Here is a 72,089-nt window from a genome sequence, read left to right as displayed (position 1 = left end):
TGTCGTGCCGCGCTCAACCGCCTCACCATCGCCGTGCCGTCATTGCAATGCTTGATCGCTATCTCTCTCTCTCTCTCTCTCTCTCTCTCTCTCACGCATACACACACACACGCAAGGAGATGAAGAAGAAGAAGATGGAGATGGAGCAAGATCACTCTTCAATTGCACAAATGAGAGAATAAATGATTTTTATGTTTAGGTGACTTTTATATGAGCTCACCCCATTCACACTTGGCATCCATGCAAAGCCAATTAACCCTTGAATGTTCCAGTTAGAGTGCACCTCTCATCGGCGATCACTCTTACCCTTTTCCTATTGGACCGACAAGCCTGGCCCATGACTACTAAAAGTAGATGCCGATGGTTAACATGCCCCCCTTCCTGATGTAGATTCCGTCCTCGAAATATAACAGTGCAACATCGAGATCCACAATAGGCGTACCTATGTCAGAAGAAAAACAACATTGTGAAAGCTCAAAGGCAGCATGTGCAGGCGTGCAATAAGTGAGATGCATACATGATATTCTAGGAAATGCAAAAACAAATTCATGAATTGTAACATTGCCAACTAGAACAAGCGTAGTACCTGAATAAATGCAATTGAGTTAGGGTCTATTAGGTCGACTCTAAGAGAAGTACACAAGAGCTAGGGCTAAGATAAGTACTAGATTGACCAACATTAATTAAAAAATGTCGACTAAAGAGTAGTTAACCCTAGGAATGCTTGTCACGGTCTAAGGACTAGTAATCTTGTCACTTATACCACTTAAGTGTGATCAACATAAAATACAACGAAGTTTGTGCAATTTTCTTTCTCTTTTCTTTTTGTCTTTTTTTTCTTTGTTTTCTTTTTTGTTGTTGTCATAGTTGCTACAAGTAGCTGGGGGACTCGAGGTCTCAAATACCAGCAGCTGGGAGACTCAAAGTCTCAAATACGAGCTTGAGCATAAACTAGTTGGGAGACTCGAGGTTTCAAATACCAGCTTAACACATGGGCTTCCATAACACAAGTCACACTTAGGTGGAATAAACTAGAGAGAACTATATCCTCATAGCCTAAAACATTACTAAAGTTACTACAATTAATAGACTATTTAGGAATTAAAGTCAGCAATTAAGTGGCCTAATTTAACCTAAGGTCCTGATATCTACTTAAAGCCAACTAATAGACCAAACTCAAAGAGAAGAACAAGGTACTAGAAGTTTGAAAAAATTATAGCATCTAAATTGGCAATGTCACAACTTCATAAATTTTATGCATTGTTAGAATTCAAACGACAAGATGCAAACATGTAAATGTGGAGGTATAGATAAAAGGAAGTAGTACACCTGATATAATGGAGAACATTCGTTGTAACATATAAACATCCATTTTCATTGTCCTTCAAAGGAATCCTTATGTAGTCACAAACTGCACAATAGTCACCATCAAACATCCACCTTTTAGAGGCACATCAATGTGAAAATGTACCAACACTTATTGAACACAATTAAAAAAACATAAGGAACCCTAACCTAATTATTTGCACTCCCTCTAGAGAGTCAAGGGAATAGGATATTGTAGAGATTAGGAGGGAACCCTAAGGCTAAACCCCTATCCTTGTCGTCGAGAAAAACAAAGTCATCATCCGTGAGACCATATGTGCCATCCTTTGTAATCATGTAAATCTTGTTCATCATCAGAGGCACCAATGTTTACTAAGAAGGTCACTAGACGCCTATAGTCATCTTGGTCAAAAGGATAGGCTTGTGCAATGGGAGAGACACTCTCTACTAAGTATAGATTAGTCGCGGTCAAGAGACGTATCAGCCATTCTAACTCCTTGAAATTCCTCTCACATGCTAGTGTACCTACCAAATCCCATTCACAAGCAAGCACCGGAAAGACTATGTGAAACACTTGTGAAAAGTAACGAGGGTACCTCTCACCCAAGGCAGGAGTGGATGAATCTAGCGCGTACTAGCCATATCTGTGCACACAGATAGATGATGGTTAGAGTGCAAATATTACAAGGGTCGTGTTCTTGTGAATAATGTGTTTTTATGATTTTGTGTTATGTATAGAATTTGTAAGTTTCCACATTATTGTTTGGTGGCTCTTGCTCTTATACTTTTTTATCTTGTTTTTGTGAGTAATAAAGCTTTATATATACATTCCCTAGGATTGGAGATTGAGAGGTCAAGAAGGAAGGTTGAGAGGGAAGCAAGTGAATGATGGATGCCAGCAAACACTCCCCCCTTCCTTGGGTAGATCATACCTTTTGGAACGATGTCGTCACCTTTTGAAACCAATTGTTCCAAGTTGTTATAGGTGAAGGCTTTAACCAATAGTTTTCGACCGTCCTATGCGTTTCATCTAGTTGCAAGGGTGGTAAGGTACTCTCCCATGATTTTATTTGCAACTTTGTTGTAGGTGGTGAACTTACAATGGGAGGTGCAAACTCTTCCTTGTTTGTATGGATATGTACAATGGTAGGTGGAGGTTGTGTCAAAGCTTCTATTTCCGTATAGGAACTACATGAAGAGCAAGAAGCTTTATTTGACTTCCCTGTTCCTGAGCTAGGTGGAACAAATCATTCTTTCTTTGGTAACCAAACTAGCTCTGGAGCGGGTGTGTAGCATTCCGTGATTTTTTCCTTTCCGCGATCTTCAATTTGTTTTGGAGCCACAGAATTGGGCTCACATTGGTCAGGAGACAAGTAAGAGCACAATTTATGTTTTGGCACCTAGATTTGATCTTTTCCTTCATAGTAGCCTTGGGCTTCCAATAGTTTTTTAGGAATCCAAAGCAACGTTTCTTTACATTTCTTGGAGCGAGTGGGACGTCTCTTACCAGGCTCTTTTCTTTCTATGGTCGCTAAAGAAGCTTTAGGGACCCACTTGTATGTTTTCTTTGTTATATTGGGATGGGTCTTGTGTGTCTCCAGCTTTATTTCAACTACATCAGTTGAAGCTCTAGAGAGTTGGGCTATGGGGACATATGGTTCAACCTCTTGGACATGCAATGTTTTGGGTTTTATTTCCTTAAGAGGCAATATCTCAAGGACTATGGCTCGAGTGACAGGGCTAAGAGTTGATTTCTGCACTGTGACACTCCCAGTCTCCCAATCAATAGTGCATTTGGAAGCTATCATCCGCATGCGTCCTAGGTTTATATTTGCTACAGCTGGGAGCACGGAGAGCCCTGCAAAATACTTGAAATAGCACATAGAAAGCCATAAATTGACAAAACTGTATACCTAACAACCATCATTGCACATAGTCCGAGCCGTACGCAATACGAGAGAGACGGACAGCGGGAGAGGGCAAGAGAGCGCGTGCAGGTGCACCTCCTAGAGTGGAGTGGTACACCGACACGGCAAGAGAGAAGGGAGGAGAGGAGATAAGGATACACAGACACTGGGTGCAATCTCCCCCCGTGCAAGAGTGAGCATTTTCCTCTTGCACGTATTTATTTAAAGATTTCTTGAATGCCCAAAAATGAGTACAAATTGGTCGATCGGACTTAAATGGCCTTAGCTCATAAAAAGAATTTAATAATGAAATGTCTATAAAGATGATATCCTTTTGCATAATCCTTAGCCTTTTCCACCTATCACCTGCACTAGATAATAAAATATTAATTCCATTACATACCTCTCCATTGGAAAGCAACTGTCCTCAGTTGCAAAGATAATAAATTTGCAAACAATGATTAGAAATCTATATCGAAACTATCATATAGTAAAAGAAAAATCTATAAAATTAGACAACATTGCTTATGCCTATCGTCATCCACATACTGCCTATTGTAGTGTCCCATACCACTAGAATAAGGAGTATATGTCATACCCTGATGAATTAGGATATCATTGATCACACTCATCATTGAGTAATCCATTCCCATCATTCTCAAGTTCAATACTATCGCGATAGAAAATCAACATATATCCATTCCAAATCCAAATCCAAACATTTGTCAACATGTACCATTTTCAAATCCAAATTCAAATATCCTTCAATTCGTGTACCCGGGTAGCAAAATCATACCAGTTACAGTTGTGGCCAACCACTGCAGCATGATTTTGTGGTCATGTTGCCTAAACCGGCGAAACTACACCTGGTGTGCTGCCTAAATCGGCGAATTGACACTAATGCTGCCTAAATCGGCGAATTTGCATTTGATATTGTGTAAAAATCGTGAATCTGTAGTTTGTTATTGTGCTACCTAAATCGGCGAATCTGCACGATCAACTAGTGATGCCTACATCAACGAATCTACACCAGGATGAGCATTTACACACTACCTAAATTGGCAAATTTGTGTGCATGTGACCAATGGACTAGACACGGCATAAAAACATAAAAAATGTACTACTTGTTTCACACCACATTGGAGTAAGGTTGAGTAACAAAGTATTGACAAATTGGTATTTAATGGAAAGCACCTCGGCTCATGTGAGTAGCTACATATCTCAATGTGAAATGATCGCAATAGCAATTTCATTTAATACAAGTATTGGCACAATGTTAGAGAATGTAGGTAAATAAAAGAGCCATGTCTTCTTTCAAAAAATAAATGTTAATCAAGCTGATAAGTAAGCCAAATGTGTTGAATTTATGTGACATTGTTGTTCTCTGTGGAATGGTATTAGTAGATATGTGTAGGACTATGAGTATCATAGAATTTGAGAGATGCTCTCAGTTTATAATTACCTGTGTTTTTGAGAAAATTTTTCAAAACCCAAAATGAAACCGCGGAGAGAACTTACCTGTTTGCTCTCTATAAATCATTAGACTCTGGATGATGTACTGCATCTGAAATATGTGACAGTTTGTGCGTGGGAAGAGTGATACAAGTAGGAGACAACTGTAATTAGCAAAAGTCATTTACAATGAACCTTGGATCAATCGAAAAGTGAGATGGAATTAATATATTGTAGATTGTTTTTGTTTGAATAAATGGAATAGTCCTCTTGATATCGCAAAGTGTTGCCATTAAAGTGCTTAATATTGTAAAAATTATTATTTATAATTGTTTAAAGGGCATTGACTAGTGTTTAGTTATGATATCACGAGCATAATAGTGTCTAGTCATGATATCACGAGCTACATCATGTAAAGGCCATACTATAAACAGTAGATTGGTCCAACAAATAAATAAAACAATGCAAAATTGATTTGACCTTAGCTGCTCTTTCAGACATTGCTAGTTAGATGTCAAACTATGTAAAAGAATATGCATCAAGAAAATGCATGGCAAGACCAAAAACTTAAGCTTCTTTTTTTAAACTTGTACTAGGTATGTAGTATGAGAGTCTGCAGCTTATACCAATTACCTATAAGATCAAACTAATACAATCCTTATGGATCTAATCCAGTGCCTGGGTATTAAAATGAAGTATATTGAAAGATTGAAATCCTCAGTTTAAATACATCATGATCATCGTCAGTGCACATGGATGCCTCAAAGCAAGCATTGTTTGAGAAAGTATTGCATTGGTCGCCGAAGAACTTTTTCGATGTCCGATGCTTCCATGACATCGACCATCGACCAAAGGAAAGGGGGAGAGGGGGAGAAAGAGAGAGAGAGAGAGAGAGATGAAATGAAATGTTATAGTAATCGTCTTTAAAATGCACAAATTACCTACAAAAATAAAGTGAGACAATCCTTGTGGATCTAATACGATGTCTAGGTACGAAAATAGACTAAAATCATTGTCGTCGTCGTCGTCAAGTCCCGTGGATGCTCGACATTGGGCGTCGTCGCAACAAGTATTGTATTAGTCATGGAAGATTTTTGTGGATGTCCACTTTGGTAAGTAGTCTCGAGCGGGGGGGGGGGGCACTATTGTGGAGGTGTTAGATGCAGCAGAAAGACGTGAAATGAAATGAAATAAAATGTTACATTAAACGCCTTCGAAGGCCAAAATTACATTTTGAGTCCAAAACTGTTACAATCAGGGTGAATCTAATCCAATGTTTGGGTACTAAAATAAAATGAATTAAAGTAAAAGACTAAAATTAAAACCCTAAAAGCGTCAGACTAAAATGGTCATCATCGTCGTTCATTCTCGTGGATGTCGGCAAGGGGCATTTATCTGAGAAAGTATTGCAATGGTCATCGAGCAGCTTCTTCAATGTCTGTCATGGTAAGGAATCCCGGTGGGATGGGGAAGAGAGATAGAGAAATGAAATGAAATTTCATCGTACGCGTTGTCCAAATGAGTATGGGATCAAAAGCCGACCCTCTCCGCACAATCGCACTGCCTAACGCCTCAAACTAGCCCCTTCTTCAACTGCCACGCCCTTTGCGATATGGGTAAGAAATGAAATGAAGTGTGACATTAATCATGTCGAAAAGGTGAAAATTACATATGAGGCTGGATGTGATACAATGTCTTGGTACAAAATTAAATGAAGTACAGTATTTAAAGACTCAAAGAAACAAAAAGAAAATCGTCAGCAGCAACGTCGTCAATGTCCAAGGATGCTCTGCATCGAGCGTCACCTGAGAAGGTATTGCAACGGCTCTGCAGAGGGTCCTCAATGTCTACCTCTGTAGGTCAAGAGAGAAGAGAGGAGATGAGGTTGAAACTGGTGCAGGGTGAAAAAAAAGGGCTGTTGGACTCATTGATGCTACTGTTGTGTGCTAGGAGCGGGGTGACTGTATGCATGTGCAGGATGCTGACAGTTCAGAGTCGAGCTCTTATGGAGATGGGCAGTGAGAGTTCTATGGTGAGCGGCCTCCAATTGAAGAGAGAGAGAGAGAGAGAGAGAGAGAGAGAGAGAGAGAGAGAGAGGGAGGGAGAGCTTAGAGAGCGCGTGCAAGCGTACCTCCTAGAGTGGAGTGCTACGTCAGCACGGCAAGAGAGAAGGGAGGAGAGGAGAGAAGGATACACAGACACTGGGTGCAATCTCCCCCGTGCAAGAGTGAGCATTTTCCTCTTGCACATATTTATTTATAGATTTCTTGAATGCCCAAAAATGAGTACAAATTGGCCGATCGGACTTAAATGGCCTTAGCCCATAAAGAGCATTTAATAATGAAATGTCCATAAAGATGATATCCTTTTTCATAACCCTTAGCCTTTTCCATCTATCACTTGCACTAGATAATAAAATATTAATTCCATTACAATATTACTCTCCATAGTTCCAACAGGCATGACCAAAAAGTCTTGAGCTACAACCCCATTGTCATAACTGACAGAAGTGTGCCAGATTCTAAAAACCGTAGTTTTTTTCTTGTTGACACCCTTGACTTGGATAATACTCTCTGATAGAGATAGCTTCTCTAACTGACACCACACCCCATATGATAGTAGATTATACTTAGCACCCGTGTCCAATAAGGCATTATATAGCACTTTTCCATAGGTACTATTTAGCTCAATAGGGTATTGTAGAGGTGTGTCAGAGTCCAACCAATTCTCATTGGTTTCAACGTGGATTGCATGTGTAACTCCAAGGTTAGCCTCTCATTGGCGTCTTATGCATTGTTGATGCTCCTTAGCCTCAGCTTGAGCTTGTATCTTCTTCAATTCTGTTTATGCCTTGGCTGCCTTTTTTTAATGGATGGCACATAGCTCCTCTTGGCTTAAAGGATCATAGTATCTTTTAAATTTTCTCCCATTGAGGAATCCAATGGTTTCAACTCCATCAAGAGTCTCCACACGAATGGTTCCTTGTGGGTGATGTCCCATACTCTATATGGTCCTTTTCCTGCATATTTCAACTTTTTCTTTTCATTACACACTCCATACATAAGGACTTTATCACCAACATTGATATCTTTGTTCGTTAGATGACGGTCAAACCATTTGTTCCTCCTATCTTTCTCCATAAGTGCATTTTGCACAACTATTTGCCTCTCTTCATTTAGCCTTTCAAGGATATATAATCGCTCAACTAAGGGGTTACCATCCCAACCTTCTTGAGAAGCTACTCAAAGACTAGGAACGACAAACTCCCATGGCATAACCGCTTCTTGGCCATACACCATTTTAAACGGTGTGCAATTAATGGCAACTTTGTACGCAGTACGATAAGCCCATAGAGCTGATGTAAACTTTAAATCCCAATCTGTATGATGAGTCTCAAATGTCTTTGTCAAAATGGAAATGAGAGTTGTATTGGTACTCTCAGCTTGGCCATTTGCTTGTGGATAATAAGGTGTGGACTTATGGTGAGCTATCATGAAGTTGGTAGTGAGTTCTTTTATCACTCCATTTATAAAATGAGTACCGTTAACACTCACAATCTCAAAGGGACAACCAAATCTTGTAATAATGTTCTCAAAGAGAAACTTGGTAGTTGACCTTGCATCAGCCTTGCGTGTCGCCCTGGCTTCCGCCCACTTTGTTACATAGTCAGTGGCAACGATAATATATCAAGATTGAGTGCTACGAGCTGCCGGACTAATTGGGCCTACAGATTACAAACCCCATTTTTCAAATGGTTGAGTCACTGTAATAGGATGACAGGGCATCCTATCCTTTCGTTGCGTGATCTTGTAACGTTGGCATTCATCCCATCCTTTTGCAAAAAGTGATGCATCCTTGAGTAAGGTAGGCCACCAATAGCATGATTGCAACACCTTTCTAGCTATTAGTTTCCCTGAGAAATATCCTCTGGCTATACCCATGTGGGCTTCATGAAGTATGTATAAATACTCATCCTCACGGGCACAACGTCTAAGAATATCATCCTTCCTTAGCCTGTAGAGAGTTCCTGAAATGAGAGAGTAAGGTTCACATTCTTTTAACAGTTTTTGAGCTATGTCCTTACGAAGCTGTTTGGGTGGAAAACCATTAACTAGAAAGTTCACAATCTTCTCACTCCATTCAGGTATGGTTTCGACTAGGAATAGAGAAGTATCGGGCAACTCATCACCGAATCCAGTAGGGGCTTCACCATTGGGTATGCCAGACAAATGATCCGCCATGACATGTCTTTTACCAGGTCTCACCAGAACAGTAAAATCAAACTCAAGGAGAATAACAACCATCGTGTAATTCTTCCTGTGGAACAAGGTTTATTTACTAGATACAACAAGGTGATGATCAACATAGAAAAGAAACTTGTTGGCCACAAGGTAGTAGCGAAATTTCTTCACTGCATAAATCATACCTAAACCTTCTTGCTCTGGAGTGGTGTAGTTTCTCTCGGCATCATTCAATTGACAACTTGCAAAGCTAATGGGGTAGTCCAGTTTATGTTCTCTTGGTTGAGCTAGAACACACCCAATAGCAAAGTTCGATGCATCAATATGTACATGGAAAATTACATTCCAATTGGGCACTCGTAGAATAGGAGCTCTAGTCAAGGTCTTTTCCAATGACTCATAAGCATGGTCACACTCCGTGGTCCAGTGGAACTCAATAAGAAGCTTTTACAAAGGACGAGATATCTTGGCAAAGTTTAGAATAAACCCTCGATAATAACCAACATGGCCCATGAACCTTTGAACTCCTTTATAGTTTGTAGGTGGTGGCAATTCAGCAATGGCTTTAATTTTGCTCTCATACGTGGAAATCCCATTTTTGGACACAATATGCCCTAAAATGACCCCATGTTTAATCCAAAATTGGCATTTGAAAGGGTTTAAGGAGATGTGATACAATCTGCACTTCTGAAACACTTTTCGTAAGCATGATAAATGTTCTTTCCAAGAGGAATAAACACAAAGGTCATCTAAGAAAGCTTCGCAAAACTCCCTCAAATATTCTCTAAAAGCAGTGTTTATTAATCTTTGAAAGATAGCAGGGGAATTGGTTAAGCCAGAAGCCATAACACGAAATGCGAACACTCCAAATTTGGTTATAAAGGCTATTTTAGCTTTGTCAACCGGAGTACCCATCTAAAAATCTATAAGCTTCCTTACCTGCAATTATTTCAAGAACATGTTCTGAATATGACAAGGGGTAACGGTCCCTCCTAGTGGTGGCATTGACCTTCTTGAGATCCACGCACACTCTCAATTTCCCATTCTTTTTTGGCACAAACACTATTGGAGACACCCATTCTGAGTAATCAATAGGGTATATGAATCTGCATTTCACAAGCTTTTCAATCTCTTCTTGAACGATCTTTTCGTATTTAGGATTCATTGGGTAGGGTCGTTGTTGAACTGGTTTAGCCATGCTATTCATGGGGATTGTGTGCTGCACCACAGAAGGTGGAACACCTTTCATATCATAATATGTCCAAGCAAATATATCCCTGAATGCCTTGAGAAGTCCTCTAAGTACACACTCTTCAGTCTCTGTCAGATCTTGGGCAATGAAAATAGGTTTGGACTCTTCTCCTGGGTCTTCTAACTCTATTTCCTTAACTATTGTTGGACCATCATAGACTCCATTGCTTCCATCGATAGGTTTTCTTTGAGCCTTTGTATACACAACCTTACGTTCCTCTCTGGTGTAGGATTTGAAATGTTCAGGTGCAGGGTGTAAGTCTGTGGGGTCCTGTTGTTCTGTGGACTGTGATTTCACTTCCAATTCCTTTTGTTGTTGAGATAACTCTCGAGCTTGCCGTCTCCTTACAGTACGGATCAACTTTGGCTTCTCTATAGCCTCTAGTTGTGTGATGTCAATGGGTTGTGGACTACACCACATAACGCTTTGAAGGTATTCACCCCAGTTATCTACCAACTTCCGATGAGCATCACATGCCCCTAGTTGTGTGATGTCAATGGGTTGTGGACTACACCACATAAGCTTTGAAGGTATTCACCCCAATTATCTACCAACTTCCGATGAGCATCACATGCCCCTATATAATTAAGCAATTCTGCGGTAGATTTCTTTTCATTTATTATAGCATGCACATTTGCTTGATATCGTCGCCTCTTATATCTCTTACCCTTCTTGTCTAATTTTTTATTACGGCCATCTCTAGTGAAGAGTCACTAGATAAATCGCTAGTTGTGTCTTCTGCTCCCTTGGATAGATTGTCATCTAGGGTACCACTGGGCCCTGAATGGTTTGTCCCCACATTTGCACTAAGATTTAACTCATATTCTTTGTCCTCAGAGTCAATTTCAATTGATGATTCTGAACCCAAATCGTGTGGGCTATTGTCTAATGAGAGGCTACTGGTTCGACCTTCATCTTGTAGGTCATCAGAAGCTATATGCATTGCTTCCAGTATATTTAAGGGTACCAGTGGTGGCATTTCATCCCCCTCAGGTGTTACCCAAGTCGTCCTCCTATTTTCCCAAGTGTCTATGGTTGCTGCTAGGTGGACCCAATCCACATTGTCCGACTCAGTCATCCCAGGTAGTACATCCATATAAGGAGAATCTTCCCCAACATCAGTGTCCGCTTTACATGTGTAACAATACTGCAATCGGGCTGAGTGAACTGTGGTGTCAGATCTATGATCAATTATAAACCTGTTTCCTAGGGGATGTGCTCGACCAGTCTGTAATCTGAATCTGCCTAGGTACTGGTTCTAGATCCCTTTGGGTATCTTCTACCAAAATCCTTAATTGCTTGACTCGCTCGATATCCTCCATAGGGTTTGGATAAGTTCCTATCTTCTTCTTGGATCTTGGCCATTGTGGGTCATGAAGATCTTCCTTGTTGGTTTCTATCTTAGTGGTCATTTTGGTCTCCATGGTTTATCCCGAATCAGAATCCTGTGTCTCTTTCCTCAAGAATATAATTTTTTTTTTGGAGGATCAATCGTGAGTACGTTTACTGGTACCACATGTGTACTTTGTGTTGGCTCCTCGGTAACCTCAATCAAGTTTAATGGCGTGATCTTCGGTGCATTTGGATTACTTGGACATTGGGCAATCAAATGATCTATGCCACATCGATTACACATGAGTATCGGCATCGTAGACGTGCTCGCTTGATTGGTTTGCATTAGTGTGGCGCTCTTTTGTAGCCTAATAGGACACTTGGCCCCACGATGTGGACCTCCACACTCATAGCATTGAAGAGGGGGTCTCTCTTAGCAGTGTAATTGATATTTTAGCCTCTTGTAGCAAGAGAAGCTACTTGATAGACAGGTTTGACTTGTCCCCAATAGTGCTCCATGTAGTATTGTGGAATTTCTTCAAGCGCATCAATCCCATAGGCAATATTAGGGTCTATATCTTCCTCACAGCCTTCCAAACAAGCAATAGATGACTCACGACCCACTTGATTCACTGAAGTGATTCTCGGATGTGGTGGTTGCGGTCCTAGAACTGGAGGTGGTAAGGGTGTTGTTTGAACAACATTCGGGGCCCTAGGGACCATGTGTTGTGACGTTTGTTCAAGAGGTGGGGCCGGCATCAATGCAGGCACTCGAGGTGTGTCTGTCCATGCTAAGGTTGGTCTATTGGACATCGCGCGCTTCAATACTATGCAATCCTTAGCTTGATGAACATACCTCCCACATGCATTGCATTTCCATTGAATTTTACTCTAAAAGTAGCACATTCACTGGTACTGTGCGGTCCATAACATACTGAGCACCATTGTTGCTCCCTTCTTGGATACGTATGATTGTTTTGCAAAGCACGATTGCCTCTAAGAATCTCTTGAATGGCCTTGGTGAGATCTGCTAAATCTATCTCAGATATCTTTGGCTCCTTAGCAATAGGCTTTAGGGTCATTGGCTGATGCCACGATGCTTGCGAGCTAATAGATTTAGGCTCAACAGGCACTCTTTCTCCTTGAATCATTAAATTATCCTCCAATTGGATCGCATTGGTGGTGACTGCTTCCCAAGTGGTGATACCTCTAATGACTAGATCATTGTAGATATCCTCATGTCGTAATCCCCTAATGAATCTATCAAGCAATTGATTATTATTGAAGCGCTCATTTGGATTACAACGAGAATTCAAATGCTTCAAGTGACTAATAAAGTCTCTCACCGAATCTCCTTCCTCTCGTTGGGCTTTTTGGAGCTGAGAGGCTACCCCCCAAAGCACTCCCTATCATATGTATTCTTTTAGGAACAGTCCCCTAAGAGTAGGGTAAATCGTTTTTTCTTCCACCCTTAGGGTTTTATACCAATCCCCAACCTTCCCACTTAAGGTTAGGCTTAAAGAATTACTCTTATGCAAGTCATTGTGTTCTCCTAGAGAATTGCATATTTGTTCAAATACTTCGATATGCTTTCTCACATCCCCCTCTCCACTAAATTTATGTGTGAGCTTGGCTATTTGTACTGCCTTACTTCTAGGTTCTCTATCCGACGTGTTACGCATATTCTCATCAATATATCGATCGATAGCTTGAGCAAACGTTGCCAAGTTACCTAAGTAGCAGGAACCATGGGTGGAGGTGCTCCAGAGACTACATGTGGAGTAGATATTGGCATTGGGCTTGGCGCATAGGAAGCCCTTGGGTTCCACGTTCAATACGGTGTTGTGCCATGTGGTGGTCCAAAGTTCATATGTGTGGCCCTAGGCATAGCAGACGTCGAATGTGACATGGTAATGCTAGCCGGTATGGTCCCATGGAAATAAGAGCTTGGTTGTTGTGGTTGTGGAGCATAGGTTGTTGAAACAATGGGAGGGGCCCGAGAGGGGTAGGGGTTACATGAGTGCAATAACCCATAGGTGCATACGATTGGTACACACTTGTAGGGGCTGTTGTCGGCATTGAGCTACCATGTAGCGGTGCATTACTAACAAATGAGGTCCAGGGCGTGTTTCTTGGCATGGCCATCATTGGTGTAGGCATGGTAGCCGTGGTGTCATCAAGGGAAAGATGAGCTAGACTTGGAAAAGTAAAGCTATCACTTGTGGGCACAGATTGCACTGAGACCCCTAGTGAAACAACATTATGGAGGATCCATCAGACTTACTGAGGGAGTCTCCATTTGCGATAAGGTTGGTTGTTTAGCCTTCCCTGTATCCAAGAATCTCATGAGACCCGTTGAAGGCATGTGGATCCCCTTGTTCTGTCTCTCTAGCTCAATAACCCTATGGATGACCTCACAAACTCTTTGTTGTTGATCCTCCACACTAGTAGCACCCGTTGTGGATTGTAGGACATATAACCAACCCACGTGATAGGTGTGACTTGTGTATAGGTCGGTTAGAGTTTCCGTTTGTAGTTCGTACTCCCAATTCTCATTTAGGAACGCTCCATCTAGGCTTGAGGTGCTAGGGATGTCCTTTGAACTAGATGCAATGTGTCTCTCTATGTGGTCCTTAGTGGTCGCTAATTCAGGAGCATTCGATTGCTCTCCTAGCAAAGATATTGACATAGGGGATTTCACTTTTAACTCTCTTCATTGCTTGATGATATACCGCTCAACTTCTTGTACTTCGGCATGGCTTTTACCATCAGGTAATATAACTTCGAAGGGGAATAGCTCTGAAGAGTCAGGGGGTGCAATGAATGGAGTATTCACGTGCACATTCTCTAAGGGCATAGGGTCTACGTTGGTCATGAATGGAGAATTTACTCCCCCCCCCCCCCATTTACATCGTTAGCTCCATGTTCAGAGTGAGTGGCTCTACTAAAGGTTTCCTTCAAGCAGCTAAGCACGCTCGGTCCAGATCGTGGGCCCATGGCATGCATGTCTTGGCTTGAGCTATCAGGATTAGGCATTGGGTAACCCTCCATGACGTCGTAGTCAGAGGAAGAGTCACTAGACGCTATATGCGGGTCCTGGGTGGTACTACCTTGGGTTCCCGCTCAGGGCCTAGAGCCTAAGGTAGAGGAATAATGAGTGCCCGCGTAAACAGAGACACTCTCGATGTGCTCGTCCTCTAGCACATGACCAGAGCGTAGGTGCATGTGACCTCGATACTCTAGAGGTGTTGGTGAGTGCCCGTGGAGGTCGCTCACCTAGTTTTTTAGGTGTTTATACCCAAATTTTTTGTAGTTTTGGTCCCTTTTTTTAACAGAGCCAGAGAATATGGCGTGCGATAGCTCAAAATGAGTGTCTTGGCTAGAGGACGTGTCGTGCTTTATAGCCCCCGTTTCGGTTACGTATAGCCCTTGGAATCCTAAAACTAGTCTTTTCCTAGGTGGGGAGAGGGCTAGAATTAGTAAGTCCAAAGGGTGAGTATGAAGGCGATGGTGGAGGACTTGAGAAACTTGTCCCACATGCCCTCATTCCCTCTTGTGGGGGTAGCTGTATATATATAACAGTGAGTCTAGTATATATCATAAGACTGAGGACTGAGGCCTGGGCTTAGGCTTGGGCTTGGGCTTGGGAAATGATCCAGATCCAAAATTTTTGTAGAGCACGTTCACACCTCACGATTAAATATTTTTTAGATTTTTAGATTTTTTTAATATTTTAATATTTTTATTTTTTAAAATTTCTTTTTTTTTGGCCGATCGCCGCACGCGGTTTCGATGGCCTTTTTGGGCCACACACACACAAAATTTTTTGCCTACTCTCCTAACTAACCAACCTTATCTCTTCTGCAACTAACTACTTTGCTAACTAAGCTTATTACTCTGCTAACTACTAACTCACAGTACAACTTCCTACTTTGCTAACTGCTTACTCTTTCACTACCTAACACACTAACTACTAGCTGTGCAAATAAAAAACTGTGTAAAAGCAGACATTGACAAAAAACAAGCTATTCACTAACTATGTAAAGACTGTGTGCAAGAAGATATTGGTAGAAAACACTCATTCACTACTAACTACTAACTGTGCAAATTATAAAAAACTATGTAAAAGCAGACATTGGCAGAAAACAAAGATTATGCAGGAAATTAAAGCTTACAGAAAAGAACTTCTTCCTCCTCTTCCTTCCTAACACAAACACTAACGGGAGAAGCATCGAGTGCCTCTTGAGCTTAGTGTAGGGCGATTCCCCGATAACGGCGCCAAAAATGTGCACGCTTGTTGCACGTGTCAATGCAAGGGACTTGCAGATACACTTTGTGCGAGCCTAATCTAAACTAATCTAGCAAGCTCAAGAGAACAAGGGTGTGTCACTCACTGCCCTACGCTCGCCTTCGTGGAGGATTCCTCGCCGCGAAGAAGAAGGAGCTACCGCCGTGCCGTGCTCAACCGCCTCGCTGCCGCCGTGCCATTGTCGCAATGCTCGATCGCACGCGCACACATATACACACTCTCTCTCTCTCTCTCTCTCTCTCTCTCTCACGCATACACGCACATGCAAGGAGATGAAGAAGAACAAGATGGAGATGGAGCGAGAGCACTCTTCAATTGCACAAATGAGAGAATAAATGATTTTTAGGTTTAGGTGACTTTTATATGAGCTCGCCCCATTCACACTTGGGCGCCATGCAAAGCCAACTAACTCTTGAATGTTCTAGTTAGAGTGCGCCTCTCATCGGCAATCACTCTTACCCTTTTCCTATTGGACCGACAACCCCGGCCCATGACTACTAGAAGTGAATGCCGGTGGTTAACACATGGGGTTGTATGCTTGCATCATGTTCTTGCCCTCACAATACATGCAAACATTCAAAGAGGCATTCATGACCGGGTTTTTTTGAAATAGATTCTACCATTTTCAGCCCCATGAAAAATGACTTGCCTGCCCGTCACATCGCTTATTAAAGCGCCATAATGCACACCCTTTCAAGGAGTTGGCAACTCAGATAGAGATAGCGACGCAGACAGACAAGTTCAATCTACTCACAAAGACACTGGAACGATGAACCTTTGACTACTAAAGACTCCAACAAATTAGAGTGACAACCACCTGAAGGCTGATGTTGCCAAAGCCAAAAGCAAAAGACAAAGATGAAGACCAAGACTGAACTTGAACGAGGACGTGCAAAGACTAGGAAGGGGGGAATGTTGACAGCTGGACTAGATGGACGCCCTCCTAGTCTACCCCTTCTTCAAGAGCCCTAAAATTTTGATGTCCCTTATTATTTTTATGGAAAGCTTTGTAATTATTTGAGAGTCTCTGATTTTAATAAGATAATTTTATGCCAAATTTAAGTTGTAAAGTTCATAAATGAGTCTTAGCCTTGTGAAGCTAGCCATTGGCCAAAAAATCCCTAGGTACAAAGCTCATTTTTTGCAAATGGAAAAGGAAACTTATCATTATTAGAAGGTTTATGAATTTTAGAGCGTACGATTGAGAGCGGCTACTCTCACATGCATTGTGATCATTCTATCTTGAGCTTTGGTAGTCTGATTTTGATTCCAAAACTTGCATCGTGTTCCTTGTCTTCTGCTATTTCTTTTAAGTGTAATCATTGTCAATTTTGTTGTGGTTCATGACTATGTGTTAGCGAACTAAGCTGACTATTTTGAGTGCTTTAATGTTTGTTTTTTGACGTTCCGACCATAGAAGAGTGTTCCTAGACCCTAGGGCAATCTTTATGGTATATTTTGTTACAATTTTCACAACGTTGATCATGGTGGATCATGATTTTGATACCTCATTGGATTGCAACCAAGCTTGGTAGGATTGTGTCCCTAGGTGTCTTAGACCATCTCCTAAAGTTTCGTAGCATTTGGACTTCATTTGAGTGCCGAAATGGCGTGATGATGAGTGCGGCGACATAGGACATATGCAACTAACCAAGTTTGAGAGTGATAGATTTGCTAGTGAAAGAGATGGCTTTGTTCCATAGGTTCGCTTCGTGAGGTTGACACACTCAAAGAGTCTCCGTTCCCCATTCGAGTTGGTTCCCTGAATATTGACATTATGTTAGTGCCATATAGCTATGCTAAAGTTGTGTGTGTTGCGGTGACCCGCTAACAACTCCATTTATAACTCACTTGGGTATTTTAATTGAGTTATCGCAACTAGAAGGTGAATAAACGAATTTCCAATTTTTAGACTTTTTCAAGGTGTTGGAACATGTAAGAATACCTCTTCTCAACTTTCCATGAAGGTGACTTGCTGACAAATCTGATCATCATCGATAAAGTTCTTGAGTTGTTTTCATTCTTCATCAATATGCAACCTCACCATATAGCTGGTGGTCAAGGTTGAAACCCTGATATAAATCCAGTCACAACATGCTTTGCATCTTGATAATCAAGCTCCAAACTAGAGAGATAATCTTTCCAATTGGATTGATTCTCACTAACGTACATTCTTAGCATATCCTCTAGCACTAAATTAATATTTTCAAGCTAAATATCCATCTTTGGATGAGTGGAAGTACTGATATTGAGTTGTTTCTCCCTAACCATTTACAAACAGTCCTTCAAAAATGACAAGTAAATGTGGGTCAACGCAATTACTCCCAATATTGAGATGAATAATCTATATAACTGATATAGATTATGAACGACCAACTTCATTAACTTTAGAGATTGAATAGTGAACTTAACAAACTTTACAAATTTTAGTCAAATTATCTACAAGCACCCATACCAAGCCATCACCTTGTATTGTGGTTGGTAGACCCATAATAAATAACATAGAAATAATATTCATGTGGTGCAAAATGCTTCATAAGCTATCAATTTTATGAATTTTCATGCCGCTCCAAATGTGCCTTTGCTAAAGAGTAGGGCTCCTAACACCTACTATGCATGCATTTAATAAAACTGGTTTGAACCTGCATTTTCATGATTATAGTTGCCAATGCTAATGGTGAATGTTATGCTCATAGCACATATGGAAGAGAACGAAACAACCAACTTAATTAACTTTAGAGATTGAATAGTGAACTTAAAAAACTTTACAAAGTTTAGTCAAGTTATCTACAAGCACCCATACCAAGCCGTCACCTCGTATTGTGGTTGGTAGACCCATAATAAATAACATAAAAATACTATTCCTGTGGTGCAAAATGCTTCATAAGCTATCAATTTTATGGATTTTCATGCCTCTCCAAATGTGTCTTTGCTAAAGAGTAGGGCTTCTAACACCTACTATGCATGCATTTAATAAAACTGGTTCGAACCTGCATTTTCATGACTATAGTTGCCAATGCTAATGGCGAATGTTATGCTCATAGCACATATGGAAGAGGAGGAAATAATAGCTCTATGAAAGAAGCCAAAAACCACTGCAACTACTTGAAAGCCATGCTAACACATTTGGACCATAACAGAATGTGAGAATGAATCACATCTAGGTACAAACAATGAAACATTTTTATTAACAGAACGTAGTCTTGCTACATGCGTAAACAACTAGTCGTTAAAGTTGTTTAATAGTACTTATAATCTTAACAAATCTTACTTGGTATCAAAAAAAAATTGGCCACTAAAATTGTTCTTGATACTATGTGCTCATAATGGTCTAATAAACGGATTCCACCAACACTTAGGGACTCTATCATGACAGATAATTGAAGAAACATGCACGAGTATTAGTTCTAGAGACTCATACTCTCCTCATGTGGAATATGTCTCATATAGTGATGCTAGGAAAAATGACACCCATCAAGTACGAGAAGTACTTGTGTGTGGAGGTAATTGTAAAACACTTAACGACGTAAGTGAGAGTGACCCTCATAAACATTGCTCGACACTGGGTAAACCAAACTCCTTGATTTTGTAAACCATGTTGCACCTCTTGTAACTAACAACATGTACCAGGAAAAACCCTACCATGTAGGTTTATAACTATTTCACTAGAGAGTGAACCCTTGATTGTATCATAATGAACAATTAAAAGAGAAAGTAACACGTTGTAGAAATGGTACCTGATATGCTACTTTCCCAAATTCCTTTGCTCATATGATGACCTAGTTATTTGTCTAAAGTGTTAAGTGGATGAAAGCCTTCTAGCATAAGCATCCCACTTATACATATCTGAACCACAAAAGTTCTCTCTTATAGACACAATTAGTGCTATAGACTAAGCAACATATCCTCTTAAGTTGGAATCTTATTTATAACTAGATCTTAAAACAATCATATTTCCCCATTGAAAGAAGAGAAAGATTCCCAAAACAAAAATTAGGTAGCCATCTAGATATGATTTGGTTTAATTAAAAAGAGAGTACTAGCCTTGAGGCTCTCTTAGCAGATTCATCACAGATTCATGATATCCCATGAATGAGTTGCTTGCTAGCGAGGCCATGCTTGCATGCTACAAACAAAAATCATTATTTATAATGTATGCACCTTGTGCATATAACCAATGATGTAAAGTTCCACGGCTATAGTCATATGCAAAGAACATAAGGAAATATACCAGCCTCAATTGTTATCAAGTAGAATTTTACAGCTATGGGTAACTCCAACAACAACATCAATAAGAGAATCACCAATAAAAGTCATTGAACACAGACAAGATCTTACCTTGTCTTAAAGATTGTACGATTCCAATGCATGTGGAGACCACTTCAAGTTTACTCCACCATGATAAGTAGGCAGATAATGATGTCCGTGATAGAATAGCTAGTGTTATAGTGGAAGCGTAAACAATGATGGGGTGGAATTAATTCCACTTAATCAGTACGCCATGCATGAAAATGAAAAAAATAAATTAATAAGCCTTCGACAAATGACGGCCTCAAAAATTTGAGTCTATCCCATAAGTGCCTTGCACAATCTGTACTAACATGAATACATCACAATTTGATGTTTCCAAATGTGAAATGTGAGCTTATATCTGCATATTGCCAATGCCCCAAACCTATCTACCACTGCCCTTGATCCTAAGTCAATGAGCAGTATCTTGGCATGGGTTCCTTATGGCCCTCAAAGCCCTTTGCTTTGCAAAGTAGAAAATCTTTTCTAAACAAAAAGAACTTGAGATTGTCTAACCTTGTTGCCCCTCTGTGGCTAATGGCCTTGAAATTTAGAAGTAAAGTCTTGCTTGAGAGTGAATCTCAATCTAATTTTGTTGCTCTTGCTTTGATCTGGCTCATAGTCATGCGTTTCGTAATTTGAAAGCTGTTGTATGTACCATGTATGCCCTCTTGGCTTAGGTTGGGTTCACATTGATTGGTAAAAATCATGAGGAAAAGTTGCGATTTAATCAAAAGCTCTTTCTCTCTCCCTGTCCTCTTCACATAAGGCAGTGGAATGTCTGACTAATGTACATCCCAACCAAAATGAGCTACCAATGCACATAGAAAATGCACAATAGTCATACAACAAGTGGGAGCAAAAGTCTCTTCATAATCTACGCTTTTTTGCTGTGCATAACCCTTTGCAACAAGTCGAGCCTTATAGAGATCAATCTCACCATCCGGGTTGCATTTCAACTTGTAAACCCACTTTGTACCAATGGCCTTTTTGCCAGGAGGCAAATCACATAAAGTCCATGTGTCATTTTCTATAAGTGCATCATACTTAGATTGCATGGCAACCATCCAATTTCTTGAATTTTTTGCTTCATCAAATAACAGAGGTTCCTAAACATCACATAAGCTAGACACATCCAAAGCATAACAGTCTATTGCATAAGATGCATGGCGAGAACGTGAACGAGTACGATTAGATAAAGGTGCATCCAATTTACTATCACTCAAAGTATGCACTAGACATTTTGGCATACCTCTAGCCTACTCATTCTCTTCCCTTTCCTCATCAAGTACTGTAAAATGTGAGCTTTGTCCTAAGGTGTGAGTGAGTCAAGGAGAGGAGAGTGGATTTATCCTACATACTGTGGAGCAAGGCTGTAGAGCTACTTAAAGCTCATTTCTTGAATCAATAAACAACAACTCATTTTGCACTACATGCTTGTCTATGGTGAGCTTGTGCTAAGCTAAGTCAATACTCAAGATTGTGTTTATGAGTCCAAGCTAATCCTATCTTGGAACCTAATTCACTTGAGTGATAAGCTTGCTTACACACACTCACACACTTACACACTTGCACCATGTTTCTCTTTCATCCACCATAGCTAGCACGATCCAAATCCTAGCATTTGGTATCAGAGCTATGGTGTGCTAGCTAGGATTCTCATTATGCATTAGTGTGTGTGTATCATTAGCATATCTACTAGACCGATTAGCATTTCATTGTCACGGCCCATTAACATTTTTCATAACTAGTTGCATCTCACTAATTAGGCCCTAATCTAGTTATGTGTGGGCATGTCCTTGGCACACCCAAGAGGCCACTACCCTCCATGGCTAGATAGGCTTGATTAGGGAGAAGATTAGCATTCAATTTTTTGCATTTCTAAACCATTCTTGTGTCAATTTTCTAGTGATTTTCACCTCAAATTAATATCTCCACCTTTGCAATCGCCTAACAACATTGACCTCATCTCGAAGTGCTCGACGCAAGCTCGCCGTAGAGCCTTCAAGCCCTGCAATTCGAGCTCAAAAGCATCTCAAACTCCATCTTCAAGATTGCCTATATTTAGGTGTGTGTGTGTGTGTGTGTGTGTGAAAAGCCTGGTGAGCTTTGCTTAAGAATAAAATTTTTGGAGTCTATTCATAACCAAGCACTTTGGCTTGTTGGCTAGCCCAAAATAGCAAACCTATTCTTGGGTTGAGGTTTCGGGGTCAAAACCCTTCGCTAAATTGGGCAAGGCGGGCGGACTTGAAAAAGCGCATCAAAACCAATTTTTGAGCCTGGCGGGTCCACAAGGGGGATTTCCCACGTGCATGCGCCTTTTTTCTGCCTGCGCTTTTGCCTGCTGCCCAGCGTTCATGCCCGCCTGTCCCCGCCTTGCCAGGCTTACCCGCCCCTGTTGGGCCCCCCTTCCCACGGCGCTGCCATCAAGAGACTCAAAAGGCTTCAAATCTAAAGGCTTCAAATCATCAATTGTGCACAGTGTAAAGAGGCAGACATTGGCTAGGAGAGTCTCCTAAGATAAGACCCCTCTATTGGCACAAATGGGGGACAAGGGAATAGAGAAATTCAATGGGGAGGGATTTCACACTTGGCAAACGAAATTAAGAGGCTACCTTATGAAAAAATGTTTGTGGTCTGTCATTAGCACTGCCCTCGAGCAACAAGCCGAACCCTATGGAGTGCACACTAGGGCATCTACACTCATAGCAAGTGCACAAAATTTGGCCAAAGACGAACAAGCATTGGGAATTATCATCACTTCTTTGCATGATAACTATGTGCATTTTTATAGATGAATGTAAGCATGCACATGAAGCTTGGCATGTCCTAGAAAGTAATTTTGGAGCTAGAGCCAAAAGAAGCAAAGTTAGTCTTAAAAGACAACTTTACAAAGCTACTATGCTTCAAGGGGAGGACATTGCTACCCTAGTGAACATGCTTAAGAGAATTGTCACGCAGCTCACTTACATCCAAGTTGAAGTACGAGAAGATGACAAAGTGGCTATACTTTTAAGTGCACTTCCACCTTCTTACGACCACTTAGTCACAATACTTCAAGAAAAAGAACTAGCACCACCATTTCAAGATGTTATCAACTCAGTCCAAGCAGAAGAAAGAAAGCAAAGAGGTTCACTCACCCCATCAGGAGGAGTTTTCATCGCAACATCTTCAAGGGGAAGATATTCACCATAAACGTCAACAAAGGGAAGAAAGTGTTATGAATGTGGAAGAATGGGACACGTAGCGAAAGATTGCTACACAAACAAACCTTCCAATAAATGTGGTAGGAAAGGACACCCTCCTTCTCGGTGCTACTCAAGTGGAGGCAGTAGCAGTGGAGAAAGCAACAGCAGTAGAAGCAACAGCAAAAGCAATGAAGGCAAGAGACCTGACAGAGGATCAGCTCACATAGTAGAAGACAAAAAGGACGAAGACGAAGGTAGCATTTGGGAAGACCCATTTTGAAGATGTAGACTCTCTACTTGTAGGGGAGGACTTTTTCCTGTGTGGATACCAACTTATCATCCTGTGTGGACATCACCATCCTTTGTGGATATTTCTTGTGCGGATTTTTCCATCCTTTGTGGACTTTATTTTCCTGTGTGGATATCACCATCCTATGTGGATTCTGTTAGCCTGTGTGGATCATGCATTGTCTTAGTCCAAACCTCAAGGGGAGGATTGTAAAGTGTGAGCTTTGTCCTAAGGTGTGAGTCAAGGAGAGGAGAGTGGATTTATCCCACATACTGTGGAGCAAGGCTGTAGAGCTACTTAAAGCTCATTTCTTGAATCAATAAACAACAACTCATTTTGCACTACATGCTTGTCTATGGTGAGCTTGTGCTAAGCTAAGTCAATACTCAAGATTGTGTTTATGAGTCCAAGCTAATCCTATCTTGGAACCTAATTCACTTGAGTGATAAGCTTGCTTACACACACTCACACACTTGCACCATGTTTCTCTTTCATCCACCATAGCTAGCACGATCCAAATCCTAACAAGTACATCACGTAAATATGCATCAGTAATACGCTGATCTGTAACATTTTCAGAAACCCCCATACGCTATACATTTGCCTCATTGGAATTTACATTCAAACTTCTACCACTGAAAAGAGGTAACAAAGTGTCATAAATGTCCTATGAGCTTACATTATTGTCTCTGGTACACAACAACAACAACAAGGGCTGAACAGAATCTTCCACAAACACAACATCCCATGAGATCAAGATACGCTTTGTTTGCGTATGATACAACCTGTAATGTTTGCTTTCAGCACTATAATCAACAAAAATACATTTGACAGCCTTATCATCCAATTTTTTTGTCTCTGGTACACAACAACAAGGGCTGAACAGAATCTTCCACAAACACAACATCCCATGAGATCAAGATACGCTTTGTTTGCGTATGATACAACCTGTAATGTTTGCTTTCAGCACTATAATCAACAAAAATACATTTGACAGCCTTATCATCCAATTTTTTGCGCTGCGTTTGTGGCAGCAAAGCATATGCTAAACAACCAATAACACGCATGTGCTCAATAGAAGGCTTTCTATCATGCCATGCTTCATATGGAGATATAGACTGTAAAGCTTTCGTAGGACACCTGTTAAGTAAATAAGTGGCACACATGATGGCCTTAAGCTAAAATGAATGCGACAAAGCTTGACTTTTGACCATACATCGTGCCATTTTCGTAAGTGACGTGTTTTTCCTCTTAGCAACACCATTTTGATGAGGTGTATAAGGCACTCTACATTGGTGTTTTATCCCACGACTAGCCAGAAATGCATTAAAGTCATGAGACATATACTCCCCTCCTTGATCGAAACGGAGGGTGCCATAGTACACTTTGAGACATTTTCAGCCATAGCCAGAAATTGTTTGAAGCACATAAATACTTTGGACTTTGCTTTAAGCGGATGTACCAATGCATGCCTAGAGTAATTATCAATGAAAGTCACAAAGTAAAGGTAATTGCCCAGGGACGGAGTCTGCATGGGCCCACAAACATGACTGTGCACAAGTTGCAACCTGCATGTGGCCCTAACTGAACCATCCTTTGGAAACTTTGAATGTTGCATCTTACCCAAAATACAGCCTTCACAAACATGTTTGAAAGGTGTTTCAAGAGGTGGCAAAGAAGCAATCATATCAGATTTCTGCAAATGCAACAAACTGGAAAAATTTAGATGTCCAAAACATGCATGCTAAAGATTTTCATCTGAAATAGCCTTAGAATCCACAACTACATTTGCAAAATTTTGCCCATACTTGTCATACAAAGTGAGCTTATACAGCTCACAACATAAATGCGAGATGCAACTTTTTTCATCACCGAAACTGAGATCATGAACTGTACATCTGTCATCCACAAATTGGCATACAAGTCCAAGTCTAGCAAGTGAAGATACAAAAAAAAAGATTCTTCTTAATCCTAGGTACATACAATGCATCAACTAGTGTGAAAGAAATCCCACTTGGAGTAGTAATCACAATCTTTCCAACTCCCTTGACCGGATAAAAGGCATTGTTCGCACAAGTGACCGAATTCCCATGAGGGACATCCTCGAGAGAGGTAAACAAGTCATGACGAGAGGTAATGTGCTTTGTAGCACCATTGTCAAAGTGCCACACATGGCATTTGCAACAACTAACAAACATGTATCATGGACATAAGGATCATAAGTGCACTCTGCACTAAAAGCCCATTATGTATCAACATCAGCATCACAGTCTCCTTTCATAGAAGAATCAACAATATCTGCATTTGTAGTGGAACCAACATTAGTAGTGGAACTAGCCTCTTTCTTCTTTGCCTCTTTGATCTTCAACTTAGGACACTGCTTGATCAAGTGATCATTAGCTTTACAATAATGGTAACACCTCTTCTTTTTGCCCTTATCACCAGAATTCCTAGACAATTGTTGCCAGCTGAAGTATTAGGAACAAGTGATTTATCACCCGTTGAAGAACCATGAGAAGTGGCTACATTGCTGCTACCACCTTTTCTTTGAGTAGTAATAAAGGCCTGTTCGTTATCTGGCTCCATTTTTTTTTGGAAAGTGACTCTTGCAACAAGAAGTGCATAATGCATCAAACTTGATAACTTCTGGGTTTCCTTGGGTCATGAGTCTCCAAGTACTAGCAAAAGTCTCGTAAGAATCTGGCAAAGCATCAAGAACAGTCTGCACAAGGGAACTGTCAGAAATGACTTCGCCTGCAGAAATAAGTTGTTCATTGATATCCTTGATACCAGCAAGGAAAGTGTCCATGTCATCTTCCTCATGCATAATCTTCGACTCCAACTCTTTATGCAGCAATGCAATTTTAGCCTCATTGCAACTTGCATAAAGACCAGTCAGAATATCCCAAGTCTATTTTGTAGATTTTGACGAACGAATGTAGGGAGTAATAGTACGCTTCATAGACAACATAATCGATGCATGAGCGTGTGCATCTTTTACATCCCAACAACAAGCTTGCTCAGCCGTAGGCAAAACAGCTCTGGCAGTAGCAACCCTGCCACCAAAACCTGCAACATCCTCAACATCCTCAGAACCAAGATGTACATCAATGCCCGGTGCAATGTTCCAAACTCCCTTTGACATAAGGACATGCTGCATCATATAAGCCCACATAGGGTAATTTTCCCCATCCAATCTGTCCTCGGTAGCAAACATCTTGAACACATCTGTGTTGTTGTCGGCCATGGAAAATGCCTGCACCTAATGTGAAAACTGCCCGAAAAGAGGAGAAAAGAAGCAGGAAGAATACGTGCTATACAACACAAACTGTAGAAGACTGTAAGAGATTTGTTATGCAAAAAACGACAGTGACAAAAATTCTACACACAATGATGTATCCAAAGTATTTGTCGGCCTGCTGTTGCTCCCCAAAGCTCACAAAAATTGGAGAATGTGAGCAAGTATGCTAGAGCTGCTGGCGACTATGCCCGGGAAAATGTAACCTGCTCTGATACCAATTGTTGGCTGCAGGAAAACACACACAACTTGGAAAAGACAAAGGAGGCTCAAGACACATAACATAGAGTGTATTACTTATTGTGCAATGGAAATATAAGATAGCCCTAGAGTAATGGGCATATATACAACGCACGGGGAAGAAAACCTCCTAAGGAGGGAAAAAATTCCCGGGTGGTCTAATTGTGTTCACACACATACCACATGCATACGGTAACAAAACACATTGTTGTGGTGCATTGTGAAGGTGTGAGTTGGTAACGTGTGAGGTGGTGGTAAGAGAGTGAAACAAGGCGGGAGTTCAATTAAGGGTTGCCAATCCCTTTGTAACCTACTTCTAGATTGAAGTGCAAAGCCATTGAGTGGTTGCTTTCTCGTGGATGTAGCCCAACCACATATATTGTGTGCTCTCTCTTTCTCTCTCTCTCTCTATTATCTCCCTTGTGTGTGAAATTATCTCTCTCCATTATGTAAAACACTCTAATTTCTCTTTAGCTATGCCTTTATTCCTAACATGTCCTGGCCCTTGGCCCAAACTCTGATACCATTGTAAGAGATTGGGGCAGCCACATGCTCATAACCACCCAACTATATTATATATAGGCCCTTGGTCCTAGCTATATATGGACCCTTGTATTGCATGTGTGTATTGGCCATTGGTATGATAGATGTAGTCTCACAAATTGGGAGTGCGTGTGGACCAATGTTGGATCACTTAGGCCGTATTTGCTAAACAAGAGTTCAAATCACATTGTATGCAAGATTTTACTCTAAATCCTTTCGGATTGGGGATCAATTTCAATATATTGGACCCTCATAATCTGTATTAGCTAAACAAGAGCTCAAATCACCTTGTACGCAAGCAACCTCAATACATTGGACTCTCATAACGTCTCTTGTTTGGTCTTTTAAATCTCCTACCTAAAAGAAGTTTGTCTTGTGCATGTTACTTAGTCATTAATCCATCTTTATGTTGAATTACTTGTAACTAAAGGTGCTATTTTTTGTACATTTGTATCAGAGTATAATTAGGACTTTTTTGAAAAAATAAAATTTTTATAGCATAAGTCCATGCAGAACTTTGCCATGAGCATTAGAACGTTCACATACAAACACCATATCCAAAATAAAGCTCAAAAAGTTAGGCTTTTTATAGGGAAGCCTTAAACCCGAAACAAATTGCAAATACAACTGTCTCTCCCACACGAAAAAAATTGGGGGAAGGGTGGGAGGGCATGAGGAGGTCGAGGTAGAAACAACGAGGTGCCTACCTTTGGGGCATTCCCCTACCTCTTAGGACGAATTGTTGCCACAATTTGCCATCAACCACCACCGCCACGAATTGAAAGGCTTGCCTCCTATCGCATACAACTCCTTCAGCCTCCCTAACCTGATCCTCTTGCAGACTGGGCGAAATCCTAGCAAGGTCGTAGGTCCCCACAACGTTGCACCATGGGAATGTTCAGGTGAGAGCGGTCATAAGAAACTATGAAAGGTTAAGCCTAATGATTGAGGGACTTTAAGTATTGATAGTGAAACTCTTATTTCCATGAGATTTTCACTTTATTTTGCAACTATGAAAGCAATTTAGGCCTCAAGGGGTGCACTATTGAATACCCCTCTATACAAGGTGTGTCCCGAGGGTCATTAAAAAACCCCTTTTTAAACATGTGTGATGAATTTTGCAAGCACAATTACAAGCCACTATCTCCTCTCTTCAATTTGTGCACAAAGGAGTCTCAAAGCAATGAAAATAAAGGGCTAGCTCGCTAGAGTCTTTACATTCTTTCCAATCTGGCGAAAGAAATGGTTGTTGAGAAAATTGCGGCAAGCAATGGAAGAGGGGAAGGTCTTCTTTGACAAAGAAATCCACCAACGAGAGGCCAACCCATCCCTCTCGTCCTTGTGCTATCTTCTCGTGTCATAGTGCGATGCCCTTCCCTTCCTCCATCATGTGTAGCCTCTAAAACCCTCTTCATTCCCCTTCTTGCCATTGTAGACAACAGTCTACAACCATCTCATCCAAAGAGGGAGCTACTTTGAATATAATTCGCTAGAATCCTTACTTTGTTGAAAGGTGTGAGGATTGCTCAAGGTCACATGCAACACAAGGTCTCTATAAAAGTGAGTGTAACGATTCCTTTTATAAGGAGCGTTAGTGTGATGTTTATCTGCATGGGTTTGCTACCTAGACACGATCTACCTCTCTCTCTCTCTCTCTCTCTCTCCCCCCATATGCGCCAGCTTGTATATTACTACGTTCCAACTTCACAAGAACCGTTTCTTGGCGCTCGCTTGCAACAAGCTGTAGCAAGGTCTTTCTCTCTGGTCCAAAAGTAATTCCCTCATGCCTTTGCACTAATTCTTTTGACATGCCTTTTGCTCTTGTAACTTGCTGTTGTAATCCGTCAACATGCAGACCCGTAGACGCTTCAGCAAATTGACGCATTTGGGCAGCTAATTTTCTGTCAGAAAGGCAAATTTTGAGCTTGTTGTGACTGAGAAGCAACTTTTCAATGGCGGCCCCAACATGCAACGATGGAAAGCTTATATCTACAGAGATGCTGAAGCCAAAACTCCCCAACAAAGAATTAGGGGTGAGGGCCACGGAAGGGGGGATGGAGGAGGTGTGGGAGGGACCGCTGCTGCTAGAAGCTCGTGTCGGTGCCTCGAAGCTGACCCTCCATCCCTTCTCACTCTCTCTTCCTAAGTACTCAGACTCTGCCCTCGTCTGCTATGTTCTCCAAGGTACTTTGTTTTGAACGTACAGATTTCTTTTTTCCCTGCCTTGCATTCTCCATTCTGACATGGGGGGGCAAAGTTTCTGCATGCATCATTCTCACAGAAAATTGTTAATGAATTTAGAGATGCAAAATCGTTTCTGAAAATTCAGAGATGCATGCAATTCAAAAAAACACGTTGCTTGATGAAAATTTTCCTTGAGGAACAACAAAGTTGTTTTTCTTCCCATTCAAGTCTCCCATATGTTTCTTTGTAGTTCCAAATGAAGAGAATTGGTAGCTCTTCTCTCCAGCTTGGCCACGTGCTTGTTTGAACTCTGTAAGATTTGGATGCTTTTCATGAATGCACTTGAATGCCAATATATTAGGGCTATAGCCCTATGTTGCACCTGCTTGTAGCTAGATTTAATGCAATTGATGTGTGTATATGTACGTGCTTATGCCGCCCGTGAGAGATAAGTTTAGATGCTGAGGGCCAAATGTGAACATAGTGGTGCAAAAGCCTTTAGAGAAGGAAAACGTATGAACAGGATTGTGACAGAACTTAACTATATTACCAGTCTTGCATTATAGTTCATGATTGTGACCCGATTGTGAAGATTCTCTTCAAGGAGCAACTCAGTAAGGTTTGGGATATTTAACGAGCCATGGCTTCTCATTTTAAGACAGTCATGTTAGGTGATGTCCTAGTTGATGTACCATGCACTCTTGACAAATATGTTGAAGAGGTTGATGGGAGAGGAGAGAGAACAAGAGGGGGGAGGAGGGAGGGAGTGGTGCACTCATTACTAGAGAGGGAGGGGTGGAGATAGTTATAGCTCCATGTCAAATGCTCTCTTTTTCTTTACATTGTAATTTGTCCCTAAAGTTTCTTAGAGACCTAAACTGAAAAGGCACAGAAAACCACCCTCCAAAGGAGTGTCGTTGGCACCACTTTTGGTACCACCAAACCGTGCTTCCACCCAGAGATGTCAGACAAAGGTCACACTATGCTTTCAAATTTGAACGTCCCAGATATGACTTTGTAGGTCCAACATCTACTGGAATTTCTTGAGCTCAAATTGAGATGAAAACATATCACTAGACAGAAGTACTAGGACTCATGTGTTGACCCAGGATTGTTGAGCTACAAATTGAGATGCGAAGAGATGTACATATACAGTAGACAGCAGTACTGGGCATAGTCACATGGAATGGGAAACAAAAACGAGATGGGCAAGACCATTTAAGACGCAAACGGCTTGCTTTAGAAATGGCTTCTTATGGTTATATTCTGTATGTGACCTCAGAAATTCATTAAGAAACAGCAAAGGAAACGAGAAATGGGTGTCTTTGGAAACGGAGTTTCCAATCCCATGTGCCCCGGAACGGAGTCCCTCCTTGTAACTAGCAACTCATGTGTTGACCCAGTATTGTTTGATTGAGCTACGGCCACAATATGTGTCCACAATCATGCACATTCTTATGGTATTTGGCAGTTGCTACTCTTCATTTCTTGAAGAGAGACTAAAAGATTCTTTGAATGAAGTATCTTTATCTTTGTTTCATGGCATTGGATGTTCCTCTTATTGCAGGAAATGGGCTGGTGGGAGTGGTGTTCCCAGACACGGAAAAGGAGCAAGTAAAGAAGGTGAGGAAAGGCGATGTGGTGGCCCTGCCCCTAGGCACCTTCAACTGGTGGCATAACACCCATGCCCAGGAGAACCTCTGTGTCTTGAGCTTGGGGGACACCTCACAGGCACTAAAATATGGACAATTTACAGTAATTTCTTTCTCTTTCTAGTTTCTTTTCTTACACACCTAACAAAGTGACATTATCTTTCGCGCTAGTTCTTTGAATTGATTGTGGAGAAACTGAACTTTTCATCCATATTTACACACATCAGCATGTATTATGTAGGATTAAGGAGGCACTATTGCTTAGTTTCTCAGAGTGCATGCACATGATGCTGGAAGTTTGATAAAATTGAGATTGATAGTATGAGTGGTCCACTGGTCATTGAACTTTTGTTACGCTTGTTATCATGCTTGATCTACATATTTTTTTTATCATGATGATTTGATGCTTATGTTTCTGATATATATTTATCATACGGTACTGTACAATTGACCTAGTTTCATCTATGGTTTGGTTATGAATCTTGACTGCAGAATTTCTACCTGATGGGCTGCAAAGACAAGGTCCATGGAGGGATTATGCACGGATTTTCAACAGATTTTGTGGCTCAAGCCTGGGATTTGGATGAGCCTACTGTAAAGATGATGCTAGAGAGGCAGAGTGGAGCAGCTATTATTAAGCTTCATGCACCCCTACGTATTGAAGAGACTAAAGAGGAAGCAGCTGGTTATGGAAAGTTTGTTTACAATTGCGAGGATGCCAAGAAAGATGTAGATGTCAAGAATGGTGGGCGTGTGGCTGTAATCACAAGCGACAATCTTCCTATCTTGAGCCAGATTGGGCTGGGTGCTGATCTAGTGAAGCTTGATCCAGTATGATGCTGTTTTGTGTGTATGAGGTTGAAAATGCATCTGTATGCATGTGTGCATACATACATTCATTTGTGATTGTGTGTGTGACCCACGTAAGTGCATATTTGTGTGCTTCGATATGAATTGAAGGTATGTCAAAACTGAAACTAGAATTAGATGTGATGCGATCAGATAGATGACAATAAATGTTCTGATGATTGAATGGTGACTTCTTATGTAGGGTGCAATGTGTTCACCAGGATTCTCGGCTGATGCTGCATACCAAGTCACATATGTGGTGAGAGGCAGTGGCAGAGTGCAAATGGTCAGCAATGAAGGGGAAAGGGTTGTTGATACCGAGATAAAGGGGGGCTACTTCTTCATCGTTCCCAGGTTCCATGTAGTCTCCAAGCGCGCAGGCCCTGATGGTCTGGAGTGGTTCTCCATTATCACCAAAGAGAAGTAACAGTCTCTTCTTATCTTCCATAATTTGGTTGCGATTATGCTTGTGTTTGCATGTGGAGAAGTAACAATCTCTTCTTATCTTTCATAATTTGGTTGCGATTATGTTTGTGTTTGCATGTGGTGAAAATTTAAGTCTCCGAGTTAATGCATTGCATGTGAGGTTGAAGAATCATTTAAGGAATACATTAGTGACAGCGGGAGTAGTTGAAGGAAATATTTTTTTTGCAAGGCTCTCTCTTTCAAACAGTTTGGTGTTGCCTTTGCCAACGGCAACTTCACCGAGAAAGCGAAACTGATGCATGCAGGGGGTCGAAGCTTTGCATCGATGTCCTTGACACAACAAATGATTGCAATAACCACCATAAAGATCTTAATGTTGCCATGAATGTAGACTTGTTTGAGATCATGTGCTGCCATATATGCACACACACACACACACACACACACACATATATATATATATATATATACACACACACACACACACACACACACATATATACACATATACATATATATATATATATAAATAAAACATAGACAGTGTAATTGTTTGTTGATGCATATGCTTTTTTGTTTGTAGGCCAATCTTCTCTCATTTGGGAGGTAAAACTTCAGTGTGGAAGGCACTGTCAGCTGATGTTTTGAGTGCAAGCTTCAACGTGGACAAGGAGATGGAACAGCACTTTCGGAGCCGCAGAATGCAAGATGCCATTTTCTTTCCACCTAAATAGATCAGAATTAGAATCATGGCACGATGTCTTATGAATAAAATTTGAAGGACCCTCTTGAATTGTTTGTAATGCTTCAAAAGTACTTCAGGAAGCTAAAGTCAAGAGCAAGCTCTTGTTTTTGTGAAATTTAATCAGTGGAGCGAGGTATATGATAAAATAGTCTCAATATGAGCGAAGTTAAAAAATTGTGCTCATCCAAAACTAGAGATTTCACCAGACAGGCATAAACAACTCTCTAAAAGATAGTAGGTATTGGACATGATCATCGATCATTTCAAAATAGCAATTTAAGAAAGACTAGGATCTTTGATATTATCTTTAGGAGACTCCTATACTTAGCACGTTAGTTTGCCTTGTCTAGGATCATGTCCACCCTACCTTTGTCTTGACATTACTCTCCTCTTAAAAGGAGAGTTTTCTTCAACAAAAAATCTCTTCCTAAGAGCAGAGGGTGCTAAAAAAAAGTGTGTTCACTTAAACATTCCCTTTAGAATATGAAATGAGGGACATCATGGCGATGTCAAGGCTCTACGGGGCTTTTCACCTCTACTTTTTCCTGAAATTTGTGCTAAAAATAGCAATGGTGGCTTTCCCTATGCCCACAAACGCTCAAGCCTTGCTCTGATATCAGTATAATGCCCAGCGGGGCTTCGAATGTGGTGTTCTCCACCTAACCACCTCCTCTTGAAGGATCCTTGACCCTATGTTTAGGAGACCCCTATATTTGGCACGCTAGCCGGCCTTGTTTAGGACCATGCCCCACCCTACCCTCGTAGGATCTTAATCCTACACCCTTGTAGGGATGCCTTGACACTTGTATCCTTCTAGTCGTGACTCGTCGTGCGGCTGCTAAGCAATTTTTCCATCGCTCTACGTCTCTATGCATCTTCTGGATGGAGAAGATAGCTTTGAGTCTAGAACGTGATTGAGAAGCAATATATGCTCTATCACCTAATTTGCATGCATAATTACAGATCTTTTAGCAAAAATTAAAATGCAAATCCTTGCCATTGAATGACACCCCCATGTGGCTAGAGGGTTCACCTCGAGATGATTTACAAATAACATGAGAGAACCTCCTCAAATGACATCCCCATGTTAGAGAGGGTCAACAGATCGAGACGATCAACAATACTAAGGCCAGTTTTTTTGCAACTCTTTATAGGAAGATTGGTTCTCTCTCAATAGAAGATAATAGAACTAGGATTTGATATGGTATTGTGCTTATGATGAAATTGTTCATCTTTTTTAGACAAAGATATCTCTATTTGTGATTTCATTCTTAAATAGTTTTGTCTAGAAAACTTAAAAATAACTCCCCCTTGTCATAAATATAAGTATATGCAAAAATTGGGGCAAATCCATCCCAAAATGATACAGTGATATATTGGGAATTTTTGAAATTTGAGGGGTATATGGGTATTTAGTGTGTCCTCTGGCTATATAAGGAAGGAAGGACAAATTTAGAAAGGAGAGATGTTACATACATATGTGTAGATGATGAAGGGACGTATCTACAAGTCTTGATCTATGGATATGAAACCACATACTTATGGAGTATAAGCATGATATGCATGGATATGCATGTATAGGTAGCTCTATCTGGAGCCAAACTCAAGGTGCAAGATAGCATACATGGAATAACATGATCTAGAAATCTTGATCTACCCTCTCTTGGGCGGTTTGATAATGTCATGTCGGGATCCCTAAGTGGCTTTCTATAGAAATTGATGATCTCCAAGTTTCTCTCTCAAGTAGATGTGGTGAGTGACACAAGGATTGAATTTCTATGTCTTTTGATACTCTGTAAGAAGCGGCCTGGTATTCTTTGGTCTCTCGACTCCCATCAATTTTGTAGTATAGGGTCTCCCATAAACAAGATATTGTATTGGCTCTATATGCTATCATAGGTTGTGCCTCTACACGCATAATGCTCATCTCTCTCTACTCTGGTGCACATACTCTATAGATCCGCTTAGCTCCCAAGAGGCTCTATGGATGTGGCCGCATTGGTGGTGGCTCATTTTTCCTTCATTATATGATACTCAGAACCAAGCTTTGAACTATCCTATTACCACCCGAACAGTATGTCACACATGTAGCCATAAAGCCATCTTCTAACATAGTCAAGAACTAATCTTTGTAGATAGTAAAACGTTGTGGGTGGATGAGTCTGACTAGGTGCAATCCTCACCATGTAGAGTTGCCAGAGATCATGTGGGAGGAGATAAATCTCTCACTATGTGAGAAAAGTAAGAACGGTGAGTCAAATCATACTAGAAGGGGAAGGGTGGTAGATGTCCTATATCGTTGTTGTGTGCATTAAACAAGCATGATACCTATTATCTTCTCTCTCATGCCACCATCAACTTTCTGGATGCCTGCAAGACTCCACATGAGAGAGTACTTGAAGCATGATGTGCGGGATAGGGCCTCCCCTACCATGGATGGTGTAAGCAATTGTACACCAACATCATATGGTGGAATCATATGTAATAGCATCGTAATCAATGGCCTCTCAATCTATGTTCACCAAGAAGACGCAAGTTGGAGTGCCCAAATGACTATAGACATCATTGTGGATGTGACTAGAGTGCAAAAGGCCACCCTTTTGTGCGAGGATCTAGGAAATGTGCAAAATTGCTAATGTATACCATCATGTGACTTAAAGTCCAAAATGGTGTTAGCTACATAAATCATGTTGTGGGCAAGGGTACCTTCTAAATTGATGCCCTCGCCCCCAACTCAGGCGATATACTTGACTATGTCATCAACAAAGAGACCACTAGATGAGCCACCAAATAGTATTGAGGACTCAAAGAGGGCAAAGCCATATCATTCACACTGGAGGGTTGACAATGATATTGCTAGCAATAGGCTCTAAGATGCCTCCTAGAAAGTATTCTTGGTTGGTCACCAACTCATAACATTACCCCATATCATCTTCAATGGTACACCCCAGATCTGAACATGGTGAGGGTTCTATCTCGAAGAAATGTAAAAAGGCTTTGTGGAATTCCACCAAAGTATAATGGAGTTTTACCAAACCTTGAGCAAACTTTTTCGAGCAAACAAAGTATCGAGTGAGCCATACATCCAATCAAGGAAAATATTGAGTAAAAAACATGACTTGTTCACATGTTTACAAAAGACAGATGGTGTATAGAATACAATCTTGATTTATGCTCATAGTGCCATTGAATAGATGTTGCTGGTTCATGACATGAAACACGATCATTTAGCTTTCTTTGTGGGGAGAGTAAAGACTCCCCAAAGCATCTTGCATCGACACGGGACACTTTTGGGAGCTTTGAAGATGGAATTTGACCACAATGTTGCATGTTTATATCCATATAAAGCTCCCAAAAGTGTTCTGTGTCGGCACAAAACACTTTCGAAAGGTCTCAACACGTTTTTTGGTTCGAAATCTCGTCTCCAGATATCAAAATGGGACATATGGGCAATCGTTCTAGAATTTTTGGGCATTCTAGAAACAACGAAGTGGTCAAAATTGTCAAATTATAATAACTTTAAATTTTTTAATGTAAAGCTTTTTGAAGGTTTTCATTCAATTTGAGTCCAAAACTGAGTTTCTAAGCTCGTATTGAGACGTATGGATATTTACTTTTGAGGTTTTGGGATAGTTTAAATACAATGGTGTAGTGAAGATTTTTTTTTTCTTTTTGATGTTTTCATGCATAGAAATATTCAATAAATTAGTTTGTGTAGATGTAGGGGGCGCTCAAGGAGGAGGGTGGTGGAAATTATGGACTGTATGGAGGTCATGGGACAACAATGGAACAGGGCCACGGATGCAAGTTGTTGTGGGTGGGGATTTAGATGGAGTGAAGGCAAGGTGTTGTGATGCACGACGCTTGAGGGCAAGAGCTCCCGGTGTTGGTGGAGCAAGCAGTCGATCAAAGGAAGAGGGTGTCGGAGCAGCAATGGTGCAAGCACTTCCATCGGGTTGGCGGTGCAAAGGTGCCAACATCGATGGGGTTGCTGCCCTCCACCCTGCTATTCAACTTGCCATACTTTCGCTTTAACACATTGAAGGGAATCTTTAGGAGTAATGACTTTTTTTAATTTTTTTAAAAGGAAAAATTCCTCTAATTTGTGGAAATTCCCAAAATAACCCTCAAATTTCAAAAATTCCGTAAACACCCCCAATGGTTTTTCACAAATTTCCAAAATGCCCTTCAATTTGTCCAAAATTCCCAAAATACCCTTGGTCGTGAGATTAAATTTCTTGAAAGACAATTTTTTTTAATAGCTTTTCATTAGAAGACTGATTGTCTATCAAAACAAGATGCTAAAACTAGAATTTGGGTCTATTACGTAGGCTTTGGAGATGAATTTCTTCATTATTTTTAGACATAATTGCCCTTTTTGGTGAGGTAATTTGTGACAAATTACATGCTAAGCACTAAAAAACGGATCTTAATTGTAAAAAAGGAATAAAGATTAGAAAATCTTTAACAATCCAACCAAAATAAATACAAGGGTATTTTGGTAATTTTTGAAATTGGAGGGGTATTTTGGTAATTTTCCCTTTTTTAAAAGTTAGAGACAGTAAATAGGGGGTACCAACTGGAAGATATTCCAAAAAAAATGGGAATTCTGCAATATGCATTGAGTGGGTAAAGTTGAAGCCTTAATCGAGGGTGTTGGACGACGTAGCAGGCAAAGCGGGTAGGTGCGGGCGAGGCGACGTGTATAGCAGGTAGCTACGTGCAGGGGCAGCGTGATGTGTAGAGAGAGGGCGACGTGCAAAGTCAGGCATTGCGTTTTATTTTTTTCTATCTACTTCCTGGGGGAGCAAGTCGGAGTGCTCGGTGGTGTGGTCTCTGGTGCAGGTGATAAGGTCTATTGTGCATTTGTGTAGGTTCGAATCCGTGTCGCCCTTTTGTAAGGGTACTGTACTAGTGTATCCGTGAGATGAAAGAAAGCAAATCTCAGTCAGTAATTGAATAAACGTGCGGGGCTACCAGTAGTACTACCGATAATAGGAGGTACCGACTGGTGTTTATTCTTAAAACATGAAGGATCACACGGAAGATGCGCAATTTGTGATTAAATAGTAGAAGCATGGGCAGGTGCTGAGTGCGAGGAGCACCATGTATGAGGCCAAGAGGAGAGGTGAGCCGAGCAGGTGCTGAGTGCGAGGAGCACCATGTATGAGGCCAAGAGGAGAGGGGAGCCGAGAAGGTGCGAATAGGGGCACGTCCGTAGCAAAGGAAACTTTCTTTTTTTAATTTTAAGATGGTGATAAGCCCATCACCGACGGCAGCCTGATTTGATGGTTCACACATGCGTCTCATTCCAAACTTGGCCAACTGAGCTCGAATCGGTTGTCCTCACATCGGGGGTCGTGGGGCATGGAGTCTGCACCGTCCATCAACAGGAGTTTCCTGAATGGAATTCTACCCTGCAACCGTCAGATATGCAACACATCAGCACTCAGAATGTTCACCTACCTCCTCCATTCATTGCCAGTCATCATTGCAAATGATTGCATGGCCTCGTCACTATGTGGCACGGTTGGATTCCAGAGGGGATCTATGGTGGGAAAGGAAAGCGGGAAGTGAAACGTAATCCTAGCCGCCCGGCGAATCGGTGAACTAGGGGTGAACTACGCGTGAACTAGGGGTGAACTAAGATATGGTGAACTGGGGTGGAAAAGCAAATTGCACGTCTTTTTAGGAAGATTGATTAATGATTGGAGGTGAACTTGGGGTAAACTAGGCCTGAAAAGTAGATTTGCACATAATCCAAGGATAGTTAAAGGACAGTCATTATTACTTTGAGAAGGCACATTTTAAAAAGCCAAACCTTCACATAGGGGGACTCTAATGTGCACGTATAGTATAGTGAGGAGAGAGGGCTTTGAAATTAGTGAACTAACAGTAAACTAGGGTGAACTAAAGGTAAACTAAGGTTTTTGTACTTCACCATAGTGAACTAGGGGTGAACTAAGGGTAAACTAGTGGTGAACTTGGCCTCGCCTGTAAATGTGGGTTCACATAGGTGAACTAAGGATGAACTAAGAGTGAACTAAACTCGGCTTCCTACAATATGGAATCACTTGAAGACCATGCGGGCATGAGATCATATCGGACCTAGAGTGGGATAGTGACTCAAGCAGTAGCAACACATGTGATCAAGCTAGTGACTCTCCGAGCTCCTTTGAAGGTGATGAAGTCATATCGCGGAGGACACAAACAAGGTTACCTTCCTTCGATCCACTAGCATATGTTTCTCCTATTTTCTATTCTTTTGAAAGGAGTACTTATGAGTTGATGAAGAATGTGATTAGGGATGACACTTTAATCACCTTGGCAGCTCTTAAAGCTTGTGATACTAGAGGGGTGCTAGATTTGGGTAGATGGAGAAAAATGAAGGAACGTTTGTGCTTGGGACAACCTGAAGATGGCATGAGTTATCTTTGTTTACCCTCATCATCTTCAAAGCTCAAGATATCTTATCTCGAAGAATGGGGGAACATTGTCCAAGGTTGCCACACAAAGGGGTATGAACAAAATCACTTGGGATAGAAGATACCATTAGAACGATCAAGTTAGAGTGGTGTGTTAGAAGACATGGATGTCACTTGACTATGTGAAGGACCTTCTCAGTGCTTGTGAGTGTAATAGATGGAAGGAATACTTAGAGGCATGCAATAGTGCCAAAAGAAAGCATACATATGTGCGTTTTTTGCATCACAAAAGTGTAGATGTATCAGAAGTAAAAGCAGCTTTGGTGGATATTATGGTTGAGCATAAAGTGAGGCTTGTTATGGTCCGTTCCAGTAAGAACCATTGTATCTCTAAGACCACTATCGATTACATTTGTCATAGAGGTGGACAACCCCATAATAAAGGTACCAAAAAGAGGCTTAGAAAAACAAAGAAGTGTGGATGCCCTTTCAAAGTCAAAGTAGAATATCTTGATGGTCCGTTCCAGTAAGAACCATTGTATCTCTAAGACCACTATCGATTACATTTGTCATAGAGGTGGACAACCCCATAATAAAGGTACCAAAAAGAGACTTAGAAAAACAAAGAAGTGTGGATGCCCTTTCAAAGTCAAAGTAGAATATCTTGATGGTAACAAAAAGGCATCCATTTTGTTGTTTCCTCTTCATGAAGGACATACCCCTGGTAGTCGTGAGGATTTATACCACTTACGTGTCCCCCCAAATGTGATTGAGTGTTGTATGGAAGATCTTTTTGATGTTGGCAATGCACGAAGTGTTGCAAAGATGTCCTTATCAAAAGAGCAATTACATTATGAACGGTCTTCTTCCGTTGATCAAGTGACCCTCAGATTCTTTATGATACAAAGGGAAGTTTCAATGATGTCATTTCAAATACAAAATCAAGGTATTTACTGGGCTATCTCTTTGATTTAAGTACACTTTGTAATTTCTAGTGGTGAAACTAATGCATTTTAGGTATACTTCTCATTTTGTGCTCCAAGGAAAACTTTCTAGGGATGATTGGACATGTATGTTGACCGAGGCTACAATGCTAAAGAAGCAGGGAAAGGTATCCATAATATATTGTGCTCGTTTGAGAGAGTTGTAGTGACCAAAAGTTGTTTGAGCATAATGCCTATTGAAGCTTTTTTTGTGAGAACATGTAGGTGTGCTACTACCAACCTTACAATCCTCATGCAGCAAATGACAGTGAAAAGCCCTTTATTCTTATCATTCAAGACCAATGGATGTTGGAAATGGCTATGCGATTCTCTCGACATAACTCATGGGCTATTGATAGCACTTTTAAGATGAATGCGTTTGGGCTACCACTATATGTCACTGTCTTGCCAAACCAACATGGTGTGGGTATTCCAATTTGGTTTATGATGTGCTCTAATGACCCAGGCTCAGACCCTGAGAGGATAGCATTAGAGATAACATTATCTACAATCCTATCTAGAATGGGGAATGTTAGACCTACCATCCTTGTCATTGACAAATCTGCTTTAGAGCTTGAAGCATTCTCAAAGGTCATCAATGGAGATGAATATTGTCGGCATTTCTCGCAAGGTTGATCTTCACTCTTAGAGAATTAGAATCGATCTTAACACATCATTTCTTATATGCTCACACATTATTTTTTACATCATAACACATCATTTCTCACATCGTAACACATCATTTCTCACATCATAACACATCATTTCTCACATAGCAAGAGTAGATGCACAGAGAGACATATTGGAGGAACCAAGATGGATTATATTGCACTATGCTCTCAAAAATTACATCTCAAAAGTTACAACACAAAAGTTTTTCATATAATAACGCGATTTCCAACGCATGGGATAAAAAAGAGGTGCTACATAGATATCCTAGTATGGAGTGTCCAAAACACATCATCCTTGCACTCCATCAAGTCCTAGAGACTTTTTGCTCCATGCTATAAGCTCCTCTTTTAGCCTTTGAACGGATTGGTGCTTGAACCAAGTCTTTGTGAGCTACACATCGAACATAGAGAGTTAGTGAACCATGTAAATCACTAAAAAATAGACCATCACATAGTTAAGTGTTTTTTCAATGAAAAAAATTTACATACCCAGCTCTTTGATCATTTGCCAAAGGCCCCAGCAATAAGATGCTTCATATAAGCCATGACATAAAACCCACAATCATGGACATTTGGTTGACGAGGAACCTAAAGACATGCATCAATTTTCAATAGTGAAAAATCATATAAATTGATCTTATCAACATGACAACACATGCGTACAACACTTGATCCCTCAGGTATTTTTAGTGGTGAAAGTCATTTTCTTGGTTTTGCCATGAACTCTTTCAAACCCTCGTTCGAACAATTGTGAGATAGAATCTCAAGAACCCTACAAGGAAAGCTCTTAGATCCAACTCTCACCCAATAACCTCTATATTCCTTACCACATACATACCTATAAACACTAGCAAGACAGGTTGTGCCATTAGAATCCGGCAATGAATTGAAGTACATGATAGCATGTGAATCCCATGGAAATTTGTCAAGCTTTTTGAAGTGATTGTTGAAGATGACATAAAGGACCCAATGGTTACTTAAACAAGACATAAATATGCAACAAATTAAGCATGAAAACCAAAGGTACATCACATCACTTTCAAGCTAAAAGAAAGTGAATAAAGCATACCTACTTACTAACTATTGGTAGAAAAAGGAACCAATGTTGAGACATATCTAAACCTTGCAAGTAATTCTTGATAACTCCAATGTCTTCATGGTGACGTAGTGTAACATAGTCATACCATAAACTATTCATGAACCGGACTTTGTCTAAAATCTCTTTAGGCAATGTGTTTTCTATCCAACTATCACCATAAAAAACAAAGACATTGCGTTGAAAACTTACATAATATACGAAATATTTTTGAAAGCATAGAAATGAGCTTTAAGCTATACTTACATCATAAACAAGTTCATTGTTTTTGTGGAAGCTTTGGCATGAGAAATATCTTCAAGCATTTTCATGTCCACTTTCGAAATTATATTAGATCGATGAGATCTAAGTGAATCGATGATCCACTTTCAAAACTATATGTCAAAGCAAATTCAAACATTAACAAATGATAGAGAATGTCAAACCTTTAGAGGATGGTAATATTCACCTTGCTTTTATGGACTCGTTGCCATTACTACTACTTGCTTCCAAGTTAATTCCCCCGTTGTTTATCACCAAAGAAAGTGGCATGTCGCCTTTGCAAAGAGGAGAGTCACTAATTTGGATTTGCTTTGACGAACCAATGGTCACCCGAATCTAAAGTATATATACAAGATCAAGAGAAGCTAAGTAACATTATTTACTATATGCATGATTTATATGACTACATGAACAAAGTTTTACGCGTTTTCCTCTTTGAATGGACAACAAATTTTCAAGCAGAAAACACCTAGCGGTACGGGAGTACCCTCTATGAATTTCAATTTTTTTCCTTGCTTCACGGGTGCAAGCAAAGGACCATGACCATCATCCAATTTGAGATTTGAATACAAGACATGCAACTCATTTAACACCAAAACATCATGCAATACAATTAGTCATTTTAATAACGACACTACATGCGACATACCGAAGTACATACTTGCTCAATATCAACTTTCTCCTCTACCTTTTTGTCCTCTATGTTTTCCTCTTCCTTATGTATTTTTCCACCGGGGTTACGCTTCTAAAAAGAGTCGAGAGAGTAGAGCAAAAAAACTTAATCCTTATAACAAATAAAAATTGATGATTGCGATATATATGCTTACATTCATTTCGAAGCCACCATCAATCCGTTTTTGTATAGCCGCTATGCGTGCATCTTTTGTGCTCATGTAGTCCCCTAATGCATTGGCCATTTCTCTTTCTACAAAAGCTTTTTTTGATCCATTTGCTAGCTTCTCACTCTCATCGAAAGCATTCCATTTCCGAAGCAAGGACTTCTCCCTCCCTTGTAAAAACTTTGATTTGTTTCTCTGGAACTTATAAGCCGCATCCTTGAAGCGCACCTTTGATTGCTTCTCGTATGTGTTTGCCCTTGACGAAGTCCGATTCATCATGCCTCGAGGTCGACCACCCTTGCGTAGCGGGATATCACACTCGGTGCCATGATCATCTCGAAGATGGTCCATCATATCGACCCTCTTCTCGTAACATATTTTGTTAGCCCGGCACTTTCCGTTGCAATACATTGCCGAGTTTTTCTCCCATTGTCACGCACAATTTCGATGTAGAGTGGCCTTGCATCTTCCATCTCTCGTGATTGTTTATTTGCGAGCTTCTTGAAGCGAGACGCTTAATCGATTGCACTCCCCGTAAAGCTTAAGGTATGGTATTAGGCTTAATGCACAGAGCTCCCGGAGCATATGAAACTATGGTATGATTTGCAATGCTTCAATGCTCGGAGCATATGAAACTATGGAGAGATTTGCAATGCTTCAATGCTCAAATAAAGTAAAGCTTAAATGTGGTAATAAGCAGGGTAATAAGCAGGTAATAAGCACGGGCACATGAAGCGAGGCCTGCAGGCATCGAAGGCGGGAGTATGGAGAGCAGGAGGAATGCCTGGTTTTTGAACTACGGGTGCAAGGTTGTGCCGTGGCTAAACCACCCGGTGCACACTTGCTAAACCAGGTAGTGCAAGGTGAACTGGGGTGGCAGGGGCTCGAGCTGGCGGCCGAGGAGGACGCAGGACCCGCAAGATACAACTAGTGCTGCAGGCGTGAACTGCCTTGGCAAGGGCTCGCGCTGGGGAAACGAGGAGCACACAGGATACGCAGGGGAGGAGAACACAGGCACGGAGGCATACAAGGCGAAAAGCAGCAGGCCCGCAGTTCACCGAGGACCGAGGCCGCAGTTCACCAGAGCATTGAATGCTCACGCTCCCCTTTCATTCAGTGCGCCGCCATCCCCTGAACCGAGGTCCCCCGCCAATCGGACGGCTCTCATCCCCCCTATTCCCCCAACCCTCGATCCCCTCTGGAATTCAGCCGTACCACATAGTGACGAGGATTGCATGGCAACTCAGCGCTCAAAATAATCAACTGGCTACTCCAATAATTGCAGTCCAACTCAACACACGTAATTTTGCTCTCCAGGCTCCGCTTGAAGACGTTGACTTACTAGCCCCATTCCCCCCAACTGTGACGATCGAGAATGGATAGTGAGTGTCCTGTCCCTCACAAAAACAGCTCCCCATGGCTCCTGGCCTCCGCCGATCGCCAATGGGGGTCACTATTTTTACGGGGAAAGGACACTCCGTGTCCATTCCCTACCCCATCGTGGTGGCTTTTGCTTGATTTGATGTGATTAGTTGCCGATTTGAAAATCAAAGAAAATAGTGTTAAATTCCGGTTATTTCGGAAAAAATCGTCTTTGAGTCTACCCTAAGGGAATTTTGTATGTTCGTAAAAGTGATTTCTCCCCAACACTGATCTGGGCCAGTTGGCAGCGTATATAAGAGTGGGTAGAGTTACATGCTGTATTCGTGGACTCGCCAGCTGCTTCCAACTACAATTACACCTGGCCGCGGCCTGCTTGCCGTTTCAATGGACGCAGATGCGAGAGCTACTAGTCTGATAGACGGGCTTCCAAAGGAGCTTGTGCTTCTTCATGTTCTTCCGCGATTACCATGGTATACCCGCCCTGTTTGCAGAGCAATCTCCAAGTCCTGGAGAGCCTTCATTGACGCCTCCAAGACAAAGCAAACTGCAGAGCTTGACCTCAAAAACCGCCATTATCAGCTCCCTCTTCTCCGAGGCCTCTTCTTGGTATGCACATCCGATCTTCAGGTCTTCATCACAAGGGAATGTGCGAGCAATGAAAAGCAGGTGGCATATTATGCCATTGAACGGCAGAGGGATCTGAGTGACAACGAATGGAGGAACTTTAATACATATCAGATGCATAGGCGATGGAGGAAGCTTCCCCGTCTGCAAGGCCTCCTGCCGTCCTATCGATGTGGAGCAAGGCTAATTGCAAGCGCTGGCAGGGTTTATGTGTGGTCTGATGACAATTCCCATCTTCTGTTGAAAATGGATATGGGATGTGGGGATTGGACTTGGAAGAAGCTTCTTGTCCCTCACCCTTTCAATGCAGATGCCGTCGGAGTGAATGGAAAGATCTATATACCTCGGGCTTCAATCGGAACATCACCAAGCCAGGAGAAGGAAGAAATGGTGCTTGTTTATGACATGATGACAGATCAGCCGCATGTGGAGACATGGAACTGTGACAATCTGAGGATGCTTCAAAGGAAGAGCTCGTGTAAAGAATCTGGTGTCAAAGAGGAGCTTTACAGTCTTAAAGAGAACATGCGGGTGGTCTCTGATGGGAAGTTAGAGCTTCTTGTGTATGATACTTGTCAGGATTCTTGGGGGACTTATGCAGAAATGCCTTGTCCTAAATGGCAATGGTCAGAGCTACCGCAAGTTCAGCTTCTGAATGGCGATTGCTTCGAACCGGCCTCGGAGATGGGCACGAACACGGTGTGGATCGACTATGAGAATGAGGTTATTACTTGGTTTGATGCATCTATATCTAAAGCTTGGGTTCACTTTGACTATGATCCTGACCTGGAAGGCAGGGACTTGGAGTATTTGCAGTTCATCCATGGTTCTCTGTATGCAATCTTCTGTGAGGACGAAGATATGCAAGGCAGACTTCAAGGAAAAGAAGGCAGCAGTGAGATTTGCAAAGAGGGGGGGAGAGAGGAGGAAGAGGATGAAAGACTGTGGAAGAGGAGTATAAGGAAGGGAAGCCTATGCATGGCAAGCACTGATGTGGTATGGGAAGAATTGTATGAGATAGGATATTTTGAGGAGAGTTTTTGTATGGGTTCTTCTGTGGATCCTCCCATCTTTCACTTCACATTGATGGCGTAACCGCTTTGAATGATTTGTTCTAACTTTGTGTTTTTGGTAATCCTCAGGATACATTCCCCCCCCCTCCCCCCCCCCCTCAATTTCATTCATCTTGAGCTTCTTCTTGTTGGTTTTTGTGGAGGCCTGAGCCCATGGTTACAAGGAAACTCCATTTGGGGGTTTGGGCGCCTATCGGATCGGAAACTCTTTTTTCAAAAGTGCCCGTTTCTCGCTTCCTTTGTATCATTTCTGCATACAAAATATGAAGATAAGAAGCCGTTTTGAAAGGAACAAGCCATTTCTGTCTTTGATAGCCTTGCCGGTCTAGTTCAGCTTCCCATTACATGTGACTATGCCCGAACCATAAGGGCATGGCTACATATCTTGCACCCTAAAGATATTTAATTTGCTGTACTGCAAGAGCACATGCTTCTATGCTGCCCCACATCCACCTTAGAGGTTGTCAAGGCAAGGCTTGATTTGTTAACTACCTACAATGCTATTGCTATAGAATGATTGTAACTTGGTCTTGCATTTGAAAATAGCAATTTCTCTTTCTAGGTAGAGTTGAAGGTGATATATTCAGTTGAGAGCAACTGCCCCTTTTTAACGCAATCGAAGTTGAAATGGTTGTAGGTGATACTATAGGCAAACATATTCAAGCTCGGAATAATTCACAAGGGATTCACTAAGGGCTATTGCATGGTACAATGTGAGCATAACGAAGGGGGGTTATAAATGGGACAAAGGGTGCATTTTACAATGAATTCGATCTAAATTTAGTAAAGGTTGCATTACTTCTATTTTGTACATAGACAACGTGTTGAGTGAAAATGTTCATTGAGAAGAATAAATTTCATGCTTGGAGGTTTCTTATGATGCAATTAATTGTAATGCTCAAGGTAGATAAACTTGATTATGGTGGAAGATCAGTTTATTAAAGACAGGAAAGAAGTGGTGTCTCTCATACCAAGTATCATTTAGTTGAAGAGAGAACACATTTAAAGATTGGAGTCAAGGAGCCAAGAAAGTCATAAATTGGAGTCTTGTAAGCATCGAAAACACTGGTATTAAAAAAATATAGGATGCAGCATCCACAAAGGAAGCACATGACATGCTCCATGCTTGTAAAGGTGTTCACTATAAACACAAAGTCAAGGAGCAACTATCAAAGAATAAGTTGCACTGCTACAAACCGAAGCTTCTTGAGCCCTGCAAAAATATCGAGAACGACATGCTACAAGCGATAAAACCATGAATTTGTATACTTGAAGAATCGCATAGCACAAAATCGAAACTGCACGCGAATTACAGAGAACGGGAGAGAGTGAGAGCACATGCATGCGCACCTACTAGAGCAGAGTGCTACGTCGGGACGACGAGACAGAAGAGAGGAGAGGTGAGAAGAAAGACACAAGCACTAGGTGCAATCTCCCCCCATGCAAGAGTGACCATTTCTCTCTTGCATGTATTTACTTTATAGATTCTTGAAATATGGTCACAGTGAGTACGAACTTGTCGGTTGGTCATAAATGGCCAAAGCTCATAAAGAGCACTTAAATCATAAAATGTACATAACCTATATATCCTTTCGCATAGTTCAATAACTGTTGATGCATTTGCCACCTGTTAGCTGCAATAAGGAGGTATTATCAATTCCATTACATACCTCTCCATTGGAAAGCAATTGTCCTCAGTTGCGAAGATAAAAATTTGTAAACCATACTTGTCAAAAACAATGATTAGTATTCTGTGTCAGAAATAGCACGTAGTAAAATGAAAAAATTATGAAACAAAAGAACATTGCTTATGCTTGCCGTCATCCACATACTGCCTATTTTAGTGTCCCGTACCACTAGAATAAGTAGTATATGTCATACTTTGATGAATCAGGATATCATTGGTCACACTCATCATTTACTAATCAATTCTCAACAATCTCAAGTTTACTTTCATAAATACTGTCACGACAAAAAATCATCATTTACCAATTCCAAATCTAATTCCAAACCCAAATATCTACCAATATATACCCATTTCAAATCCAAATCCAAATATCCTTCATTTTGTATACTTGGGGTAACAAAATCATACCAAGGACAGTAGTGACCAGTCACTACAGCATGATCATGTGTGATCGATGTTGCTTTAATCGACGAATCTACACCAATAAGACGTGCTATCTAAATTGACGGATTTGCATTTAATTTGTTTAAAATAATGAATCTAATTTATCGGTGTGCTTCTTAAATTGGCGAATCTGCACGGGTAACTGATATTGTTTAAATCGACGAATCTACACGAGGATGAGTATTGAAACACTGCTTAAATCGACGAATCTGTGTGTACATGACCAATGGACTAGACTAAACATAAAAGAGAAAAACATTTACCATCTAATGGACATCACTTTGGAGTATAGCAAAGGATTTACAAGCTGTTTTTTATTAATGCAAAGTATCTAAGTTTGTGTGAGTATATTTTCATAGCTTACTGGATGGTATATTGCATTTGAAAATATAGACACTAGTGTGTGCGTGTGGATAGAGGCACAAGTAAGAGAAAGCTGCAACTGTCAAACTTACACCAAAGTATAGTTAACAAATCCAAATTGTGTTAATTTTGTGTTAGTAATTTACAATGAAATAAAAGAATATCGTGTCTATCTAGAACTTGATTCAATATTTGTATTTGATCACACGTTTAGAACGTACAATGTTGGTACCTTGACTCGACAATCGCAAAATTAAAAATAAATTAAGCTGGAACAACACAAATAAAAAGTTATCCATAACCTTGAAGAAACGAAATTGTGAGAGACCGCAACGAGAAGAAAAATTATGCAGTTCTAATTGAATAGCACAGATAAACTAAAGTCACAAACAAAAAGGAAATGTAGGAACCGAGATCCGATTTGATTGTACAGCTCAATGTAAGAGACAAAATTACACTGATTACTTACAGACGTCTACGATGATTAGTCTTAGAACGAGTAGATGGAATTGATTGGTCTAACAAACAACGCAAAAGTAATTCGATCTTAGCTGCCCTTTCTTAGAAGCCTCCATTTACGACATACATTTTTAGTTAGACATAAATTTATGTAAGAGAATATAGATTTTTTGTGCATCAAGAAAATGCCTTGCAAAACCACAAACTTAAACTTCTCTTTTATATTAGTAGTAGGTAATATGGGAGTCTACATCTTATACAAATTACCTAAATTACTAGACTAGATAATGTCTTGAAATTCAGATAACGCAAATCACATGACGTATAGCCTTGTTATTCAAAATTAAGCGAAGTCTTAATTGGCTTGAATAGAAGAACAAGGATCCCACAAGATGAGAAGGGCGATTGGGACATGTTTAAGAGATGATTTTTGAAGCGGTTCAAGAAGGTGATCCCTCATCAAGATGCATGAAAACGGGTCACTAGTTTGTTTATGCAAGAGCACGAGTCTGTTGCAATTTTTTTGTCAAGATTTGATGATGCTTGGAGAGTTTGGAAAGATGCTCTATTGCATGTGGAAGCCATGTCTAAGGAGGAGTTATATTCCAATTTTACAAATAGCCAAAGAGTACAAGTGTTCACAAGTTTGTTACGACCAATCCTTAAAGTGAAAGTGCAAGAGAAAGAGCCCAATTCCATGCGTGAAGCATTGAAGATAGCGCTACGAAAAGAAGGAAAGTTATGTGTTTCCACAGGCATGAAGCGTCCTTTGTCAATACATGGTATGGATAGTGTGGATGACCTATATGTGCATAAATTCATAGTTGCAGGTGCTCATGCTAGCAAGGATGATAGCTCGGATACAAGTGTGGATGCCCATATGCTCAAAGTCGATGCAAATGAAGTATGTGAAGCAAATTGGGAGACCATACACATGCCTATGGTGCAATATGGCAAGGACATAGTAGATGAATGCAAAAGTTTGAGCACTAGCATGGGAAGTGAAGATGATGAGACTGAAATTGACAAGGATGAGGCAACCTATGATAGTGACACATTTGATGCTTGTGAGAGTTGGTGCAATGTTGTATGCGATGATGACATAGGGTCACTAGATCCATTGAAGGATATGGTAGCCTTGCACAAAGACAAACGTATATTTTGGAAAGGAGTTGTGCAGCAACACAACATGGATGCTTTCATTGATGATGAAATGATGGGCTATGGTCATGGAGTTTCCACATTACGTGAAGATGATGTAGGAGAGGATGATGCTATGATGGTTAATGTGACCTTGGGTACATGTGCTTTACCAGAGCTAGGGGTTGGGCAACCCTCTAGTGGTCATGATGAAGAGTTGTTGGGTCATGAAGGTGATAGGGCTGAGTTCTATATACGAGGGTTTGATGCTAGTTGCATCTCCAAGGGATGTTCGTGACAATATGCGACCTGCGGTTGTTAAATTTAAAATTCTTGAGAATGGGGTAGACAAGGAGGTTAAAGTGATATTTTGCTTGCATGGTGATCTTATGGGTGCATTTCACATGCTTCAACGCATGTTTGGTCCATATCCCTTTATCTGTGAAGATCCTGATTAACAGCTGGTGAGTCCTAAGGAAGTTTGGCATGCTGAAGACTTGGTTATTATGTGCCATGTGGCTTTCTATGCATGTTTCTTGCTTTTCAAGTGGGAGATTGTGCGCTCCTTGCCGTACTGTCGAAGCAAGGGACTTGCCGATACACCGTGTACGAGCCGCAGACGGCTCCAAGCACACAACTAGTTTAACTAGTAAGCTCAAAGAGGGCAATGGTGTGTCACTCATCGCACGGACACTGTAACCCTATTATTTATTTAAGTAGAGTCAGGCACCGGGCTTGTCGGTCCAATAGGGAAAGGTAGAGTGATCGCCGATGAGAGGCGCACTCTAACACGAACATGCTAGGGTTAGTTGGCTAAGCATGGGCGTCCAAGTGTGAATGGGGTGAGCTCACATAAAAGCCAATTAAACCTAAAATTGAGTCATTCTCTCATTGTGCAATAGAAGTTGCTCTTGCTCCATCTCCACCTTCTCCTTCACCATCTCCTTGTGTGTGTGTGTGTGCGTGTGCGTGTGTGTGTGTGTGTGTGTGTGTGAGAGAGAGAGAGAGAGAGAGAGAGTGAGAGTGTGTGTGCGATCGAGCGTTGCGGCGGCACGACGGCGGCGAGGCGGTTGAGCGCGGCGTAGCGGCGTCTCCCTCTTCTTCGCGGCGAGGAATCCTCTACGGCAGCGATAGGGTGTCCATGAGCCACGAGGATTAACATTGCCCCCCTTCCTGATGTAGATTCCGTCCTCGGAAGCTATTGAGTTGAAGCTTGGTATATCCATGTTGTAGAGCATCTAGATTTGAATCTGCAAGGCAAAGTCACTGTTTTAGCAAGCGGAATTATATTGCCATAAATCATGAGGGGAATGTAAAGTACATGTGGAAATGAGTAAATGCAAGATTTATGAAATGTTGGACTGCCATTAAGGACAAATAAATTGCACTTTGAGTAAATTAATTAATCAAGAGTTTTGAGCTTATGGGTGAGTCTATCAATTAGTTAGCTATGACTAAGGTTAAAACAACCACTCTAGTACTAGCTAAGCTAAGAAGATTATCTAAATGCAAGATTCCCTAATTATGCTTTTCAGCTTTGATTAGCCAACTTGGTTTCACAACTGCAAACAAAAGCTTGAAATGTTAACTGTAAGCTCAATGGAAGTCTTTTAATTTTTATTTTTTTTATTATTATTTTTTAATACTTTTTTACTTCGGGTCACAATCATGTGACGTGTGTGCTTATTTTGTATGTCCGGGGCTTTTTGCTTCTCAAGGAAAAGCGCCCACACTAGGAACCTCTAGGGCTCTAGTACCATAGACAATACATGTGAGTGAAGTACCAATTCAAGCCAGGATTTCTCTTCCAGCGTAAGATTTTTCATTTGTGGCACTTATGTTTTTTTTTTTTTTTTTGCTTCCATTTCCTTGGTATTCGCACTAGTGGTTTTGTTGTTTGAGTGAGCAAGCCTTTCTCTGCCTAAAACATTCCTAAGGTCTCAAATACTCGGATAATTTTATTAGCTAGGCCTAGTGGTCAAGTAAATGAGTTAACCTAAAGTCACGGTCTCCTAATCTCCAGGCTCATCCATAAGATTAAACTGGAGTTCAATCAACTTAAGCAAAGACAAATTTATACATCTATAATGGCAGATAACATCATAACTATTGCACTCAAACAAAGAATGAAAAATCATTATTAGCAATTACACATATCCACCAACATGAATCATGAAAAGTAGTACACCTGGAGGTATGGAGTGGCTCATTTCGTTGAAGCAGATGTCCTCAGCCATGTGGATGGAGATCCATATAAGTCCTACCTAACACATCCAAAAACAGGCACTATACCTCTAGGAGGCATGTCAGTGTGAAAAATTAAAACTCCTAAAAAACAAACTCAAAACACAATCTAGACCCCTAACCTACCTATCTGTCACCCCTTTTAGAATCAAGGAAAGAGGATATTATATAAACCGGGTGGCCACCCTAAGGCTAGGCCTCTATCCTCATCATCTAGATAAATAAAATCGTTGTCCGTGAGGCCATAGTCTTCCTCGGTCTCTATTAGTTCCTCTTCATCATCCTCTTGTGCAAGCATGCTAATCAAGAACCTCGCGATGCGTGGATACTCATCTTGTGCAAAAGAATAAGCATGTGCCATTGGAGACACATTCGCTACTGGGTAGGGATCACTAGTTAGCCATAGACGTATCAGCCATTCTAACTCCTCAAAATTTCTCTCACATGCAAGGCTCTCTATCAAATCCCATTCGCAAGAAAGTATAGGGTAGCATACGTAGAACACTTGAGGAAAAGACAAAGGGTACCTTTCATCAAAAATAGAAGTGCATGCCTCTGGTGAAGTAGCCATTTCTGACAAGACAGATAGATTTGGTTAGGCCTTTAAAACATAAGAGTTGTTTTTGTGTGTTGCTTGAATTGACACGGTGAATTTGGACTTATATGTAAGATCTGATAGGGTGCTCTCTCGTTGCTAGTCGCTCTTGCTCTTTACTATTTTTGTTTTTTGTGAGTATAAGGCTATATATATACATTCCCTAAGATTGGAATTGAGAGGTCAGGGAGGAAGGTTGAGAGGGGAGCGAGTGAATGATTGAGGTTAGCAAACACTCCCCCCTTCCTTGGGTAGATCATACCTTTTGGAAGGAGGTCGTCACCTTTTGAAACCAATTGTTCCAAGTTGTTATGGGTGAAGGTTTTAACCAATAGTTTTCGACCGCCCTATGCGTTTCATCTAGTTGCAAGGGTGGTAAGGTACTCTCCCATGATTTTATTGGCAACGTTGTTGTAGATGGTGAACTTACCCCGGGAGGTGCAAACTCTTTCGTGCTTGTATGGATATGTACAGTGGTAGGTGGAGGTTGTGTCGAAGCTTCTATTTGCGTATAGGAACTACATGAAGAGCAAGAAGCTTCATTTGATTTCCCTGTTCCTGAGCTAGGTGGAACAAATCGTTCTTTCTTTGGTACCCAAACTAGCTCTAGATCGGGTGTGTAACATTCCATGATTTTTTCTTTTCCGCGATTTTCAATTTGTTTTGGAGCCACAGGATTGGGTTTACATGGGCCAGGTGACAGGTAAGAGTACACTTTACGTTTGGGCACCCAGATTTGATCATTTCCTTCATAGTATCCTTGGGCTTCCAATAGTCGTTTAGGAATCCAACGCAACGTTTCTTTACATTTCTTGGAGTGAGTGGGACGATTCTTACTAGGTTTCCGTTTTTTTGCATCAGCCATGCTCACTATAGAGGCTTTAGGGACCCACTTGTATGTTTTCTGTGTTATATTAGGATGGTTCTTGTGTGTCTCAAGCTTTCTTTCAACTACATCAGTTGAAGCTCTAGAGAGTTGGGCTATGGGGACGTATGGTTCAACCTCCTGGACATGCAATGTCTTGGGTTTTATTTCCTTAGGCAATATCTCAGGGACTATGGCTTGAGTGGTAGGGCTAAGAGTTGGTTTTTGCGTTGTAACACCCCCAGTCCCCCAATCAATAGTGCATTTGGTGGCTATCATCCACGTGCGGCCTAGGTTTATATTACCCTCCATAGTTCCAGTAGGCATGACCAAAAAGTCTTGACCTACAATCCCATTGTCATAACTGACAGAAGTGTGTCAGATTCCAAAAACCGTAGTTTTTTTCTTGTTGACACCCTTGACTTGGATAATACTCTCAGATAGAGGTGGCTTCCCTAACTGACACCACACCCCATAGGATAGAAGATTATTTTTAGCACCCGTGTCCAATAAGGCGTTATATAGCACTTTTCCATAGGCACTATTTAACTCAATGGGGTATCGTAGAGGTGTGTCAGAGTCCAACCCATCCTCTTCGATTTCCACGTGGAATGCATTTGTGACCCCAAGGTTAGCCTCTCGTTTTTGTCTTATACGTTGTTGTCGCTCCTTAGCCTCAGCTTGAGCTTGTATCTTGTTTAACTCGGTTTGTGCTTTGGCGGCCTTCTTTTGATGAATGGCCCGTAGTTCTTCTTGGCTTAAAGGATCATAATATCTTTTGAATTTACTCCCATTGAGAAATCCAATGGTTTCAACTCCATCAAGAGTTTCCACACGAAGGATACCTTGTGGGGTAATTTCACATACTCTATATGGTCCTTTACCAGCATATTTCAACTTTTTCTTCTCTTTACGTACTCCATACATAAGGACTTTATCACCAACTTTGATGTCCTTGTCCTTCACATGGCGATCAAACCACTTCTTTCTCCTATCCTTTTCCACAAGAGCATTTTGCACAGCCAACTGTCTCTCTTCGTCTAGTTTTTCTAAAATATACAAACGCTCGGTTAAGGGGTTACCATTCCATCCTTCTTGCGAAGCTACCCTAAGACTAGGAATGACAAACTCCCAAGGCATAACCGCTTCTTGGCCGTATACCATTTTGAATGGCGTACAATTAATAGCCACTTTATAAGCAGTACGATAAGCCCATAGAGCAGATTTCAACTTCAAATCCCAATCAGTGCGATGAGCTTCTACCGTCTTGGTTAAAATAGAGATTAGAGTCTTGTTGGTGCTCTCGGCTTGTCCATTAGCTTGCGGGTAATAAGGTGTAGACTTATGGTGGGATATCATAAAGGTCGTGGTAAGCTCTCTTATTACCTCATTTATAAAATGGGTACCATTATCACTAACAATTTCAAAAGGGCAACCAAATCTTGTGATAATGTTCTCAAAAAGAAACTTAGCTGTTGTCCTCGCGTCAGCTTTTTGTGAAGCCTTAGCTTCAGCCCACTTTGTTACATAGTCCGTAGCAACTAGAATATATCGAGATTGAGTGTTGCGAGCTGCGGGACTAATTGGACCTACAAAGTCTAAGCCCCATTTTTCAAATGGTTGGGTTACTTTAATAGGATGTAAGGGCATTCTGTCTTTGCGCTATGTGGTCTTGTAACGTTGGCACTCATCACACCCTTTTGCAAAAAGTGATGCATCCTTAAATAAAGTTGGCCACCAATAGCCTGATTGCAGCACCTTTCTAACAGTCAGGTCTCCTGAAAAATGACCTCCTATTATGCCCATATGTGCTTCTTGCAAGATATACAAATATTCATCCTCGCGGGCACAACGCCTAAGAATATCATCCTTGCCTAATCTATACAGAGTTCTTGCAATCAAACAATAGGGTTCACATTCTTTTACTAGCCTTTGAGCGATATCCTTACGAAGTTCCTTGGGTGGAAAACCATTAACTAAAAAGTTAACAATGTTCTCACTTCATTCAGGCATAGTCTCAACTATGAATAGAGAAGTATCGGGTAATTCATCATCAACTCTTGTAGGGGCTTCACCATTGGGTATGCGAGACAAATGATCAGCCATGACGTGCCTTTTACCGGGTCTCACTACAATCGTGAAATCAAACTCCAGAAGAATTAACAACCATCGTGTGATTCTTCCTGTGGAGCATGGCTTGTTTACCAGATACAGCAACGCTTGATGGTCCACATAAAATACAAACTTTTTTGCCAGAAGGTAGTAGCGAAATTTCTTTACTGCATAAACCATTGCCAAACCTTCTCGCTCTGTAGTGGTGTAGTTCCTTTCAGCATCGTTCAATTGACGGCTTGCAAAGCTAATGGGATAGTCCAATTTATGTTCTCCTGGTTGAGTGAGAACACACCCAATAGCAAAGTTTGATGCATCAATATGCACATGGAAAATGACATCCCAGTTAGGTGTCCTTAAAATCGGAGCACTTGCTAGTGTTTTCTTCAATTGTTCATAGGCCTGGTCACACTCTTCAGTCCATTTAAATTCAATGAGAAGCTTGTACAAAGGACGTGCTATCTCAGCGAAAAATAAAATAAACCGTCGATAATAACCCACGTGTCCCATGAACCTTTGAACTCCCTTGTAATTGGTTGGTGGTGGTAACTCTAGAATCACTTTAATTTTGCTCTCATCGGTTGAGATACCATTCTTTGATACTATATGCCCTAAAATAACTCCATGCTTGACCCAAAATTGGCATTTGAACAGGTTCAATGAGATACGATATAACCTACACTTTTCAAACACCTTCCGCAAACATGATAGATGTTCCTTCCAAGAAGAGTAAACACAAAGGTCGTCTAAGAAAGCTTCACAAAACTCTCTCAAATATTCTTTAAAGGCAGTGTTTATTAATCGTTGGAATGTAGCAGGGGCATTTGTTAAGCCAAAAGCCATCACACGAAATGCAAACACGCCAAATTCTGTTATGAAGGCAGTTTTAGCTTGGTCCTCTAGCGCTATCGTGATTTGGTTGTAGCCTGAGTACCCATCTAGAAAGTTGTAAGCTTCCTTGCCTGCAACTCTTTCGAGTACATGTTCGGAATATGGTAGGGGGTAATGGTCTCTTCTAGTAGCTGCATTAACTTTTTTGAGGTCCACGTACACCCTGAGTTTCCCATTCTTTTTTGGCACGATAACTATCGGAGACACCCATTCAGAGTGTTCAATAGGATATATGAACCCACATTTGATAAGCTTTTCTAGTTCTTCTTGAATGATCTTTGCGTACTTAGGATTCATCGGGTAGGGTCTTTGTTGTACGGGCTTCGTAGTGCTAATCATAGGGATTGTATGTTGGACCACAGAAGGTGGAACACCTTTCATATCATGGTATGTCCAAGCGAATACGTCCTTGAATTCCTTGAGAAGCTCTTTGAGGACCGCCTCTTCAACTTCTGTGAGGTCTTGGGCAATAAAAACAGGTTTTGATTCTTCACCGGGGTTAGCTAATTCTATTTCTTTAACTATTGCCGGACCATCATAGATTCCATTATTCCCATCGATAGGTATTCTTTGGGATTTTGTGTACACAACCTTTGCTTCCCCTGTGGTGTAATATTTGAAATGTTCTGGTGCAGGATGCAAGTCTGTGGATTCTGGTTGTGCTTTGGTTTGTGCTTCCATTTCTGCTTTCTTGTGTTGTCGAGCTAACTCTCGGTTTTGACGCCTCCTTGCAGTGCGGCTCAACCTTGGCTTGTCTATGATCTCTAATCGGGCTATGTCATGGGGTCGTGGTCTACACCACATAACATTTTGGAGATATTCACCCCAATTGTCTACCAATTTTCGATGAGCATCACATGCCCCTATATAACTGAGCCATTCTGCCGAGGATCTCTTCTTTTTTATCCTAGCACGTACATTGGCTCGATATCGACGCCTCTTAAGGTTTTTCTTTTTCTTATTTCAGACCTTCTTTTGATTTGCATTTAGATCTGGCTCACTAAAGGAGTCCTCCTAGGTGTCCTCTTCACTCTCGGGGGAGCTATCATCGGTTGATGTGCTCGGTCCTTCCGAATGTTTTGACTCTGAACTTGCTCCACTCTCTAATTCATGAGATTCAGAATCCGTTTCACTCTGGGAGTCAGTGTCCAAGTCGTGTTGGTCAAAGTCTTCTATTGAGCTATCGGTGTCACTGTCAGATTGGTCCACAATTGCCTTGCCCTTAGAAGATGCATGTATGGCACTTATCATGTTCAGAGGTGCAATTTGTGGTACCTCTTTCCCCTCTGGTGTGACCCAAGTGGTTCCTCTATTTCCCCAGGTATCTATGGTTGCAGCTAGGTGTACCCAGTCTACGTTGTCTGATTCCGTCATACCCGGTAACACATCCATGTAAGGAGAATCTTGGCCAATGTCTGTATCCTTCTTACAAGTGTAACAATATTGTAGTGGGGCCGAGTGAACTGTGGTGTCAAAGCGATGATCAATAATGGTTTTACTCCCTAAGGGGTGTACCTTACCAGTCACCAAATCCACTCTAAGGACAGAGTCTTGGAATTGCAAATAGACATGATTTTTAGACCAATCATGAACCATTTGTGCTTCCCTCATGAATGGTCGTCCTAAAATCATTTCATATGACATAAGGTGTTTAGAGAAATCCATTACAATGAACGTATGTCGTACCTTGTGTCCTAGAACTTTGATCTTAAGATCCTTGAGCATCCCCATAGGTTTGGCTATGGTACCATTTGCCATCTTTACCACAATGTTAGTAACACTGAGGTGGGGTTTTCCCATGGATTCCCAACAATCTTTTGTAACGATGCTAACTCCCGCACCACCATCAAGAATTCCCTTTATAGTTAATCCTTGGTAGTGATGGGTAGGGTCACATTAGACTCGTCGCCTTCAAAATACTGCCCTAATTCGTTAATGGGTACCTCGATCACAGACTCGTGTCCATCTAAGTCAAGTGATTGCACATGATTTTCCTCATCAATCATAATCGAGTCAGGCCTATTTGGTTGCGAAAACTGCGGTAATCCCGTCCGTAGCTCTTTGTTAAGGAATGCTCGAAGTGCAAGGAATAACTCAGGATCTCCATACAGCTTTGCTATGATCGTGGTTCGGACCTCAGAAGACATGAAGTCCACTAGTTTGGCAACATTCATTGGCATTTTGCAGGGTGCAGGTCCTTGATTAGGAACTGGTGAGGATGGAATCTCATATTCCTCAATGGGATCAGGTATTCCTTCGTTAAACATCCTTTTCAACAAGAAAGGTGTATGCTCACTTCCTGATGCCCCGTCCTCACTCCCTTCTTGGATGATACTAGATATGGCTAACGGTCTATGGTTCATGTGGGGTGGATGAACTTGCGTGGGAAAAACTGTGTCATGAATTTTGACATGCATGGGTTCTGGTTCTAGTTTCCTTTGAGTCTCCTCCACTAAACCTCTTAGATGTTTCACCTGCTCAATCTCGTTTACTGGGTTTGGATACGTCCCAATCTTCTTTTTACGATTCTTCCCTTTTTGCCCCTGCGGTTTATCTTGGGGGTCTTGGATTGGATTTGGAAACACTAGTGGTGTTTTCAGAGGCTCTTTATGGTTTTCTCTTATTCGGTTTTCATTTGGTTCCATGTTACGGTTTTCTTTGTCGGTCTTTCCCTTTGTGGTATTGGTTCTAGTCTCCATTGTCTCGATTGAATCTGAATCATCCTCGAGGTCATTCATATACACGGGGTCATCTCCTGTTCCTATGTTTGTTTTGGAACTTGGCTTTGAATTTCCCGTATTCTCCGACCTCTTCCTTTGTGTCTTCTTTTTCTTTGCTTGGATAACTGACGCGGTATCTCTCTCTTCGAGGATATGGCCTGGCCCTTGAAGCATGGACCGTGTAATCGCATAAGCGGGTGCGACGGGTGGTATTGGCGATGTCACACTAGCAATTTCGACCAAATTTAGGGGTGTGATTTTAGGCGCATTTGGGTTATAAGGGCATTGGGCAATCAAGTGATCTATGCCACAACGATTACATGTGAGTATTGGCATTGCAGACGTGCTCCCTTGATTCATTTGCATCTGTGCAGCATTCTTTTGCAGCCTAATAGGGCACTCTGCTGCCCGCTGTGGTCCACCACACTCGTAGCATTGAAGAGGTGGCCTCCTAGCCTGGGTGTTGATATTTTGACCTCTGGATGCGAGAGCAGCAGCTTGATAAACCGGCTTGACTTGCCCCCAAAAATCTTCCATGTAGTATATAGGACACTCTTCCAATGTATCAAGTCCGTAGGCAATACTAGTGTCTATTTCCTCCTCACAGCCATCTGCATAAGCATTTGATGGCTCGCAACCCACTTGGTTCATAGGGGCGACTCTTGGATGCGGGGGCTGCGGTCCTAGCACAGGAGGTGGTAGCGGTGTAGCTTGTACAACATTTTGAGGTCTAGGGACCATGTGTTGCGGTAGTTGCTCAACAGGTGGAGCAGGCATCAATACAGGAGCTCGAGGTGCATTCGTCCAGGCTACAGGTGGTCTATTTGCCATAATGCGTTTGATCATTAAACAATCCTTAGCTTGGTGACCATACCTACCACATGCGTTGCAAGTTCCATTAAATTTTACTCTAAACGTAGGGCACTCACTAGTGCTATGTGGACCTAAGCAAATGGAACACCATTGTTGCTCCCTTCTTGGATACATGTGACTATTTTGAGGGGGTCGATTATCCTTAAGAGACTCTTGGATTGCCTTGGTGAGGTCTGTCAAGAATGTCTCAAATACCTTTGGCTCATTGGCAATGGGCTTTGCAGTCATGGGTTCATACTCAATGGCTTGTGAGCTAGTGGATCTCGTGTCAGTAGACACCCTCATGCCTGCTATCATCAAGTTGTCCTCTAGTTGGATTGCATTGGCAGTGACATCTTCCCAGGTTGTGATACCTCTAATCACTAGTCCATTATAGATTCCTTCATTCCTCAACCCTCGAATGAATCGATCAAGCAGTTGGTTATTGTTGAAGCGCTCATTTACAGGGCAGCGAGAGTTTAAGTGCTTTAGACGACTAATGAAGTCCCTTACTGACTCTCCTTCCTTACGTTCGGCCTTCTGTAGCTGAGATGCTACACCCCAAAGCACACCTTCTCGTATGTACTCCTTTAGAAACAACCTTCGAAGGGTAGGGTAGATTGTTTTCTCGTCCACCCTTAGGGTTCTATACCAATCTCCAGCCTTCCCACTTAATGTCAAGCTTAAGGCATTGCACTTATGTAGTTCGTTGCGTTCCCCTAAGGAATCACATACTTGTTCAAACACTTCAATGTGTTTCCTAGCATCTTCGTCCCCATTGAATTTTTGCGTGAGTTTGGCAATTTGTACTGCCTTACTTCTAGGCTCTCTATCAGATGCCTGACGCATATTTTCCGCGATAGATCGACCTATGGTTTGAGCAAACGCTGCCAAGTCACCTATGTGAGGAGGCAGGGCCGGTGGAGGTACTCTTGGAATCATATGTGGGAGAGGGACGGGTACCGGTCTTGGCATATGTGTGGATGATGGAGGATATGGAACATAACCGGGCATAGGTCCACTCGGATAAGGGCTAGGGAGCGGCACTCGAGGAGCATAAACAAGTGGTACAATTGGAGGTGTGGGGGCCATGTGTGCATAAGGGGCTAGAGGCACATACGGTCGAGGCCCCATATTAGGTACTACGACACTAGGTAGAGGCACTGCGCTAACCGTAGATGTCATCGGTACATTCTCTGTCAGGCTTATCCCTGGAGTGAGCACTGGGTTTTCCTTAATAGAGGGTTGAGCCAAGTTAGGGAAGCTAAAGTTGTCGCTCGGAGGCTCAGATTGCATAGAGACCCCAGGTGAAATGACGTAAGATGGGTCCATGGGGCTCATTAGAGGAGTCTCCATTTGTGATAGAGTAGGCTGTTGAGCCTTGCTCGTATCCAGAAATCTCATGGGGCCAGTTGAGAGTATATTTACCCCTCGGTTTTGCCTTTCTGATTGAATAATGCCATGGATAACATTACAGATCATTTTCTGTTGATCTTCGATGCTCGTGGCACTAGAGGTGGATTGTACAATCTCTATCCATCCTACATGGTAGGCGTGGCCAGAGTGTAGATCCGTCAACACCTCAGTGTGGAGGTCATATGTCCAATGATCATTAATGAACAATCCTTCTAGAGTCGACGTGTTAACGGTTTCTTGTGAGGTAGAAGCAATGTTGCTCCCTGTGGTTTTACTTGTCACCAACGGTACTCTAGAGGGAACTTCTGAAGGAGGCAGCTCAACAGGGCCTTCTTGGTAAGAAGTTGGCAGGATATCCACATGGACACTCTTTGGGGTGTGGGGTCCACGTGCGATGTGAAAGGAGAGTCCACTTCCCCACCCCCTTCGTGTGCTTCATTTGCATCAGGTTCCGAGCGAGTAGCTCTACCTAATGTTTCCATGAAACGGCTAAACATACTAGTACTAGGCTGTGGAGCTTCGGGAGGTGCATGGCCTTCTCTCTCAGTGTTTTGGGTAGGGTATGCTTCCATGATTTCTGAGTCGGAGGAGGAATCACTAGCGGCTATTTTAGGGTCTTGGGTGGTGCTACCTTGTGTCCCCGCTGAGGGTCTAGATCCTATCGTGGATGGGTAATGGGTGTCCGTATGAACAGAGGCACCCTCAATATGCTCGTGTTCTAGCACCCGCCCAGAGCGTAAGTGCATGTGCTTTTGATACCCTAAGGTGTCAAAAAGCTGCTCTAGGAGGCCTTGTGACTAGTTTTTAGCGTGTTTTTTGTTTGTTTTTTTGCTAGATTTTTTAGAGCGTGTCGTGGAATGGGCTGTGTGATAGCTCAAAACGAGCGTATCGGTCAGAGGGTCGTGCCGTGCTTTACAGCCCTCCGTTTGGTCACTCTATGTCCTCGGAATCCCTAAAACTGTCAATTTCCAGTAGGGAACTAGGCCCAAACTAGAAAGTCTAAGGGTGCAAGTGGGAAGAGAAGGGAGGAGAGTGGAGGACTTGTCCCACATGCTCTCATTCTCTCTTGAGGGAGTAGGGTATATATATAAGAGTGAGTCTAGTATATATCATAAGACTGAGGACTGAGGCCTGGGCCTGGGCCTGGGCTTGGGCTTGGGCTTGGGGTAATGATCCCGATCTATCTTTTATACAGACCAACCTGTAGGTTTTTATAACCCGTATGCAAGAAATGCTAACTGTATGACTAATGCTAACTGTGTGCAAACAGAAAAACAGAATTTTGCTAACTGTCTAACTAATACTAAATGTACGCAGCAGAAAAACAGAAAATGCTAACTTCCTCTCCCTCTTCTTTCCTACTGCAAACCACTCATACAAGAAGCACAAAGTGCCTCTTGGGCTTAGTGCAGGGCTATTCCCCGGCAACGGCGCCAAAAATGTGCGCTCCTTGCCGCACTGTTGAAGCAAGGAACTTGCCGATACACCGTGTACGAGCCGCAGACGGCTCCAAGCACACAACTAGTTTAACTAGTAAGCTCAAAGAGGGCAATGGTGTGTCACTCACCGCCTTATGCTCCTGCCGTAGAGGATTCCTCGCCGCGAAGAAGAGGGAGACACCGCTACGCCGCGCTCAATCGCCTCGCCGCCGTCGTGCCGCCGCAACGCTCGATCGCACACACACTCTCAAACTCTCTCTCTCTCTCTCTCTCTCTCTCTCTCTCTCTCTCTCTCACACACACACACACACACACACACACACACACACACACACACACACACGCACGCACACACACAAGGAGATGGTGAAGGAGAAGGTGGAGATGGAGCAAGAGCAGCTTCTATTGCACAATGAGAGAATGAAGTTTAATTGGCTTTTATGTGAGCTCACCCCATTCACACTTGGGCGCCCATGCTTAGCCAACTAACCCTAGCATGTTCGTGTTAGAGTGCGCCTCTCATCGGCGATCACTCTACCTTTCCCTATTGGACCGACAAGCCCGGTGCCTGACTCTACTTAAATAAATAATACGGTTACAGTGTCCGTCGTAGGCGATAGGGTGTCTGTGAGCCACGAGGGTTAACAGAGATGCCTTCTGTGGAAGAAGAGCATGCTAGTGATAGTGTTTTTGAAGAGCGTTTTCAATTTTGGAGTGGAGCTGTTAATACTTGGAGTGATGGTCTCTTGGGCACAGGAAATGAAGAGCAACAGATGCGTTTGGGAGATGATGTGAGATTTATGATAAGCGATGTGATGAGCTCGAATCATGAGATTTGTTTTGAGGTATCTATGGTTTTTAGTGATTTTGATAGATTATGGTGTGAGATGGCCGGTAGCAACCTTCGAAGTGATCCATATCATGCTTGGGCTCCAGGTGGGCGGTAGCATTTTGGCCAGAAAAGGATGCTTTTCTTTTTGATAGAGGCGTCTTTCTTGAGCATGTAGTTGGCTCTATGCAGATGGATAAGTTTCCCTATGATCCTGGAGGAATTCTGGGGTCACTTTTGCAGTTTCATGTGACTGTTTGATGTGAGTGTTGAGCATAAATGCTCAACCTTCGGGTTGGGAAATGATGATAAACCACTTTTGGTATGTACAAAGTAGTGCGTATATGCATGGTCATATGTACAAAAGGATGTAAATACATGCATTTGAGAGATTTGCAAAGTGGTTTTGAGTTCCAAATGTGGTGCAGCGTGTGCACATTGTAAATATTCATGCTTGCGTGCCGACAGTCAGGCACACGCACATGTCTAGACAAGGTATCGAAGCTTTAGATATGGTTCTACATGGCTTCTTTTGGCTCCAGGGAATGTGTGTAAGATTTCTAGAATGTAAATAATGCTAATGGGATATGTGGGCACCCTTGACCCACCCAAGAAGTTTCATACATGTAATAATTATCTATTTACGGTGCCTGATCTATGGTGATGTGTGCACCGCCCTAGAAGTGGTCAAAAATGGTATCTGAGAATGTGGAAATGATGTTTGGGTATCAAGGATCATAGGTCATCATATTTATGCATAGCCCAGGGTCTAAGCATTGGCAGGCTGTCAAGAGGATTTTCCGCTACCTTAGTGGCACTTTACATCTTGGCTTGTTTTATGCCAAGGAGTGATCATTGCCGCCAGACTTACATGCTTTTTCGGACTTAGATTGGGCTGGTTGTTTTGACACGCAAGTGTCCACAAGTGGTTTTTGTTTCATGCTTGGCAGTTCATGTATATCATGGTTGAGCAAGAAGCAACCTACTGTGGCCACGTTGACTTTTGAGGCTGAGTACACGACAGTCTTCACAGCTACGGTTGAGTGCGTATGGCTCATACGCCTTATGGTTGATTTGGGTGTTGGATAGGACACTGGCAACACTATCTACACTGACAGTCAGAGCGCATTGGCAGTTGCGAGGAACCCAGTTTTTTATGCTCGCACAAAGCACATTGAGGTGCATTACCACTATGTCAAGGAGAGGCTCTCAGCAGGAGAGATCAGCTTGGCTTCTGTGCCAACATAGGACAACCTTGCAGTTCTTTTCACAAAGGCATTGTCTCATGAGACGTTCGAAGCTTTTCGCAAAGCTTTGGGCTTACTCCCCTTTGTGGACTGATCATGTCCTCAGGGCATGGCACTTCCCTTTACTCATGTGCTAGCTCTCATTCACCGCATTACTCCAGGGGGGATTTGTTACCATATAGATGTGGTAGTGATGTGTGTGAACACACTAGGACCGCCGGGGCATTTTTTCCCTCTTTAGGAGGTTTCTTCCCCTGTGCATTGTATATACGCCCATTCATTCTAGGGCTATCTATCTTTCCATTTCACACTAAGTAACATACTCTCAGTTGTGTGCCTTGAGCTTCCTTCATCTTCTCCAAGCTGTGTGCATTTCTCTGCAACCCTAATTCCAACAAACTCGTAAATAAGGAGGTGGTAAAATGTAGGCTAATTTATACACTACACTATGCTAGACTAAGTGCAATTGAGTGTTATTTGAACTCAATTGGGTTGTATCTTAGTTTAATTGACTTCTATTGAGGTTCAAAAAAGTTATATTGACTTTGATTGAGTACAAATATGCACAATTGAGTGCTCTTGCACCTATTTGGGAGGCTCGTGTGCATGGGTACATGTATTCCCCTTAGAGATACACAGACCAAATTGAAGGGCAAAGCCCACAAATAGCAAGTAAGGGCCAAAGTCTGTTATGAAATTTGTAAGTAGCCGGTGTTGAAGATCTATTAATAAGGGAATGAACATGTCAACACTTCTAGATGGTTGAAGCTTGGGAGCCCAAGGATTGGGTTTAATGTCCACCTAGGTTTGTTGGCTATGGCATGATGACCTCATGTATGTGGGTGAGGAGTCTAGGAAAGAAATTGCCCAATATTTTTCGTTAAGGATCTGTTGCAATGGCATATTGTTTTCAACAATAAGGTTCCAAAACGTTGGTGCAACCAAAGTTGGTTTGTGCTGGAAAGTGTTAAGTGCAATGTTGTGTATGCAAAGAGGTGCATGGTAAAGGGCTAACACCAATGTGGAAGACTTGGGCAAGACAGTGGCAACGAAAATATATGCTCAAAGTGGTTTTTTAGGCCAGGGGGCCTCCAAATTGGGATAATCTGTATGGAAGATCAAGGTGTCTGAAATGTCGGGAATGTGCACTAAAATGTAGTGTTTGAGATTCTCTAGAGGCCCGTCCAGACGGATTGTCAAACAGAGCTTTGGTGTGAAAGATATGCTAGTTCAAAGTTGGAAGGTTTTTCAGATCCCTGACGGATAGGGCAGATGGGGACAGGTAGCCCAGGCCAGAACAGGCAAGTAGGCAAGTGAAGCTCAAGTTGTGGGGCATGCTAGTCTTTTTGGATTGCCGATCAAAGTCCGGATGGGAAAGTTATGGCAATTGAAAGTTTTCTACGGGCCGGGTGTGTGCCAAGTTGTCTGCATTAAAAGGCGTGCCATGAGGTGTTTTTTTTAAAACCTCAACCATGTTTGGCAAGGTAGCATGCATTGTGTGGAGTCAGTAGAAATTGACTGCTTGCAAATCGGAATCATGGGCGGCAAGATATGCCAAGGTGAATGGAAGACGGTCACGAATATTTTTTCATTTTCTCGCGGTTTCGATTGACAGGCTCAAAAAAATTGGAGTGCAGGAAAGTTTCTCACGGTTTCGAACCAGCAGGATGGAGTTTTGATGGATTGATATGTTTGTCAAGTCCAAGTGCCCGGAGCACTGACCACATGCAAAACCCTTGCTTGAAAAGCCCTTGATTGTAGCCTAAATCCAAAAGTAAAAGGTGGTTAGAATTTGGAAAAGAAAGCGAAGAATTGGCAAAGTGGATTGAGGGGAAAAAAGATGAGCCGTTGGGCTGTTGCCTTGAGAATTTCTTCTGTAAAAAAACAAGTAGGGAACCCTCTTTTGGAAAAAAGGGCAAAACAAAGAAGGAGGGCAACGATGGCCCTTGGGGAGTTAAAGGAAAAGGGGAGGAAAGAACTTGGAGGGTTTGTTTTTTAGTGAAGGGTTTTTTTCCAAGCAATGAAGTGGAGCTTTTTGATGGTCTTCTTCTTTTGCTCCGTCGAGGGTGAAGCAAGCCCAAGGAGGGGCTCTTGGAGGGAGAGATTTTTGGCGACGAGGGCTCAAGAGGGGAGAGGCTTCGAGCATGTGCTTTGGCAACAAAGACATAAGGAAGAAAACTCCATCACATCGAGACAATGCCAACGAGAGCTGTTGAAGTCTGTTTTTCATGCCCGTTGAGGTTGTGCCTACGAGGCCATTTGTATCTGGCTATCTTGAATAAAGGAAAAAATAAGGATTGCCCAAATTTTGGTGTCACTTTCCCTTTGCCCCCTCTATTGCTCTTGTGCTTGTGTCCGCGGTGTCGAGTGTGTGTGTAGGCAAGTGTGTCCCCATCAAACCGGCGGTGTCTTGCAACAAAGAGCGAGAAGAGGCTCTTGGTGTGTGTGGGAAGCTGTGAAATGTTTCACGTCATGCGTGCATATTGGATCGTGATTTGATATAGTGTGATCAAGTCGAGAGGTGTGCAGGCAGTCATCTGCTAGCAGAAAGGAGGATTTTAAAAGTGAATCCCAGTGGATTGGGGTGTTGTGTTTACCTTGAGCTGTAGAGAGGCATATTGTTTGAGTTCTAGGTGTGTAACCCCTTCCCCCTTTCCAACGTCACACGTGCAAACAGAGTTGAGAAATTTTGAGAAGCTCTCTTAATGAGTATAAGAAGATCTTTGTCTTCTGATTTTTTTTTTCTCAAGCTTGCATATATAGAAGATTAAAGATTGGTCTCCAAGAGGTATAGACTTATTGCACAAGGGAAGAGACTAGATACCCCTTATTATTCAAGTAGAGAAGCCAAGTAAACAAAAACGAAGGGATCTTCCAAACATGGTGTAGGAATGACACATACCATCCTTTGATTGGTTGTGAGCTAGAGAGTGTGAGGGTGAGTAAGAGGTTTAAGGCACAAATACCATCCTTTGATTGGTTGTGAGCTAGAGAGTGTGAGGGTGAGTAAGAGGTTTAAGGCACAAATAGTAAGTGTGAGCAAGAGGTTTGAAATATTTTGCTTACCATTTTTAGGCATGTGTCTTAGTAAGCATTTGAAGCATACATGGTGCATGAAAATTGTTGAGTTTGATAAGGGAAGGTTGGCCTTACTTGGTAGACCACTGCAGTCAAAAGATGGAGTTTGCTTCTTCAAAGGTCTCCATTTGTTATCATTTTCGAAGAGAGCTTAGGTAGGATTTGCTCCTAAATATGTGCAAAAAGACACTCAATGTCATCCTCTCACATAAGCTTTGTTGATGCCATTCTTCCCCAAATCACGTGGACAAAAATCTCCAAAGTCTTTACCTAGGCATGAAACACAAGGTATACGTCTTGAAGTGTAGTGGTGCATTACTTGCAGTGTTCATAATTTGATATCTTTTGCAACTCTACATTATCCAACAAAACAGTTGTCATCATCATCAAAGACTTGGACATTTTTGTGCAAGTAATTTGGTTTGTGGTATATAATCAAGTACTGTATGAAATTCTTCATGTTTTATGTGGCAATTTATGGAGTCCAATGTTGCAAAAAGTCTTAAATCTTAGTACTGATCATCTCATATATCACTACATAAGTGGGATTGAAAATTCGTGAATCAATTGCAAGACTTTATGGCTAGGATCTCTACTTTTTTGTTTCAAAATTCCTAGCAAAGATTTACAATAGGTTTGGTTTTTGTTAGCACATTAGATTATCCCCACCAAATTGGAACTGCTCCTTAAAGCACAATTGTAGGCTATAGAATGATCAAAACTTCATGAACAACTCCTTTTTTCATTGCAACGTAGCCAAAGCAAGTGGGACAAAGCTATATTAGAGCTAGTAACTTTTCGTTTAGAGTTCATAATGGATTGTGAATTTATTTTCCTTATCTTTTTGTTGGTCTTTGATTGTCTATAATTTGAAGCATGCTAAAATTGGTGTCCATTGTTTAATAGTAAAGGCAAATAGAGCATTGGGCAACATCTCAACCATCCCATTGTGCTTATGGTTATAACTTTTACAGCCATGTGGACTATTCAATTTGTATATAGCTTAGGGTATGTTTTGTAAGTATCTTTTCATATCACTCTATTTGGGTTGTGCCAAGTGTCTCGCACCACAATGCCTCCACTAGCCAACTATTCCTATCAATAGTGGACAACATAGACCACTCACGTGTGCCACCCATATCGCCGTTTTGAGTGTGCTCCTACTCATAAATTGGTTTCTCTTTGGATCAGCTAGACAATGTGTCATTTCTATCATCTTGGCCGTTAGTATCTACGTCCTAGCCATATCCCAAGCTAGGTGGTGGCCCTATTGTGTATCTCTCTTGATGAAGCCATTGTGCATAGTCTTGGTGTAGAGGCTACCATGTCTATTTTGCACACGCACCTCTTACCTTTGTAGGCATTCTTTCATTTGCATACACATCTAGAATAGCCAAGATTTGGTCCCATCCAAACAACTCAAATCAATCCTCAAGAAATGGTTCTAGGATGAATTCTTTGTCTTCTACCAGTCTTTATAGAATACAATCCTCTTTGGCTAAACTCTTGTGCTTGAAGAAAGCTCCACACATCTAAAGAAGTGCTCTAGTCTATAGCCATGTTGAAATTTTTGGTTCGTTTATGGTTGTAGAATTGAACTCCTCCACATATGTCTCTATGACATGTCTATAACTATGGTCTTTTAGGTCCACCCTTGTGGTTGCGTCTTTATGTCTCAGGTAGATATGTTCATCGCTCAAATCTTGAACCATTTTAAGTTGTCCCATGAATGGACGTCCCAAAATGATAACAAAATTGTTGTCTTTTCTAAAATCTACTATTACAAATGTATGTTCATATTTTATCCCATAGGATTTTACTGTTGGGGTATAAAGCCCAATGTGGTCGCCCAGGTAAGTGGGCGGGCCGCCAGGTATGTACACATATTCTTTTGTAAAAACCTAATAAGAACTCACTAAGCTCTACACATTACAGTAGAGCGAGTTCACCATATCGTCGTGCTCTTCTTCTCGCACTCTCTCTCGCGTCACACTTCCGCTCGTACTCCTTCAAGTGGTATCAGAGCTCAGATCGAGGCTCGGGGCAGCATTTGTAGGTAGCCAGAGTCACCTGCTCAGATTGGAGTGAGATTCGACAGGCGAAGACACGGCCCCAAATCTTGTGGGAGATTCCGAAGGGCTTGGTGTTCTCAGAATTTCATTCTGAGGTCATCTCGGCCACCGTTCGGCTTCGACAAAGTTCTGCGCAGGCCATTTTTGACTACGTGGTCTCAGCGGGTGCAGATCCGACTCTGCAAATTTGGGGTTTCGGCCTACGACTGCAAGTGCTGAGGATATCGACACTCCCAGAGTGTTGATTTGTGGTTGTCTACACATCGAAGGACGGCTCACAGTTCTTGGAGGCATGTCACATACGACACGGGCGCATCTACACACAGACTGTAGGCGACATTCACTAGTTCATCAGGTAGCTTGTGTTTGCTGCTTGATATTCTAGATTTCATCCTGACATTGCAGGTACTTCCACATGGGATGTATTGTCAGAGATGATGTATGTCTGTTGAGGGTTTGCTGGCTGTGAGTCACGCAGCAAACAACCGCCGCAGCGGTTACAGCATATAGTGGGAAATTTGTGGATGTATGACTTTGTGGGAAGTCTATGTACTGTCAGATTTACTGCAGCCTTTGTTGAGGGTCGAGTGAGGTTTTATTGAGCTGGGGGATTCTCGAATGTTGAGATCCTTTCGGTGATACAGGTCTTGGAGCGATCCCTCGAGCACCCTTAGATAGGCAGCTAGGATGTATTGACTGTGAGTTAGACAGCTGGGATTGCATCTTTGCTTTACTGCCGTTGAAGCATTGTAGCAGTC

The 72,089-nt window shown here is 41.7% G+C and overlaps 3 protein-coding genes and 1 pseudogene across 3 annotated transcripts; 3 read left to right on the top strand and 1 right to left on the bottom strand.

Moving 5' to 3' along the window:
* Positions 1-29,278: 29,278 nt before the first annotated feature.
* Positions 29,279-33,638, top strand: LOC147440994 (11S globulin seed storage protein 2-like). Its single transcript, XM_086482766.1, has 6 exons — positions 29,279-29,439; positions 29,523-29,851; positions 31,419-31,606; positions 31,996-32,334; positions 32,555-32,775; positions 33,362-33,638. Exons 2-6 carry the CDS (start codon positions 29,620-29,622, stop codon positions 33,510-33,512), a joined length of 1,131 nt encoding a protein of 376 aa, XP_086338892.1. The 5' UTR covers positions 29,279-29,439; positions 29,523-29,619; the 3' UTR covers positions 33,513-33,638.
* Positions 33,639-40,115: 6,477 nt separating this feature from the next.
* Positions 40,116-41,567, top strand: LOC147440993 (uncharacterized). Its single transcript, XM_086483373.1, has 4 exons — positions 40,116-40,371; positions 40,526-40,894; positions 40,992-41,059; positions 41,157-41,567. The coding sequence occupies exons 1-4, from the start codon at positions 40,116-40,118 to the stop codon at positions 41,565-41,567; spliced, it is 1,104 nt and encodes a 367-aa protein (XP_086339499.1).
* Positions 41,568-41,950: 383 nt separating this feature from the next.
* Positions 41,951-44,271, bottom strand: LOC147440992 (uncharacterized; annotated as a pseudogene).
* Positions 44,272-45,493: 1,222 nt separating this feature from the next.
* Positions 45,494-47,437, top strand: LOC147440991 (uncharacterized). The gene has a single exon (XM_086483623.1). The coding sequence runs from the start codon at positions 45,494-45,496 to the stop codon at positions 46,898-46,900; it is 1,407 nt and encodes a 468-aa protein (XP_086339749.1). The 3' UTR covers positions 46,901-47,437.
* Positions 47,438-72,089: the final 24,652 nt, after the last annotated feature.

The sequence above is a fragment of the Adiantum capillus-veneris genome, chromosome 15, assembly GCF_014529385.1.
Source record: "Adiantum capillus-veneris isolate H3 chromosome 15, ASM1452938v2, whole genome shotgun sequence".
In the NCBI taxonomy this organism is placed as follows: domain Eukaryota; kingdom Viridiplantae; phylum Streptophyta; class Polypodiopsida; order Polypodiales; family Pteridaceae; genus Adiantum; species Adiantum capillus-veneris.
Note: the sequence above shows the minus strand (reverse complement) of the source record. Positions and strands in the feature narration are given on the sequence as shown.

Coding starts and splice junctions, on each gene's coding strand:
- LOC147440994 (XM_086482766.1), top strand. CDS start 29,620: ATGGCGGCCCCAACATGCAACGATGGAAAGCTTATATCTACAGAGATG. Junction 29,852..31,418: donor CGTCTGCTATGTTCTCCAAG/GTACTTTGTTTT, acceptor CTCTTATTGCAG/GAAATGGGCTGGTGGGAGTG. Junction 32,335..32,554: donor ATCTAGTGAAGCTTGATCCA/GTATGATGCTGT, acceptor CTTCTTATGTAG/GGTGCAATGTGTTCACCAGG.
- LOC147440993 (XM_086483373.1), top strand. CDS start 40,116: ATGTCACTTGACTATGTGAAGGACCTTCTCAGTGCTTGTGAGTGTAAT. Junction 40,895..40,991: donor ATTTCAAATACAAAATCAAG/GTATTTACTGGG, acceptor TTGTGCTCCAAG/GAAAACTTTCTAGGGATGAT. Junction 41,060..41,156: donor TGCTAAAGAAGCAGGGAAAG/GTATCCATAATA, acceptor GAGAACATGTAG/GTGTGCTACTACCAACCTTA.
- LOC147440991 (XM_086483623.1), top strand. CDS start 45,494: ATGCTGTATTCGTGGACTCGCCAGCTGCTTCCAACTACAATTACACCT.